Raw genomic sequence first — 69,203 nt, forward strand, 5'->3', positions numbered from 1 at the left:
AGGACAGTAGTTATAATTTAAGATGCCCTCTGATTTCTTAGGGTAGGTGACAGCCACTTACCTCCTTAGGTAGTACTTTATTCACTGGTGTCAAGTCCAGTGGATTGACCACCTGCCTCAGTTTCGGCTGTTGGATGCCCAAGTGTCACCATGTAATTTGGATTAGTTGCTCCCAGTCAGCTGTTGTCCTTTCTTACTGACCATCCTGCTGGCTGTTTCTTTTTACTCAATAGTGATTTTGTGCTTTTTCATAAGAAATCATATATAAAGACACAAATAATCCTCGTTGCCTCAAGAACACTGTCTTTTACAGGGCTTTCCGTTCCCCTTCCAGGAGCTGCTGCAACCCCAGGCTGGAAGTGGGGTTTTAGATTAGGATGACTGCTAGCCCTGAGCACATTTACGCTGAATTAGTTTGTCCAGGCTTTCCACACGTTACTGTAATTACATCACTGTTTCAAATTTATACCACGCTTTTTCTCAGTGGCTGACTTGTTAACAGAAATACAACAAAGCATAAACTTCCAACAGAAGGTTTCAAGCCTGCCTGTTTCTGTTAAGCTCCTTTTCTATCCACAAGATGCCAACGGAGCACTCACCCACTCTTGGTTTTCCATTCCTCTACAGTGCTCAGGAAAGGGCTGTTGCTTTTTTCCTCCTAAGCCTCAGGCTTGCATATTTTAATCTCTTCTTATTTATTTCATTAGGCAAAAAGTTCTATTTCAGTTAGAGACCTTTTTTTCATGCCCCTTCAGTGTCTCCAAATGTCTCCTAATTCTGTAGTCTTTTAGGTGGCAACAGTCAGAGCTGTACACAGATTTCAGCTGAGGCTGTATGACGTATAAATCTTACACATTTTGTTGACTGTAGCCACATACGGTACTGTCTACATTGATAGCTCTGTCTTTTTCTGGAAACAATATTGTTAACATACAGTGTGCAAGATTAATGTTTTACATTCTCTACCTTGTGCAAACCTTATTTGCCATTGTGCGCCCTCTATACCACCACTGATTAAATTCCCCCAGTCTTTTGTAGACTGACAACAGAAATGAAGTTTGCAGGGCTCAGCTGAAGAAATGAGGAAAAAAATGCTCAACTGTACTTAAACATGATGGATAGGAAATGATGTAAAGAAACAATAAAGGGCAGATGCTCAAGCTACCAAACCTCCATTTTCATGCAAAACCTCAGGGGTTTTGACTGGCTCCATGTAGAAGAAACTCCATGTAGAAGATGATGAGCAATCAGCAGGGCAACCAGAGTAACCCTCCTCTTGATCCATAAAGTCAAAGCAAGGAACATACTTTGTTTAAAAGAAACAAGAAATGACCAAACCAGAGGTCTTAGTAAGAGGAATGCTTCATCTCATCTAATTAAACTTGAAAGATGAATGTCTGAGCTATAGAAATGCATGCAGCAGACAGATGTTCAAACTACTGCCAGGATTCATCAACTCCAGGATGTAACAAAATTTTGAACTTTGAGATGGAAAAAATAGTAACCAAACCTGCTGGTTTCAATGTAGGCTGTGAGTAGCATTTAATGCCAAATGTTGAATTTAAAAATTCATTATTTACAGTCTAGTCCGAACATTTGTACTTCTTGTGTCTCCATTCATGTGGATTCATATTTTCAGCCCAGCTTTTGTCATCAAACTAGGTTCCTCTGCAAGTCTACTTGATAACTTTAAAACCTATTAGCCAACTTCAACTAAATGCAACACAGGTAGAAGCCTTGGAAGAAATTAATGTCCTACAAATTTCATGTAAATAGCCATCAAGAAAGAAGAAAAAAGACAACTGAAGTGTCGCCAGCTGGGAAGGATTGACTGAGCAATCTCATAACTGTTGGTCAGCAGGGAATCCTCGCCAGGCATTGTTCTCAGGTTTGCCTCAGCCACAGGAAAGAATTACAGCTACACTGAGTCAGTCAGTTACAGGGCTCTGTTTCCAAGCACACACAACCTCAGTCGATTTACTTTCATGGAGCAACTTAATCTATTTTGTAATTTCAACTTCAGCAGCACCTGAAGTATCAAATCTGTCCTTATGTGCCATCCTTTCAATCTCTGTTCACCAGTGATCTTCATGAATGACGTGTAATAGAAAACCATTAGCAGAACTTAAACCCTTAAGGGGACTAAGTCAAACTAATTTCCCATTTCAATTTAATCATATTCATTGCTTTGGTACTCTTGTAATATTCTAGCCCACCTGGTTCTTCAACTGCCTTTGAGGTATCCTTAAGGATAGCCAAAGACTGTGTCTCTTAATATTTTTTTCTAAAAGCAAATAAATACTCTTAAATATTTCAGACCTTCATACACAGGGAAAAGAATAAAAGAGCAGCCTTTAAAAATACTCTTGCAGACGTAGCACACTGAAGTTCTTAGCATCCTAAAATTATCTTGTCTTTCTCCCTTTCCTGCCTCATGTTTCTCTTTGCTGAACTTTAAAGTGATTTGTTCTGACAAGGTTCGATTGCAACATAATAACTGCTGCAAGAGCAGGTGCCCCCTTAGGGCTAAATTACCTTCTAGACTCAAAATTGCATCTTTGTAGGTGTGCTGATGATAAAACCTGGAGATTAATCTAGTTCTGCAAATTAAGTGCCTTGATACATTCCTCACTTGCTATGCTTATGAGGTGAGAAAAGATGAATCTGTGGGGGTGTCCACTTCAGTAATAAAGCTGTAGCTGGATTTAATGACAAATGCTTTGTTAATATCAGCTCAGCCTTTTTGTTCCTAAATTCCTTCAGAAGCTCAGAATGTCTGCAGACTAAGACTTTGTACTCAGTACTAGCAGATTAACTCTGAAATAAGCCAGTGATTTCAGTGGAGGCATAACATTTAAAATAAGAATTGTATTCAGTCTGTACTTCTTTACATAACATTCATGATGGGACCTTTTATTTGGCTATTTTTTTTTTTCAGCAGTTTCATGATTAGGGGCTACACAGGGTTTAGTTGAAAAGAACTATGGCAAAAATTGCCATCTGTTTTCTTCTAACAAAAACATTTTCTTAATAAAAGTGGGTTGAGGACACTTGTGGAATATGCCCTTTAAAGAGGTGATGGGGTGTTTCCTTTGGTTCTGCAGGCATTTTTTCATCTTTTGTGATGCTACTGGCATGCTATCAAAAATGTCCCATATCTGGGAAACACAAAACTGAACAGTCTACTTCAATTTTCACTCTTTTTTTCTAAATATATATAAACATTACAGGAAATTCCCATCTTAAAAAATGAGTCTTAGCCACTCTATTTGGCTGGAGTTGAGGGGAAAGGTTGACTTCTATAATATTTTGAAGTTTTGACATGGCCATTTTGATAGAACAGGGAGATAACACCAAGTCTTGAGAATATATTTTGCCTGAAAAGTTTTAAGTTCCCTTCCATAGTCTTGCTTATTTCTTCCTGTTAATAAGGAAGCAAGTAAATGCAATAAAATTAGAACTGGTCAGGACTTAAAAATACTTCAGTGACTGATTCCTAGTAAAAAGCTCTACTTTTTAATATGATTTTGTTTATTCACAAAGTTGTATGGCTGTATCTCAGAACAGTGTACATGTGCCTTAGGGGGGAAAAAAACACCAAACAAAAGCATTTGCTTTGGCTCTAACAGCTGTATATGTTTTTCAAGCTTTCAAAGACTTGCATCCAGTTCCTTGGTAACCATATTCCTTTTTTTCACCCATGGAAATAGTTTCATTTAAAAAGTTGTTGTCTGGATTGGTGTCTTTAACTCTGCCTAGTACCTTACAACCTATTTTATGTCATTATATGACATTATTTCACTGAAGTGAATACGTCTATGATTATCAATGGCTTTGATTTACAATGCCATGGACATGACCCAGCTACAGCCACATTATAACTAAAATAAATGCTGTCACTGTGGAACAACTTGTACTTGTCACAATAATTATAACTATGAATGAGATAAAAACATTAAGTGGCCAGAAGCAGGAATTGCAGCTAAGTGTCAGCTGTTAGATGACAACCTTATGTATCAGTGAAGGCATGTTTGGGTGACATGACACGAGAGAAGCGACATGAGCAGATATGTCCCATCTTGGATACAGGAAATCAGACAGCTTGCCCCAACCCTAATTGCAAAGCAGCTTAATTTGTTAGCTTGTCTATTGTGCAATTACCAACAGTTACAAAAACAAATTATAAAATGATAATGGTGGTTGAAATAAGAGATGGAACATAAGGTCTGCATAATACATACTTTGTGTACAAAATTTAAATTAGCAAATTATTACCACAGATGCAAATACTGATTCCCTTAGAATGAATCGTTAAGATCCATATTTGACACTTAAATAAACACACTCCTCTCCAAGTGATTTTACTACTTCCATCTTGAATAGCAGATATTAAAATTTGGTCCTGAGAGGTTGATACCACTGTGGTATCTGCTGTAGTACCAGAGACTAGATACCAAAGAGAAAAGCAAAGACGTGTCATTGGAAGGTCATCTTGTGTGAGATGATGGTCAGTGGTAAAGCCTTTGGGCTTCTCACTCAGCCAGGCCCTAGGCCAGTGTAACGTGTCTGCTTCTGCTGGGTAGGGTCATAAAAAGAAGCAATGTTCTCCTTAAGTCTTTCACCAGCAGGAATTCATTGGGCTGCATGACAAAACTTGCAAACAACCTTCCAGATTTTCAGTGGTGAAGGTGTCTGCTGGCCAGCCAAGTTTCAGTGTCAATGTAAGGCTAAGCCTCCTCAGATAGGTTAGTTGTTAAAACAAAAGGTAGAACGCCCTGCATCAAACCAGCTCCCAACACAGCAGTTCATTACTAGAATATCTTGACTACCGTTTTTCAGATGTTTTGATCAGGCTGTTTCCTGCGTGTCCATGAAGAGGAGGGAGGGAGAATCCCCCTTCCATATAATTTTTTGCACATAAGGTCTGTCCTCCCTCATCGCCATACTCGTGAAAGGAAATATCCAGCTGAAGAGTCCTGGACCTGGGCTCCCTGACACCCTCCCCAGAGCTGAGGCTTGTGCAGGTGCTGACAACTGCAGGAGCATGGCCCTGAAGGACACCTAATTGAGCCTCACACAGCTGTGGTATTTCAGAAAGGAAAGGGACAAATCCCTCCAGAGACATACCATATTTTGCTGTTTAACTTGATCAAAGCTGAGACTATATATATGCATGCAATAAAGGCAACTTGGAATGCTCAGTGTTGCTACTGGAACCCTTATATTTTTATTGAAATCTGGTATTTTAATAATGCATGAAAAATACTTTTTGGAGTTAGATAAATTTAATTTTAAATGACAGACCAATTTAACAACAGACATAAAAATTATTACTTCAGACTTTTATTTTAATTTCACCAAATATTTTAAATATCTGTGAATTGGATTCATTTAATGACCACAAAATTCTTTCAATTCCATTTCTAGCAAAGACTTTAAAAGGTAATCTAACATACTTGTTGGAAAAATAAATACAATTCATGTCCATTAAGGTAACCTATCCTATTATTCAAATACTAACCAAAAAATGAACAAATTTGTTTTAGACCATACAATTAGTAAAATTACCATGCAGTCATTTTAGATGATGTAAGGTCTGCTTTTGTAAACATTATTAATAGATGAGTATGTGCATGTTGAGTCATATGCATAAATATTCCCAGACAGAGTGGCTAGCTGCTAGGCTTGTAGACTAGGTCCATGTATAACTTTTCATGTTAGGGACGTGGTATGGGCAGAACTATACTTCTATCCTTGCTGATGGCATAAATCTTAATTGAATTAGAGGATAAAGTAAAGGTGTGTTGCATACCATTTAAGATGCCAAAAAATTAAGCAATTCCTCAAGGTGATTTTTTTTTTTTCCTAGTTCTCCTTTCCAAAATGCCTTGTCCAATAAATGCCCCTTGGATTATACATTTAGCTTTAATAAAAGTAGACTAACACACAACTGGGTCTTCACTGACTAATGCTTTATGTCTTTGCAGGTGTACTGAAAAAGAAAAGAAGCATTGGCCTGGAAATCCTTACTTTCAAAAGCAATTCTAGGATTGATTCCTCAGATAGGGCAATGAAAGTTTAAAATCTGTTTTTTAATGAAGAGCTGTATTTCGGCGTTACTGCTGGAAGATAAACCTTTTTATCTTGCAGTTATGGCATTCTTATCGTTATCTTTATAACCTACCTCTTATAGAACAGCGTAATTTAAGTTGATACGGCTATCTGAAAGCTCTCTTTATTGCCTGTAGTTCTTTCTGTAGTTTCAATTTCATGGCTAAAAAGAATACGATCTCTAACTACACTTTTGTTTTTACTGCCCTGTTTTATCAGACAAACTGCAATTTTACACCTTGTTAAGGAAGCAAGGTGAGAAGAAAACCACATTATACTGTTGACAAGGAAGATAAGACTATTATTTACCTTGACATTTTTGAGCAATAATATTCATCATGTAACGGGATAAGAGATAAGCATGTCCTACGGTGATAATGCACAAACTGAAAGAACTTTCTTCCACATGCTATCAACACTAGTAAAGAAACCATGCCCTAGTGCAGTAATTCTACATTTGAACCAGTTCACAATGGACTATTTTGGAAGAAAAGCAAGCCTCTCATTCAGTCAACTAAAGTGAACACATTTTATCTGTGCACTGCACCGAATTGTAGACAATTTCTTTAGTTGACTGAATGAAATGGGGTTTGGTTTTCCGTGGTGGTTTTTTTCATTTCCCTTGGATCTTACTCTGACCTGCAGGAAAAGGCCATCTGAACAGGGAAGAGTACATTGCATACTAATGCTGGCTGGTCAGTGGAACTGTGTATCTGCAGAGGCTGCAAGACACTTCAGAAGTTTAATGTACTGCAAAATACTCTGTTTCAAGCCAGGATGTTCTCTGTGATGAGAACAACAGAGAGGAAGGAAGAATTAGCCACTGTCATGTCTTCCTTGGAGCAAAATCGCATAAACAAAGCTGGAATTGAAATTTTAGCCCATGGGAGGAAATTGAACATACCTTTAATAGCCTGAGATGTTTCAGGTTCTGTGGTAATAACTGCAAGAGAAATGTCTGAAATGCACAAATGCATAAAATCATCACAGACTAAACTCATTAAATGCCTCTAGAAGACACAATTAAACTCAATCTTATATAATTCAATTTAATCTCATCACAGTTTGTATTATGTAGTCGTCTAGTTTATTGGAATTTTGTCCAAACAAATTAAAAAAAAAAAAAAAAGGCACCGAGGCTCCCACAGATTATCTGGGAGATTATTCCTTGTTGTTTGCCAGGCTACTCTCTTCTTCCTCCCCTTCTCCCCACCTCCGATTAATCCTAAAATGTTATTATTATTCTTTCTGAAACAGGTTTAATTGAAAATTTCTCTTAGTTATTCCCCCAACCTTTCTTTCTTTATCAGACAGCCAGAGGGCGAGGTATATTAATAGCAGCTGCATGACTCAGAGTTGGTAGCTCAAGTGGATCCCTTTGCACCGAGCTTTGCTGTTCGGCCTCCCTGGCTCTCTTGCCACTGAGGTCAGGGAGCACCTTCACTTTCTTGCAAACAGAAACAAACTGCAAAAAGCACAGAGGGGGGTGGGACTGCCCCAACCTCTCTGTCCTTCAGACTGATTCTTCTTGCTCTGTTTTATTCTCCATCCCCACTGGGATTGTGCATGAATGAAAATATGTACATGAAAAAGTGTGATCCCACCCCTCAATGTGACTCCTTCCCCGACCTGAGCGATAAAGAAGCGGCGAGGGTCGCATCGCTGCGATGAGATGGAAGAAGGGGACAGGCTCAGCGCCCCGCACTCACACTGCATTCCGTGCTCTTCCTCTGACGGCTTCCCTCACCTAAGAGCCACCACAGCCCGACCTTCCCAGCCCCCGGCTCACCACAGCCCGCGCCCCGTTCCCGCCCGCTGCCTCCCCCGGCCGCGGCACCGCAGGGCCGTGCCCCTATCTGCCGGAACACCCGGGCTCCCGCCGCGCCTACCGCACCCACCGGGCCCCCTGATACACGCGCGCCTTTTTCTCCCCAGAAAAAGAGGAGGGCGCGTTATTTCTTGGCGGGGCTTTGAATGGAAAACACCCGCGCTGCCAGCTCCTCTGGCTTCATCTCCTCCGGCCTGCCCTTCCCCGGCTGCGGTGTCGGAAGGGCTCTTTCTCCTCTTCTGGCTGACGAGAAAGTTTTTCGAGGGCGGCTTCACCGCCGAGCGGCTGTTACCGGCAGACACGCGCGGGCAGGGCTGGGCTCGGGTCATCTCCGCGGGGCACTCGCCTCTCCGAGCACCGGCTCAGCCCGAGCGTGCGGAACGCGGCGAAGCCCCGCGCGGAAGGGCCGCAGAGCGGTGCCGGCTCTGGCGGTGCCGGGGGCCGCCGTGCCCCGGCCTCCGCCTCAGAGGGTGGGCGCGCTCGCCGCCGTCCCCTCACGGCAGCTCGGTCCCGCGGCAACAGCCGCGGCCGCCGCCCGCTGCCGGCCACAGCGCCGCCGCCTCCCCAGGGCCGCGCACGGCTCCTTCCGCACCCGCGGGCCGCTCGCGCGCCGCCAGCCCCCGCGCCCCTCCGCCAGCGCCGCGCTACGGGCAGCGGCTTCGCGCCGCCTGCCGCGCATGCCGGGCCGCGCCGCGCATGCCCAGTGCGGGCGCAGGAGCAACATCTGATAGGGGGGAAAATCTGAACGGTGGCGGCCGCCGCCATATTGCGGAGCTGTCAGCGGCGGCTGCGCTGGGCGCCTCGTCCCCGGCGGCGCGGCGAGCAGCACGGGGCGGCCCCGCGGCGCCTCCTGCGCCGCTGCGAGGGGGGAGCTGCGCGGCGGCGGCGGGGGACGGACGGACGGACGGACGGACGCCGCCCTGCCCTGCCCTGCCCTGCCCCACGAGGAGCGGAGAGCGCCGCGCCCAGCACCCTACCCCGGGGTCTCGTCCCTCCCCTCCGCCCGACGCCGCGGAGCGCCCACCCCGCTCGCGGGGGAGCGGAGCCCCAGGTGAGGTGGGGTAGCGGCCGCGCCGCCGCCCAGGCCGCGGTGGCCCCGCGGTGCGCGGAGGCGAGGGGAGCGCGGGCGGCTGTCAGCGGGCGCGGGGGCGGGGTCTCCCCGGCCGCGGCGCCCCGGAGGGCAGCGCGGGCGCGGCGGGCCGCGGGGGCCGGTGCCCCGCCGCGTTGGCGGCAGCCGGGGGCGGGAGCCCGCCCGCAGCCCTCGGCGGCACCGGCACGCAGCGGGGCGACTTGTTGCGGCGGCGACGCGGCGTTGCGACGCGCCGCGCGGGTCCAGGGCGCAGCGCCCGCCGCCGCCTGGGAGGGGGCCCGGCTCGGCCACCCCACCGCCGCGGAGGGGCGGCGGGCGGGCGCTTTGTCGGGGAAGCCCCGGGAGCGCGCCCTCGGCGTGCCCGTGCCGCGCAGCCCCCTCTGCATTATTCATGTCCCCGAGCGTCGTGGCTCTTGAGGTTACCCTAGACATGTGGCAGTCGGGTCGGCCAGCTGACTGTGGCGGTGTGGAAGAATAATAAGGAATTACTTCATAAACAAGTGCTGTGAAGCATCTGTTGCTGTCTATTGTTTTCAACAAATGCACATTTTTAGAGTCCTTAAATACTGACCGACGTAATGGGCACAGTGGTTCTGAATGAGCCTTTGTGCATTGTTTTGTTGAATGGATTAATGTTTTGTACAAGTCGTGGGCATTTGTAATTAACCTTGATGCTTAAAGTCTAGCGCAGATAAGGGGTTTTAGTTTCAATGTTGTGGAACTCACTTCTGTCACTTTTCTTAATGCGGATTTGAAACAAATAACTTTTTGGATTCTATGCCAACACAACTAAGCCATCACTTGTACGGGGCTATTAAGCTCTCTTTCCCAGTCTATGTAACAACCTAGACAGGTATTTCGTGTTCCTCTTTATGGTACGGGCTTTTAAAAAGATTCATTTTTAAAAGTGAGTTATGGGAGTTGCAGTTCTGAGTTTTAATTAATTCTGTCTTTGTGACTGGTTTGTGTCAGGCCCCAGACGTCTCCCTGCATTTTACTCTGTTTTGTTTTCACCAGAGATGCTTGTCATCATGTTTATGTCACAGAATTGTTTTGAGGATGTATCTGCCTGCGCAGCACTTCACATATTCAGAAGACTGTAGAAATACCATTGTTGCTGTCAGCTTTTATATAGTGCATTGGCACAATGCTGCTGGGCAATGCGTGTTGTAAGGGAAGACATGGAGTTGGCATACAGTAACGTTATGGCTGCTGTGATGAGGTAGTTTTTTGATCGTTAAAGATAAGAGACAAGTAGTAACTGTTTATTGCATTACAAGACTTGCCTCTATTGATCTATTGATTTCGCATAAGAGGAACTGTGAGAAAAATAAACTACAAGTCAGTGTAGTGTTCCCAGATAAGCAACCTCCCAGCAAATGGCACTTGCAAGGCAGTGGCATATTTCCAAGCTTTATGCCGAAGTGACACAGCTCTTCTATCAGGTTGGGAGACTAGAGAGCAAAAGTACAACAAACAGCTTCAGGAAACACACTGAAAATGACATGGTGTAACATGTCAGGAGCTGTCCAGAGAGTTTTTCTTGATTGCTGGCTGGATGAAACGGTGTAAAATTGTTTGTAGAGATGACAAAAAGAGTTCTGGTCTGACTATTTCTACTGTTGCAGTAGAGAGCATTGCAGTGCTTGATGATAGTAGAACTGCCAGTAAAAAGTTGGTTCACAGAAAATTGGGTGAAGCCATAGAATGCGAATATGGATCCATCTACAAGATGCAAAAATAGGGAGGTAAGAAGCGGAGGGGTTATGGTATTAGAAAGCAGTTCCTGGTAAAGTAAGTTACTTTAGCCATTGCCCAGGATAGGTATATGGCCTTTCTTCTTCAACAATCTTGCTCTGCTTTTTGAGAAGGGGTACTTATGCTGGCAGAGGCGAAGAGGGAAGTTGTTTAAGGTACTGCTTCTTTCTGTGGGGTGTGTTTAATACATCAAAGCTGTCCTATCGCTTTGTATAGCATCAGGAGTCTGTGGGAGTAGAGGAAAGGGAGGATTTTCAGGTCTGTAAATGTAAACAAAGCTTTATACAAACTTCTAAAGAAAGTCCTGATTGTTGAAAGATACTGATCCATTAAAGCAGCACTCATTGTGTCTTGCATGCTCAGCAAGTTTAGTCCAGAGTTGAAGGGGCCTAGGTAAACTCTTTTCTTTCAAAATTGAAGGGCTGTATCTGTGGGCTAACTTTACCAGTAAGCTAATTCGTAGCTCTGCTTTAAATTTAATTTTTTTTCCTTTCTGCTTTAGACATTTATTAATCACTCCGTGAAATAAAACCTTCAAGTCATGTAGTACAAGGAAAAACAAATATTACATTGGCCCAAAAAGGGAGTTGTTAATCTTTACACTAGAACATTTCGATTTAAAAACTCTAGCAAGTGTGTGTGGAGACTGATGTGAGTGGCCAGTTCATGTTCGTAAGTTTCCTTTATTTTATGGAACTAGTTCTAAGACACTTAACAGCATAATTCAGAAAATATAATACCTGGTTTTGAAATGGGATATACCCAGAATTTTGGTTATGTCATGATCCTTTGATAACTTTATTTTTAGAGAAAAGTTTGTTTCACTTTGAAACAACAGACTACCTGCATCAGTCACGTTCTTTTATTTCCATTTTTGCTTGTATGTCAGATGTACATGGGAAGACTGGCCATGCTATCATTGTAGGACCCTTAAAAAAATTAAGAGTTACTTCAAATAGTGCAATTGTGAGTACTTTGAAGCTAAAATTTGAAGTTAAGGTTACTAAACTTAATAAATATTATCTATATGTAAATTGTATAGCACATCTGTAGCATACAGTTTATTCACTGGTAAAACTGCAAGTATTGCACGAATATTCTTTGGCTGGTCTGTGTTGCTTTTTGTTTAACTACTGTCTTGGCAACTTCCAAGTTTTCATTTGTACTTCTGAAGTTCTCAGGAACTCCAGTTTAGAAGAAACGCTTCACTCTTCAAATATAATTAACTGAATACATTTAATACATAATAACTGTACAGGTTAGGCTTGCTGTCTCTCTGAAAAAATAACTGCAATATATCTCAGGTGTTTCAGGGAAGGGAGGATTGAGGGAAACGGTGGGTTTAAGAAGGTAAAGATACTTAGAGGAAAAAAAACCACCCAGTTGTCATGTAAAGCTCTGCATGTGATCTCTACCACTAGTCAAATCCAAATTATTACATGTTAGTTATAAATTTCAGCTCTTTATTTTTCTTATTTTCCTTTTTTATGAGATAGATGGCTTGTTTTGAATCCCCCCCCTTGGTTTGGTTACATCACAGACAATTGTGTAGACAACCTCTGTCCTGTCCTCCTGAAAAAGATGAATGCAAAAGTAAAGTCTGTGGTGAATGTGCTTGTTTATTGGACTGCAGCAAGTGTGTCATTAGGGAGATGTTAGTCTAAAGGATGATTGCCCTCCAGGCATTCACAGGCTGCTGTGGAATAGAGGTGGTGTTGTAGAAAGCTGAGACCAGTTAGTCAGGTACAGTGGCCTCTAAGTTGCCTTTTGCTGCCTCCCCAAAGATCTAAAACTTGTAGGGATTACCAAAAATGGGATGATACAAGACTTTGAAAAGGAAAAAGTATATTCATTTTAAATGAGTTCCTGTAAGCAAGTTAGTTACATTGCTGTGGCTAAAGCTCTGTGGTCCTGCCATCCGTATGTAGGAAAATAGACGATGAACCTCTCGCTAGAGCTTTGGGGCACACTGCTGAAGAGACAGACTGCTTCTGAGAGACGGTCCGAAGCTGTCAGATAGGGATCCTGCTTTTGCCGGTTGGTTCTCTGCCAGCTAGGCGTCCTGCTCCCGCCTTCTGCCTCCTGTCCCATCCTCACCTGACCTCAGACCCGTGGCTGTGTGTATGAATGTTGCTTTTGAAAACAGCTGCTGCATAAATTATTTGACAGAATTTTGGCATCAAGCATTTTATGCACCATCGTTTTCTGAAGAAAGCTTTCTTTGTCATCTTTCAACAATTGCTCTATTTGTTGGCTTCTGTGGCATAACTGGAAACATGGATAATACTGGTTTAAAAATCCTAACTGCCTTGTATTGAAATTAATTGAAATCACAGTTCTTCATTTCAAGATAATTCTTGAAGTTCTGGATGTTTTTTTGTTTGTTTGTGATGTGGAGCCTGCTGATATTTTGGTGGTTTCGTCCAGAGTCCAGATTACTGCATATGCTGTGAAGGTCTTGGAGTGTTGTAGCAGTAGGAACTCTGCAGAGTCACAACCCTGCTAATCCTGGCTTGGAAGAGGCACCTTTGGAAATAGAAATACCGAAGTGATGAGTCTTTATATCCAGTAGGTCACAAGCTGGTTTCAGAATGCAGGAAGCGACAGGAATATCATTCCCAATCCCAGTTGGCTGTTGTTTTTTTTTTTTTCCTCTACTGGCAATGCCATTTCACGTGAGTGTTAAGTAATGAATTTTTTCAAAGGCAAAAATTTCATAAAACTACTATGGTTGTATCCACTAAATATAAATTTATTGGAAATGCATAAATAGCAGAAATGAGCTCCCACTCCAGTAATAATAGTGGAGATGCACAATGTTTTGCCTGTCAGTGATTTGTGGTTTCTTTTGGACAAATATTTTCCTTATATTTGTTTTGGTTTTAATGTTAGCTGGTGCCAATAATTGGGAAAGATAGGGTGTTATTTTCTAATCAGTGCTTATTTGATTTCAATTTTTGCACAGTTTTAAGGTTTGTGAACTTGATTTTTATATACATAGATGCTGTGCTTTTGTGTGACTATATTGTTTTGAAATTGCATAACATTTTGAGTGTGAATATATATAGACATATGCTGCTTTTTTCATTATATATAAAATGGAAACAGTGGTCCGTGAATTTAAGTTGTAGACCCTATCAGTTGAGTTTGATTATTTTTTCGTATAATGTGGCACAAGGTCTTTACAATGGAAACAAGTTCAGCATAGTTGGCTCTAAAGTTTTAAAATGTCTGTATTTTTTTAAAGAAATGATAGAATTTTTTTTTGTACTCTAGTAAAAGATATTGCAGCAAACAGTTCATAAAAAATGCCTGGGCTATTATTTGTTTTGCAGGGTTTTTTTTATGTTGCTCATGTACTGCGATAATTTATCAGACCCATGAGATCTGTGGGGCTGACAGTGAGACTTCATTTTATATTGAGTTTTGCACAAGAGGATTCTTACTTCTAGCTGATGGCTTTGTTTTATTGCATATGAACAGTAAACGGTAATTCTGTAAACTCATTTAAATTATATGTCTACCAATTGAGATTTGACGACAGAATTATCCTATAAAACTTTGTAGTCATGTTCCTGATTTTAATAATTACCTTAAGGTTTTAAAATATGTTTCAAATCAGTAATTTAGGGTTGGTTGATAATAGTTTAACAAAATGTTTGGGTAAAACCCAAAGCAAGAAGCTGGGACATACATTTTATCATTGCAAATTCTTCCATAAGTATGAGGGTATGACGGTCATTTTAGGAAGTGATAGACATGGTCTCTCTTAGAAAGACCTTAGAAAGTAATCAGTTGATAACACAGATCTCTGCCCTGTGCCATAGGCTCTTGTTTGTCTCCTGGAGACTGGACTGACTTATCAGTCATCCTACCATACCCCTTCTTTTCAATGGTAATATAAATATATGCACATAAAAATTAGTTGTGCTACTTTCTATTCCTTTTAGTACTGTTAAGTTGGCACCCTTATAAAATGGTGGATGGGAATCTAATTTAGCTTTTGCATCGTTAATTAACTGAGCTTAACTCTTGGGCTTCAGTCTGCCTCCAACTTTGCAAGCGATGAGCCTCTACTGTCAAAAAGATGAACACAGGGACTACTACAGCTCAGAATCCTGCTTACTGTTAGCAGATATTAGAGCCACTCTTTTCAGAATTTTTCTGAGGAGTACATTAGGGAAAGGGGGGGGAAGAGGGGGCAATCTCTTCTGTGAAATGTTGAATTTTATCAAAAGCCGGTCTTGCAAGCACCCAAAAAACTTTTCCTCCCTCCTCTCCTCCCAAAAGCTTTTGTGGTTAAAAAAAAGGGGGGGATGGGAGGAAATTGCAGAAAAGTGTATTCATATTTTCAAGACTATGTTGAACAATATCTTAAAATAGTAGTCTTACCGATACTGTCCAATACTGTAGAATACCTTCTATAATTAAAAAAAAAAATCTACTGGAATGTAATTGTCTTTATGGTAAGCAAATGTAGTATTATACCTTTATAGTTGTACTACATTTAATTATATCATAATGATGATAACTTAAACGTACTCTTTTAATTTTTTCAGACTGATTTTTCATTAGACAAAGTTTGCTCCATATTTGCATTAGATCTCTCTTTCTGTAATCTTTAGTCTTAATATTCATTTTTCTTCATGAGCCGACAACATTGATGCTTTTTAAATGTCATTTTCATCTTTTATCTCTTTTTTCAAGTCCCTTTCTTTTCAAGTATATCTCTACAGATTAGAAAAAGAAATAAAAATTAAATGCTAGTGCACCTTAGGATGCTTTGCAAATGTTTCTAATTTTTTATTGCTGAGGAACAAGGAAAAAACTACTTTTGTAAATATAATAATACTTTATATTTGCATTTTTCTTTATGAATGAGAAGTCATTTATATAAAGTTTGCTTTTGATAAATGAACTACTCTAAACATTTTGTTTTACTACTTACAACTTTTTGTTTTTAAGCTCTTGTGAAAATTTTATTCATCTGATGCAGTCATGAAGTTATACTGGAATCTCAGATTATTCAGAGTAGTATGTCACTTTCATTCTTCTTATTATATATGTAATTCAAGTTAATATTTTTGAAGACAATGCCATCTTTGGTACTCTTTGCAGATCAGCAGCAGGACTGATTCATGGAAATCACTTTAAAAGTGTGCGAGAAGGTGACTAGCTGCTTATTCTTCCTGAGAGAATGAATTGAAAAGGAGGCAGGATGCTATCAACCAGTAACATTGCAAGCATATTTTTTTCAGGCATAAAAACTTTTCTGGAACCGAACACAGTAGTGAATATTTTCATTACCATGTAAATGGAACTTACAGCCTTTCTGCTTAAAAAAAAAAAAAAGCTCTATTTTAAGCAGAGCAGATTTTCTTCCTTTTTTACTGTGATGGTGTACTTGCATTTGTCTTCATTTGGGAAAAATGACCGTATCATTCCTTCACTGAGAGAAACGGATGTTTTTATAGACATCAGTTTTGATGTTTTACAATTATGGTCATAATTTTTCCTTTGTTTTCATGATGTTTAAAGTTTGACTAGAGTTGACAGATTAAATTGCAGCTTTGGAGTTCCTCATACAAATTCTACTTCCTCATAAAAAATATTAAAGGCTTTTAATACTAGAAGATATCTGGAAAAGTTTTGAAAAGAATTTGTAGTACTTGGGGAACTGTTGTCTCTTTATTCTAACATTAGTGGGTTAATATTCTACAAAAACTAGAAAGGAGGTTACTACTTAAAGATGTAGATTCTGATACTGGCAACTTGGTTGCTTTTTATTTATGTCATCTACTGAGAAATGTATTTTGGTACATGTAGAGCACTTGTTTACCTGCTTTGGAATTTGTACTATTTGCTGTGATGTACATGAACTCTGTTTTGATTAATTTAAAAACAACCCTTTTAATTTTGTTTTTAACAGAGGGGGACACAGTTTGTAGAAGGCTTAAGTGGACAAGAGACTGAAGAACACAAGAAAAATGCCGAAACCAGTAAGTAGCTGTTTTCTTACTCATCTGAATCTAACGGGGTTTTCACGTTTCAGAGTAGTGATCTTATGACAGCTGTAGTTGTTTTGACTCTGCCCTTTCTAGGTTTCATGAGATCTGATAATGTACAAGGAGTACATTGGAGTCCAGATAGTTTAATAAAAATGTGAAAAAAGATCAAGAAAGTGCAGTACTGAAGAGGGCATGAAGCAGACTTGGAGATGGGGGCAGTACTTATAAACCACAATGAACTTAGAGCCCATTTGGCTGGCACGAGGAATTACTTTTCAGGAATTGTTGACTTTGAGATGAGATGACATACAGTGGTTAATGGGGGCATAATTTGAGCCTGACTCAATGATTGTGAGAATCAGTGGAAGGATTTGCTGCAGGATTTGGCAGGGGAAGACAGAACATGTGCAAAGTGTCTGAGACAGCAACAGCACTAAGTTAGGTGGTAGTTTTACCATGGTAGAGGGTATAACCTAGAAGGTGAGTGTTGAAGGGAGGAAATAGGCAGTGTTTGTGGGCTCCTGTTCATCCTGCTTCATCTGAGATAAGGATTCATCCACTTTCTATCCAGAGGAAAAAAAAAAATCTCCAGTTTCTGTTTTGATGATAGTTCTAGAATTCTTTGAGGGCATAATTATTCAGCAGCTTGATTCTTTTGCTGTTGATGTGATATTGGTCGTTTAGGATTTCATCTGCCATGTGTTAAATGACTTTTGCTTGTCTCTTCCCTTTGTATCCAGTGAGGAAAGCATTTATAAAGGAAATGGAATTGTCAGGGGAGATTATTTCTATTCAACTCAATTGATTTATGTAATAGCCTCAGGCTTTCTTTGTTTACTGATGTTTCATTGAGGTAGTAGATCTGGACCAGACTAGATCTATTACTAAAAATGCTTAGTTAGCATGGGACTGTCCGAGGACTGGAAGTTCTCTCTGAGCTTGTGCTGTTGGTTTACTGACCAACTGGCCATACCATATTATTTCAGTAATTTATACTTTTTCCTACTGTGGGTTGGGAGCAACATCTTAGTACTTTCAGAAGTTGGAATTAGTTACATGTATCCTGCCCCATTCTTAGAGACAGCTGCACTAATAAAGACAGGAAAATGAATTAGCAGCATACTGGTTTCTCACCTTTTTGAGTCCTGGCTATGATAATTGAGTAGTGCCTTTGATAGAGCTTCTCAACTGGAAAACTGTATTTTAAGAATAAGGCAAAAAGTCCCTGTGAGCTTATGCAGTTTCTGAGGCCCCCAATTTCTGGCAGCTACAGAGCAATGAAGTCACAGAAGTGATGACTAGAAAAAAAGACAGCCTGAGTTGAGGGTACTTCTTTTTAAATTCTATAATTGGAACCACAAAGTTTAGGCAGGCGGGGTACCCTCTATTTTAAGGACCTGAGAAAATCGTAGGAAATACAGTTTTAGGGTTGTTCACAAGAAAAGCAATGTCCTTAGAACTGAGATTGCAGAGGTGTGGAAGAGCTCGCGATCTGCCCTAGGAATGGAAATTAGCTATCACATCTTAGGAAGGAAGCTGGACTCGTGCCAGAGATAATATTTTTTTTTTCCTTTTGTGATTAGCTTTATATAAAGAGTTCTCATATTGGGATGTTCTTGTATGTCTCTTGATGATGTAGGCTCATGTGAGATTAGAAGGAAGCCAAGTGAAAGAAGTCATTAAGAAATTAAATTAAATTGGTTATATTTCTTGAAAAAGTCATATAGAATTCTTTGTCAGCTACAGGTCGCTGTAATTATAATTGGTAATCAGTGAATGAAGAAGAAGCACACATGCCAAAGATTAAGTAATTTTACCTATAAAGATCAAACCTTGGGTTTTGCTATGGATGCTTCTTAAATGGTAGATTGCTTTGCCCCCCCCCCCCCATTTGGAGACTGTAAGAGCCTAGTCATTGGTTATGTTTAATGAATCTGACATTGTTCTTTGAAGAGTCTTGCTGTTCTGCAAGGGTTTGATAGTACTCGACTGTAGTAGGTCTCTTCCTCTGGATATTCACTGTAGCTCTTAACAGTTGTCTTTAAAGACAATCCACAATAACCAAATGTACTTCTAGTCTGGAAACTATCTGTGCTTCAACTCCATGTTCTTTATTTTTGACAGCTGCTACAATAAGACTGTCAGTGTTCTGTAGCTTTATTATTGGAGGTCTTGTAACCTGAAAGCTAATGGAATAATCATGGATAAAAACTAAGAAAACCCAGTTAATGGAACTGATGAGAATTTGGACAGTGTTATTTTATAGCTCTCTTCTCTATTACTGTGACCTATTTAAGGTATATATTGTTTTTTCCAGATTCTGCTGTAATGATCCAGTTTATAGTTTTCAGAAAATCTGGTTATCTTGTAAATATGTGAATCTGTGCAGTACAACTATAAGTAAATTTTCTCCACATTTGTTGAATGATTTTTGGTTTGTTTTGCATAACAAATAATTAAGCTATAGATTGGTTTAAATGAAATCAGTAAACATTAAATCACAGAAAAGTTGCTTTCACATTGAAAATTTTTATATAGTATTCCAGACAAAATTAAGTAAATGAAGACTAGTAAAGGGTCTTGGCATAGTTGAATTTTAAAGCAAAGATCTTTCATTTTTCCTGGAAGTCTCAGTCTGAAACAATGTTCATGCCACTACGAATGATCTTCTTATACATGGCAGTAAAAGGTCATTGTTCTTATGTGTTTGGGATTTTCTCTCTTAGAGGCTACTGAGTTAAGTAGCTTGAGTGAAGAGGCTGTTTGGAAAGTGTAAAAGGGACTTTAATATATTGTCCTGAGATATTAATGTAATATGTGTCTGAAAAATATATATAATTGAAACATTTTTCTTGTTTGATTGCTTCAGTAGACAAATCTGTTCACTTTGGCTGTGTTTGTAACAAAGTGGCTTTCTATTCTTTCAAGCAATTCACTCAGTATCTCCTCTACTTTTAAAACAAAATAGTTCCGAGATTTAATATTCTCATTTCTGCCTAGCAGTGCAAAATTAAATTTAATTCAGCTTCTGTTTTGATCCATCTAAAAAAAATCGGTGACTTCGTTTAATTAGGTCTTTGCTACTGTAATCAAAATTAAAGCTTTTAATAGGGATGTTTCCAGAGTGCTTAGTTCTCTGCTTACTAAAGAATAGAATATTGAATCTTATTTTCAGTACTTTCTTTCTAAAAGAACAGATACAAACTATTTCTAAGCTGTATGCTGTTCTCCCAGATCTTCACCAAAAATAGAAACACAGAAACTAAAATTAGACATCTCTAGTTACATAACTGTTAATCATTTCATAGGCTAAGAAGACTAGGTTTAATTGACTGAAATATTAGTTGCATTTATAGGGTGTAAGAGAAGTTAAAATTATCAGCTGTTTTTGCTGGTAGTCTGCAGCATTTTTGTACGAGTCTGCAAGGCACAAAAGAGAAAGCATTATGCTGGGCAGTAACAGGGGTACATGTCAAAGTTACAAAGGTTAAAAAAGTTCTTTTCAATTCCAACATTTTACCGTCTTGTGTGTTCAGAAGGAAGTATCAGATTCTGGAATAATATGGATGTTTAAAATTTGAATTAATATTTACAAGATCAAGGTAATTTCTGTGAAGTGAACTGAAATAGTGTATAATTTTTTGACTAGAGCATTCTACAGGAAAATCTTTGAGGTGAGTAATGCACTATTTGAATTATGATTTGAAATATGGTTTATTTCTGTAGCATAAACAGACAACTTATGTCAGTTTGGAGAACTGCTTTCTTTTGATTTGTCTATTAGTAAAATCTACTTGCCGCTATCCTGTATTCTTCTGTTCCTAATGCTGTTGGAAGGGACCTTGGGACCTTTTTACCTTCATTAATTTTTCTCTTGTATCTCTTCCTACGTCTGCTTTGAGGTTGATATGGAGAGTGTGCTGTGTGTATTTGTACAGTGTGTAAAGCAGTGGGACCAATATACTGTTACTTCTTAACAAATAATTTAATATGCAAACTTGATACAGTAATTGTCTGAACTAGTGTGAAGAATCTCTTGGAAGAAATTTTTTTTGCTATATGCAGTTTTCTCAGAATTGGACTGGTTTCTGTGACTTTTGCATGTGAGTAATTCATATTGCATTTATTAAAGCAAAACCACTGGAAACCTTTTTCATATAATTTTAAATTACTTTACTAAATATTGATACCTACTGAAAGCTGAACTGCCACAACTAGTATCTATGAATGATACAATGAAGTACAGTAATAGGAAGTATTAGACTATTAAGCTAACAATCAGGTTCTGTGCATATTCTACAGTCTCTTATCTATATTTGAGAAGAGGTCCAAAGGTTAATGTGGTGACTGTTCAATATAAATATTGTGAAGGGTTCGATTTAGATACTACAAGGAAGTGTAGAAATATTATTTCCAAGTCCCTAAAGCAGTGAAAGAATACAACAAAAATACAACTCCTGTTTGAAATCCATGTTTTTAATATGTGCACATGGATGTTTATTGTTCTAGGTATGTTCATTGACTATACTCTTTACTGGCTTGGATAAATTATTTAATAGATAAATTGCTTTAGACTGTTTCTTATAAAAACCAATTTTGTGAGCTGCAGCAAATGTCCTCATAACCCTTCAGCAGCATTTGTTATCAAAACATCAGTTGCTCCCTTCACAAAGAATAATCAGCATGTATGTATGTCTTCTTCTCTTTCCCTTGACTGTGTTTAATCATTCTGAAGCAAGTCTGATGAAATACAGATAAACTCAGACTGACAAGTTCTGATGCCAAGACCTGGTCAAGCTCAAGAAGTGGGTTTATGTGAATCTCATGAGGTTCAACAAGGCCAAGTGCAGGGTCCTGCACCGGGGTCAGGGTGAGCCCCCCAGTATCAGTATAGGCTGGGGGATGAAGGGCTTGAGCGTAGCCCTGCAGAGAAGGACTTTTGGGGCTACTAATAGATGAGAAGCTGGACATGAGCTGGCAAAATGCACTCGTATCCCAGAAAGCCAACTGGACTGCACTGAGAGAAGTGTGACCAGCAGGTCAAGGGAGGTGATTCTCCCCCTCTACTCCACTCTTGTGAGACCCTACCTGCAGTACTGCATCTAGCTCTGGGGACATTAGCTTAAGAAGGATATGGACTTGCCTGGGTGGGTCCAGAGGAGGGCCACAGAAATGGTCTGAGGAATGGAACACCTGTTGTGTGAGGACAGGCTGTGGGAGAGTTGAGGTTGTCCAGCCTGGGGAAGAGAAGGCTCTAGGGAGACCTTACAGCAGCCTTTTAGTACCCAAAGGGGACTTATAAGAAAGATAGGGACGGACTTTTTAGCAAGGCCTGTTGCAATAGGACAAGAGGATATGGTTTTAAACTAAGAGTCTAGATTTAGACTAGATAAAAGGACAATATTTTCTACAGTGAGGGTGGTAAAACACTGGAACAGGTTGCCCAGGGAGGTGGTAGATGCCACATCCCTTGAAACATTCAAGGCCAGGCTGGGCAGGGCTCTTGAGCAACCTGATCTGTTTGAAGACATCCCTGCTCATTGCAGGGGGGTTGAACTAGATGACCTTTAAAGGTCCCTTCCAACCCAAACTAGTGTGTTTTATAAGGTGAAGAACATAACTGTCACAATACAAGGGTTTAAAGCATTATTATTTGGGAAAAATTTATTGCAAATAGATAAATATGTATATGTACCCAGATTTTGAGACAAAGCCATCTTGCCTGAAATAAGGAAAAACTACTTTTTGTACCAACTTTTTCCAGATGCTTCGTGATCCTTTTATGGTGGAAGGTTTCTGTCCTGACCGCTTATGTTGTTTGGTATGGGCAAATGGGCCAAGCTAAATAGTCGCTTTAAAAGCTGTGAAGTAGGTATTGGTATTCTGAGCAGAGATTTGGTCCTCTAAATTAGAACTTTGCGGTAACATTTTTCTAAATGTCCAGCAGACTCTTTTCTATGCTATGCTAAACTTCACTGTGTTTTTTTTATACCCTCTTACAGCAGCTTTGTTTCTATAATGTACTCTTGAAGCCAGCTGAAGAAAATATTGTGCTAAGCATTTTCTACCTCTTAGATTTTTTTTTTTTTTAAAAAAGAAAATAACTTGTTAACTTGCCCTTTTATCTTTTCCATTGTGGTCTTTTAAATACAGCTGGCTTATGTAATTTACCATACAGTTGCATGAAGACAATATATTCACAGTGAAATTCTGCCAGAAGGAGGCAGACCCTAAAGGTGTTCACATTTTGCCTATGGGTTGTGTGTTTTTCTTTTAAATGCCACCTTCTTCCCAGCCCAAGAGTGCACTTGTCCTAGCTTTGCTGGATGAACATCAGTATATTCATATATCTAAAGTGGGAGCTGAGAAGCTGTTGTATATTCTCTGCATTAAAACCATACATAGCTCCATGGGTTAAGTGTTGGAAGCATTGGAGTTCATTGGTTTGGGGGCGGGGGGGGGAGTTGGGGGGTTTTTCTACTGTGTATGTCATGGTGGTCTAAGTCAATGATTTCTGGTTCTGGATATAAGAGGACTGGTCTAGGAGTGCTATATTGGTGGGTGTCAATTCTGTCTGTCATTTTGGAGCTTCCATTCAGATATGACGTTGCCTGATCTGTGGAGGAGGAGGGGGAGATCTCTCAGCACATGGACCTTGCCAGATTCGCAAAGTCTGAGCTACCCAGTTACTAAGCCTACAATAGCATTTTTAAGTATTTCCCAGACATGACCACCATGATAATTTAATATTTAATATTTCCATAGAGATATCTCAATCAGTAATATGTGATATAGATTGTAAAATTGTGGCATCAAAAATGTTTGTATGTAGTCACTTTTTAACCTTAAAAATGAATGTTTGCTGAGGCATAGTCCTATAAATTGCAGAACCACCTAGAGAATGTCTTGACCAGCTTACCAGAGTAGGGTCCTTATAAGGCATCTACTCAGATTTCAGGCAAAATTACATGTTAATATGCCCAATGAGACTTGTGAGTTCTTACTCTGAACCTGTGCACGGCAGAATGGGATTAGTTTCATGACTGAGCAGCTGAAGTAATTGGCTAAGACTTGTCTAGTGCTTTGTCATAGTTTCTGAAGTTTGAGGAAAGATGTGTAATCCTGGGGAGAGCAAGACTGAAAAGCAGACATTAAATGAGTCTTGTGGTGTGAGTAGTGGTAGCCTTCCAACGCTTGCTACAGGAAACCTTCATACATTTGTCACTATTGCAAGAGCTCTTTCCTGTTTCCGTATTCTGTGGTAAAGTCGGTTCAGAGTAATTATGTTCAGATTAGTGTGTCTCTGCATAATTTGTGGTTCAGATAATTTCCCCCTTTCACCGATGTCACATTAGGAGTGTTGCTTTAAAGTAGCTGGATACCCAACAGCAGTTTACATGAGTAACAGTCCACTGCAGATTTTACTAGGCCTTCTCTACCTGCATTTTCTCAGTTCCCTCCCTTATTTACAATGTGGAAATTTCCCTCATGACTCTTCTTAATGTAGTTGTTTAGCTTTATATGTCGGACAGTGCAATTGACAGCAGAGGTTTGATTACTTGAGTGTGTCCAGAGAAGGACAATGAAGCTGGTGCAGGGTCTGGAGCACATGTTGTGTGAGGAGTGGCTGAGGGAACTGGGGGGTGTTTGGTCTGGAGAAGAGGAGGCTGAGGGGAGACCTCATCGCCCTCTACAGCTACCTGAAAGGAGGGTGTAGAGGGCTGGGGATGAGTCTCTTTAATGAAGTAACAAGCGATAGGACAAGAGGGAATGGCCTCAAGTTGCACCAGGGAAGGTTTAGACTAGATATTAGGAAGCATTTCTTTCCAGAAGGGGTTGTCAGGCGTTGGAATGGGCTGCCCAGGGAGGTGGTGGAGTCCCCATCCCTGGAGGTGTTTAAGAGTTGGGTTGACATAGCTCTGAGGGATCTGGTGCAGTCGGGAACTGTCAGTGTTAGGTTAATGGTTGGACTGGATGATCTTCAAGGTATTTTCCAACCTTGATGATTCTGTGATCTTGTTGAGAGCATACTGTGTGATTGAGGTTTGGATTAGATAAGTAAACCTTCTGGGCTCAGTCTCAGGTTTTGCCGAAAGTAACCTTATTTTCCATGCCCAGAAATAACTGAAGCTGTGAAACAATGTTAGAAGGTTGTAAAAGCTCAGTCTTTGTACGCCAAAAATTGTAAGTCAGTCCAAAAATCTTAGAAAGGGAAAAGATCAAATGTAGTGTTAACTTTGTGTCATCCTAAATAACTTGTATTGTAAAAGGTAACAGTTTAATATTGTTATCATTTAATGTATGACTTTCTTAGAACTTAAAGTGTAAATATTACCAGTTGGGTGATCTGTTAATTAGAAGTTCAAAAAAAAAGAAAATTGATAAAGATGTAAACAATTACTGTAATGCATTTAAGTTGCCAGGTACTCCTATTGTGTATTTGTATCTATCACAGATGTAGCAGATGTATACTCTTAGTGAACTCTGCTTTAAATTGAGGCAGTAATATCCAGCAGTGAACAGCATCTACATACTGTGTTGAGTTTGCTTCTGTATCTTCTACTCTTCTGAGTATTTTAATTCTTGTGAGGGATATAGACTTTCAGGTAGTAGTTCATTTGTAGAAGATGACATTTGTTATAAGGATATTTATGTAAGAAGTTTCAGCTGCAGCTCTTAAGAAGTCTGCTGCAATTAGTTGAACTTGCTGTGCTTTAGATCTTCTGTGACGCTTCTTGTTTTGGCAGTGGTGCTGTTACATAACAGAGCGGTTTGGCATTTCATAAAGTTACATTTTAGCCTTATCCTTTATAACTTGCTTATTGTAGTTGCCTTAAAGCAGGGTTCATTTTTAAAATTGAAAAACTGCTTAAAAAAACCCCACCTTCTTGTAATTAAGGGGCACCACTCCCCCCACTCCCCCCCCCCCTTAACCAGTGCAGCTGGCAGTTAGCCCTACCATTTAAAATGGGCTATTCTGTTAGAGAATAGGCAATTTTTTTTTCCTCTCAAAATGGGCAGTGAGAGAATATACAGAAGACACCTCTTTTCCTTCCTCCTGACACACACACTAATTTTTTTTTTGCAATAAAAGTTTACTATCTTTTACTCCAAAGCCTTCAACTCTCGTTCTTTATCAATGTTTGCACATTAAAAAAGTTTGCTAACCCCCTGTTATCTTCCTTGTTTGTAGGTCTATAACCTAGAGGTCCTCAGACTCCCAGTACTCTTGTCTTGTGTATCCAGCTCATGCCCAAAGTTGTTTACATTGACACAAAAGAAAGGAGTGAACAAGTTTAATCTGTTAAACAGGGACAAAATTCTGTCTGGTTTTCTTTTTCACATTCTTAGATCTCCCTTCTGTGTTCTGTCTTGTGGAGATATTTCCAGGCTCTCACTTCTGAAAGTATTCCACCTGGTGGCAAAATTAGGGAAATAGTTAATGGAAATGGTTTACACAGATGTAGATCAAGTAGTGTAAGAACCTGTAATACAAGTCCTAATTTATTCCTGTTCCATATTTTATAGTAGAGAGGGAAAGAAATTAGAATATATCTGTGTGCCTTAAATAAGTTTCATGTTTCTGGTTTTTGCATTTATAGCAAAGTAGATTTGACCTCTAACACTTTATATTCCTATGTGATACCCTGGCAGTAGGAATGGAGGACCATTTTAACAGTGAGAAGACAGTACTGTGCATTTAGTACTTTGTTCTATTTCATGAAAATTCTAACTTCTGTGTGTACGAGTTGAAGAGAAATGGGAACAGGCTGTTGTACTTCCAAGTAAGGGAGGCTTCCAGGTATCTCCTGGAATATTTGACGGCTTGTTTTAGAACAAATAAAACCAGTGACTGTCCAGAGTCATCTAGAAAATGGCTTCTATTTAAGAAAGAAGATATTAAATGAATAGCAGTGGTTTTTTCAGCCTTGTAGTAAGGGAATTGAATGGGATCAGTATTAAGGAAAGCTAAATTCTATAGTTCCTCCTTCCATTGATGAAAAATCTGCTATTAGACTGTCCTGAGGTGTACAAACTCTAGTCTATATACTTTAAGACCCCTGTACCTCTTAATTTTAGAAATAGCAGGGCAGGAGCTGCTTTTCTTTTTTATATTGCCAAGTATAAATACCTTAAAATGGTATGTATATGACTAGGAACTCTTCTTCTGCACACATTTGGGAAGCCCACTGAAAGATAGTGCCCAGTAGCTCAGTGTTGAGTGACAGTAGTCACAACAGCTATCCCATTACATTGATTTTGAACTTTGTTCCCTGGTTTGACCTTCAAGCCTAGTGTTAAATATTATCCTGAAAATGTTTTTATACTAAATAAAAATTGAAATTTTTTACTGATTCAAATTTTCCATTTTTATATTTGCTGTGTTCTTTGTGTATACAAGACCGTTAAAAATAGTTGAATTTACTTACCATATGTTGTGTCTTACAGGCTAATCACAGCATATAGAAGCATTACACTGTTACAGTATTATTTAAATATTTCTTTATTTTCTGCAGATCAATGTCAGAGTAACCACAATGGATGCAGAGTTGGAATTTGCCATCCAGCCCAATACAACAGGCAAGCAGCTCTTTGATCAGGTAACTTATATGTGTCTCTGCATGTGTATGTGTACAAGCACATAAAACTATTGTGGGTATTAAGGCATAAACTGAGAAAGCAGAAGTGTTCTCATGTATAGATAATGTTTTTTCTTACATTATCTAAGCTATGCTCTCAGTTAATTTGAGCTTCCTCATTACTTCTCATGGAATGTAATAAATTCAAAGTCAACTCTGTGTAAATAGGTTAACAATGAGGCTTCAGTTGAATCATGCATATAGAACTGCTTTGAAATTAATGGTATTTTTTATGTCTAATCGCGTTATAGTTGCAACTGCAATATGATTGTTAGAATTACGTGTATGAGAAATTTATATAGCCTTTACTGTTTTATATGAAGTAACAATAAAAGTTAATTGAGGAAAGTGAACATCTTTTATTTTCCAGGAATGGAAGCTGTGGATACTTTTTCATTTCCCAAATGTTAGAAAAGTAATGTTGTCCTATGATCCAGTTTGAAATTTAAGTTTAAAAAAAAAAAAAATACTAAGTGGAAAAGTGGAAATGATGGCTTTTAATGTGCTTATGGATTGTAGATCCATGAGAGCTACACGTTCTCACTTGATAGTGTCTCTGTTGTACACCAGTCAAACAGCCTAAATGAATGATTTCTTAAAAAGGGTTGTTCTTGCATTCATTTCATGTGATGTAGCCGTCGGAATCTTGATACAGTTTTTTGGTCTAGTTTGTGGAGTGTTCTAGAAAATGTTAAGAAATAGAAGCTTGTCAATGTGTTGTCTTATTTTTCCTTGAGAAACAAAAAAATATTATCTAGATCCAAGATGTATTCATTTAGTTAAAAACGCAGAAATATTTGAAATTGCTCTTTGAAACCAGTTTAACTATATCAACACTTAGGTCTAGAAGAACTGTTGTTTCTGTCCACTCCAGTCTGGATGCTTAAAGTATGTAATGATGGGTATTAAGAGAAAGTAACACACTGAAAGAATTTTTCAGAACTCTTACACTTTTAATTGACCTTTAAGAGTTAATTAAATGTCCTAGTATATAAGTTGAAAGGAAAATGTTTGTTGTTTTGTAACACTGAGCTTTTTCATTTAGATGAACAAAATTTAATTTGCAATTTTGTTTGAAATGACTGACTGACTCTTAAGACTTCTAGCCTCTGCCCCTTTCTCTAACATCTTTAGCTTCTACATAGGAATAGACTTCATGACTCTTTCAAAGACTTCTTGAAGAAAGGGGCTGTTCTGCTTTTTGTCTAACCAACACCACCATCAAATAAAAAGTATGGTAATCTGTGGCACAGGAGCCTCCAGCTGTGACTTGCCTTTTGCCAACCTTTGCTATCTTCTGCCATGCAGTACTGGGTGGGGTGACGTTCTGCTGTGTAATGACTTGTGCCCAGGTAATCAGGTTCATCCAAATTAGGGCATTCACAAACAGTTAACAAAGATACAGCTCTGAATTCTTCTTCATGCTCTCTTCAGCTTTGTTCCTTGATTCACTGTGTGGTGTTTGACATCCCACCAGCTCTTACACTTAACTTCTGGAAGTTTAAATTGAAAAATTCTTAGGTCAAACAAAATCAAACATTATAGTTGTCAGGAGAGAAGCATCTTCCACCTGATCTTAAATTCAAATGCAAGTTCCGTAGAGTAACTTCAAGAGCTGAACTGCATTGTGAAACCAGCATGAAGTTTTCAGACAAAAATTACGCTGTTTAGGGAAAGAGAATCAAACAACACTGTTTTTGAGACAATTGGCCTTCCAGGTTTAGGCAGAAATGGTGTACATGACAGTAGACTTGTTGGTTATTGCTTGCAGAAAATAACCTCTCCATTAATTTAGCTGGTTTTTAGTGCTCCTCTATGTTTTTGGTGAGAAACTTGTCTTTTTTTCAGTCAGTGGTTAAGGTTTTAATTTGTGTTTTCTGGACTTGTTTCCCATTCTGTGTGTGTGTTCATCATCTTCATCTGCTAGCAGACAAGAATTCAGCATTTGATATCTGTGGCTTTCTCTTTTCTCTTCCATTGTGAAACTCAGTAAAAATGGCCCAAACCCATTTTTTTTTTTTTTTTTTTAAATTACTCTCATTTCAAAAGGTGTCTTAACATATTTATCGTTACTCCTGTCTATCCTGTCAGTGGTCAGAATGGGCAAGAGGGGATCTGTCCTCCTTTAGTCAACCAACTCAGCATCTGTAACTTTCCTAGGAGAGGAAGAACACTGTGGTGGGACACGTTTCTACACACTGATGGTAATGGTGGGGGTTGATTGTTGTTTTTGATAAGGTGTTAGCACTGGGCATCAGTACTGCTGGTTTACTGTAGTTGACATTCAGAAAGAATGGGAGAAAGAAATGGGAGAAAGAATGTCTCCTTTACGACAAGTTATACGCCATTGTCGTTTCCAAAGAGCTCATAAATTGTCCCTTACAATCTTTTGGAAGCTGACTCAATGAAATTCTTGCTAGCTTGTCTTTATGTGTATGTTTTAATTTGCCAAAGCATGTCTATTGCTCTGGTTGCTTTTCTTCTCCGAGAAGCTTTTATTGCCTATCAACAGTTAAGTTGTAGGATGTGATGGTGGATAAATCTTTTACAGATGTGATGAAGGCTTGTGTGAAGTCCCTTAATGAATCTTCTGAGCCATAATCAAACTCCTGAGTTTCTCATTCTGTACTTATTTTTCATATTGTGCTACTGCAGTGCATAAGTGCTTATATTATCTTGGTAAAAAGTTTCAGAATTTTTTTTCTCTTTCCTTGAGCTGAGAGGCAGTGGTAGACGATGTTCTTTCCTTATTTGTGGAGTCTGAAGTAAAACAAGCTAATGTGTTAAGTTATTTTTAGTGTTGATTTGCAAGCATGTGTAACTGTATTGCAGTAGACGGGTTGTCTGTATTTAAATAATGTGCAATATGCATCTCGGTTGAAGGGCTGTAGTTAGCAGGTTAGAGCAAAATATTTTGACGTGAGCATAAGCACTTGTCTCCTTATGCGTTATGGGCAGAGCTGTTGAGCATCTGTAGTTCTTGCTGACTACTTTGGCAATTCGGAGAGCCGATCAGGTACAAAGGCTTAACTTGGACAGCTGTAAAGAGCATTCTCAGTCATCTGATAAAGCCATAAGTAGTTTGATCAACATCATATAGGCGATCTGTGCCAAAAGAAGCAGCAGGTCTGAAACGTCTGTGTTGGGACAACCAAATCTAATGTTGCTCAGGACCATACTAGTAACATAAACTTGTTCTTAACGTTTCTTATGTTCTAAAATAAATGGTGTAGGAATTCTAGACAAAATAACTGCTCACTAAAGGAATCGGGTTGAATCTGTGAACGTTGTCCATTCTGTGCTTTGGAGTTTGGAGGTGAAAGGGTAGAGGAGTTAAAAAGGTGCACACTTGAATGATTGTTAAGTAATAAAGCAAATATACAAGGCATCAGAAGTAAGTTTGCACAGCTATCTTGTGACGTTTTCTAATTTTCAAAATCTTAATTTTACAACCCGATAGTACTACTTTAAAATGGAGGAGGATCTATGTGTAAAATTCTATTTACTTCACATGCATCTGAATGCTTCCATAAAACAGCCTTCAGTAAACCAGCTTGCCAGCATGGTCCAACCTGAGAACATATGTAAGTACTGCCATACTGGATCTTTTGGAGCCAGAGTTTACAGTTAATAAATAATCTTTGTTGGACCTTTCTGATTAATTGCTTGTTGAATCCATTCATACTTTTACTATGCAAAAGACGTGTAACAGTTCCACAGTTTCATTATACTCTGTGTAGTAAAAGTACTTGTTTGCTTTCAACCTGCTATCTAACGATTTCTGTCGATACTCTTGATTCTTACATTTTGAGAAATATTGAATAATCATTCTCTATTTTCCTTCTACATGCCATGCAAATTTAATAGATTGTATTTTTCCTTGTTTCTCTTTTAGTAGCCTTAGTTCTTGTCTTAGCTATGCAGAAAATGTTCCATGTCACTGATCATTCTTTTCAACATTTGAAACATTTCCAGTGCTTCAGCATCCTTTTTTAAGTTGATGTGACTAGTCCATATGTAGTGTTATAGATTTGGGAATGCCATAGATGTCTATAGTAATATAACAGCTTTGTTGCTTTTTTCCTTTTCAACAAGAACTTTGTTTGCATAATTAAAATTGTTGTCTTTTACATAATTTTGTTTTTATTAAATATTATCTTTTATTGAGGTTCATCTTTCTTTTTACTGATCATTCACAGATCTTTATGGAAGGTTTTCTACAGCAGATTTTGTCACATCAGTTTCATCCTTTTTTGCAGATCACATATGAAGTCCTCAGGGACTTCCCTGGTGGTTACTACAAGTCTGTTGTGAAAACAGTTTATTTTTTTTCTTCTTTCTTTTTAACCATATATCCATAAAAATACCTTCCCTGTATTCAAGGACAGTTTCGTTTCTTTAGTAGCCTTTCGTGACGGACCTGATCAGAAATCTTACAGGAAACAGGAAATCCATGTGTCGTTTATCAGCTAGATCATCCTTATCCCCTTTATCATTAACTCTTAGAAGATCTCAAAAATATTTGAAAGAAGTTATTCATCCTCATTACCTCATACTTGTCCACAAGTATTATTCTTTATTACAGCTTCACAAGTTGTCTTTCAAATATGAGGGTCCTGTTTGCTACCTTGTATTCCTCAGGTGCTGAATTTGATGTATGCTGTAAACTGCACACTGCAGTTAGTAGTTTGACAACATGGTGTTTGAGTTGTGGTGAATGCTTCCCTGAGCCTGATGTTTTGCTACTATTTTAATTTTTGTTCATGTAAAACCTGATTACATTTCAGTTTTGAGATGTTTTTTGTTGCTTAATTACCATTAAAAAATCCTGTTACAGCGATTACTGATGATTATTTATAATTTACCTTTAGGTGGTGAAAACTGTTGGTCTTCGTGAAGTCTGGTTTTTTGGGCTACAGTATGTAGACAGCAAAGGCTACTCAACTTGGCTGAAGCTGAATAAAAAGGTAATAATTCCCTAATGTTTAGGCAATTGTACAGTCTGAAACATACTTTTATAAGGCTTGCCGATTTAATGTTGTAGGTGAGATACAGCTGGCTTCAAATTTAGTTGACAAGTTGCTTATTTGCTATAAATGACAAAATACAGTGTTAAGTTTGGCTAGTTATAAAAGAATGTGCAAAGCTGCATCAACATTTAATTTGAGAAGGAGATACTGTTTCCTGTATTTCCAGTACCATGATGATGCATGCATTAGGAAAACTTAAATTCATATGGTTGTCCTGTTTTCATGTAGCAAAATAGATTAGAATATATGTTTTAGAGTTGGGGATCTGTGAAGTATTTGACCTTCAGGAGTTTGCATGTATACAGCTATAGATCTTTAAAGAAGGCACCAGTAATAGGCTCCTGAACATATGTTTAGGTTTCTAATAGGTAGATCGTAGGATAACTTTTGTTTTGTTTTTCTCTAACAGCACTGAGCACTTTGTATCTCCAAGCTATGGGGAACCAGGTCATTTTACTTTAAATTCTAATTATGAGTTTGAATTATCTGCATTATTAGGAGGTAAATTAGGAGGTTTTTAAGAGCAAGTCCTACTGTCTGCATTTATATAATTTTCCCTTCTCTGTGGTAATCCAGCAAGTTAAACCTGCTAACCACCAAAGCTGTCTCCTATAATTTTGTGTGTCTTGTTTCATATGCAATAAACATTGTAGTGCTACAGATATTTTGTTAGCCCTAATGGCTTCTCTCCAGTGGTTGGAGACTACAGGATTTGATGCATCATTTGTGAAAAATACAGTAGACATTGCTATGTGAAAGTCTTTAGCAAGTTAAGTTGCTGGTGCAGTTTAGGAGCAGCAAAGGTGTACTCATTTCTTTCACTTTGACTAAGGCAGTTGCCTATCTTTTTTTCAAAGCTTGTAACATTTGATTTTTAAATGCATCATCATAAACTGTCTCTAACTTATAAGTTACTATTTAAATATTTGTGGTAAATATTGATACCATAAATCACAGAATAGATGTGCAAAGAAGGTTTTATTATGGCAGGAGCACAATTAATCATTCACTTGTGAGATTAAAGTGAAATAGTGTGTATGTAAATCAGAGGCAGATGGACAATAATGAAAAGCAAACAAAACTTTTTAACTTGACATCTGAAATGTTGAATATAGTGCTTATGCTGCCTTACACATGTGATTAAATGGTTGCATTATATTTACAGTTTTTCCTATTTCCTACAAGTCAAACAGATGCATCATTTCATGTGTAGTGAAGTTCTAGAGGGACCACAAGTGCACATCAAATTAAATGTGTAATAAAGTGTTTGAGGAATTGCAATGTATGAGATTTATTTTATTATGATTGTACCTTTTAACAATCACTGTATTATTTGATGTTAACATTATTTTAAATTTGAGTGCTTTTGCTTTAGTCATAATCAGTGCTGAAAGCTGAGCCCAAATGAAATGGAAAATTCTCCATAAAAATGAGGTTTTGTTGAAATTTGAGGTAGACACTTACTTAAAAACTTAAGATGCCCACATCTGATCTCTTCACAAAAGTCATGATTATAAGGCTTATCCATTTTAGAAAAGTAATGTGATTATAACATTATGGTTTTTTGCACAGGAACAAAGTGTGTGCATCTAATTAAGTAGTTCAAAGACTTATAAAACAATCCAACTTTACACTTACATTGAAGAAATGTGCTGTAGTTCTTGCTAAAGAAACCTTGTTACATCCTAATTTCAGCAGTTCATCCTTGGATAAAGTTTTGATTTTTTTTAATATGTATTACAACTTCTTTTTTTCCAGATTTTTATTGTTTTAAATACAAATTCACACAAGTCTACAAAAAAACCTCTTAAACAAGCCTTGGAGTAGTATTTCAAAATTGTCTGATTTATCCACATTGGTATATTTGAATCAGTGCCATGTGAACCTTTTAGTGAATTCCACAGTGGACTTGTCAGGAAGGACTGGATTTCAGTGAAGAGGAGCTAAAGAATTCATTACTACTGAGTTAATTTTATTTAATATTCATTTAGTGCTCTTTTTAGTTTTCCTTTTTTCCTCTCCCTCAGGTAACGCAGCAAGATGTAAGGAAAGAAAATCCTTTGCAGTTTAAGTTCAGGGCCAAGTTTTTTCCAGAGGATGTATCTGAAGAATTAATTCAGGAAATAACTCAGAGACTTTTCTTCCTTCAAGTCAAAGAAGCGATCTTAAATGATGAAATATATTGCCCACCAGAAACTGCAGTTCTTCTGGCTTCTTATGCTGTCCAGTCCAAGTATGGAGATTACAGTAAGGAGATACATAAACTAGGCTACCTAGCCAATGATAGACTTCTCCCTCAGCGGTGAGTGGGACTGTTTTTGCATCATCTGCTGCATAAAAACTTCATTACAGCACATTTTTGATAATTAAAATATTAAGTGATAATGTTCATTAATGGTAGCTTTCTTAAGAGTGCCTGCTTTGCTAGTAAAATTTAGAGATCCTAATTTAGACTTTAAATAACAAAGAGACATCACAACTGTGGCTTTCTTGAGACCTGTTTTCTGTCCATCCACAACCACCTGCACAGATGCAGTTGAACAAATTTCCGAAGTACTCCAAAATGATCTAATGTACTGGAGGCTTGCTTCTGCTAAATTAAAATCTAAATAGAGGTCAATAAGATTAATTTTGATACTCCTTTTCTTAAATTCTTGGTGCTTTTGTACATTTAAATGATAATAATTTCCTGAAAATAATCATAAAGTGTATTGCAAATGAAATATATTGCAGAAAAAGACTAGCCTGGACAGAAAATGGAAAGAACTAAATTACTGCTCTTGCTGTTGAGCATAAACTCTTTTGTATCAGTAACTTTTCTAATTGGTTATGAACAGTAAGAACCAAGATTATAGTTCTCTTTCTTTACGCAACTGAAACCTTGTTCCTGGCATGTTTTGGCAGCAAGAGAGCGTTGCAACACAGACGTATAATGTTGGACAATTTTGTGTAGATGAATGCATAGTGATGTACTGTGGACAAATGTTTGCTAACTGAGTATGTAACATTAACACATCCTCAAAAGAAGTGAGAGCCATGGAATAATTTGAGGTTTCTTTTAAAAAGTCATATGCTTTGTCTCTTTGGTTTGAAAACTCGAAGTGGAAACTCGCTTATTAGTGTAACTAAGCTTGAGAATTTTCTAGCAAGCAAAAAAGCGTTTCAAAGGATTGTGGTGAAGTACTGAAAGAAATATTTGTAAAAATGTTTCAGATTTCTAAAAATCCTGTCTAAGAGTTCAGTTTTGGCTCTTTACTTCCTTCTTGTGACAATGAAGTCTATACTTCTTTCTAGAAAAATACCCTTAGTTAGGAAGGCAAGGAGATGTAGAAACAGTAAAACTGTCATTACTGAATGTGTTCACAAATCTTGGGCTTTGCTCAGTTATGATGACAGCCTGTGAACACTGGAGTGCTTGTATACGACACAAATTCAAATACTTAAGATGCTCCTTTTCAGTAGACAAATGTTCAGATGCTTTCCCAGCGTATGCTTTCAACCAGTCGTGTGCCAGTCTGCACTGAGTGAACACACAGCTTTTGTATTCATTCTGACACAATTATTCCTGTTTTGCCTCCTGTTACCAGGAGATTTGCCAGAAAAACAAGAACATTATAAAAATGCTTCAGAGCAATATAAAATGCAATGTCAGAACCACTTACTCGCTGGGTAAAAAACTGGCTGGATGTCCAGGCCCAAAGAATTGTGGTGAACAGAGTTAAATCCAGTTGGCAGACGGTCATGAGTGGTGTCCCCCAGGGCTCGGTTTTGGGGCCACTCCTGTTTAACATCTTTATTGATGATCTGGACAAGGGGATCGAGTGCACCCTCAGTCAGTTTGCAGATGACACCAAGCTGGGTGGGAGTGTTGATGTGCTCGAGGGTAGGGAGGCTCTGCAGAGAGACCTGGACAGGCTGGAGCCATGGGCTGAGGCCAACTGGAGGAGTTTCCATAAGGCCAAATGCCGGGGGCTGCCCTTGGGCCACAACAACCCCCAGCAGCGCTACAGGCTTGGGGAGGAGTGGCTGGAGAGCTGCCAGTCAGAGAGGGACCTGGGGGTGCTGATTGACAGCCGGCTGAACAGGATCCAGCAGTGTGCCCAGGTGGCCAAGAAGACCAGTGGCATCCTGGCTTGTGTCAGCACTAGCGTGGCCAGCAGGGACAGGGAAGGGATCTGACCCCTGTCCTTGGCACTGGTGAGGCCGCCCCTCGATTCCTGTCTTCAGTTTTGGGCCCCTCACTACAAAAAGGACATTGAATGACTCGAGCATGTCCAGAGAAGGGCAACGGAGCTGGTGCAGGGTCTGGAGCACAGGTCGTACGAGGAGCGGCTGAGGGAACTGGGGGTGTTTAGTCTGGAGAAGAGGAGGCTGAGGGGAGACCTCATTGCCCTCTACAGCTCCCTGAAAGGAGGGTGCAGAGAGCTGCGGATGAGCCTCTTTAACCAAGTAGTAAATGATAGTACAAGAGGTAATGGCTTCAAATTGTGCCAGGGAAGGTTTAGACTGGATATTAGGAAGCATTTCTTTCCAGAAGGGGTTGTGAGGCGTTGGAATGGGCTGCCCAGGGAGGTGGTGGAGTCCCCATCCCTGGAGGTGTTTAAGAGTCGGGTCGACATAGCGCTGAGGGATCTGGTGTAGTTGGGAACTGTCAGTGTTAGGTTAATGGTTGGACTGTGTGATCTTCAATGTATTTTCCAACCTAGGTGATTCTGTGGTACTTGTTTCCCAGAGTAGACTAGCTTTGCCAAATTTTACTGAAAAAGGTGAGACAAGATTTGAATTTGATGTTAATTAGATACTTAATGTTCACCTTGAAAACTGTGTATTTTTTGTTTGAAAACTATGAGCTGGGTAGCAACAAGCATCAAATCCTTGCTGAGTTACTCAGCAGTAGTCCTTGCGTATCTGCTAGTGCTGTTTCATTAGTGGCGTGTGAAGAGAGAATGGAAGGGACTAAATGACAAGGTAGCTATCACCAAAGACATTACCAGCTTTGAGGATATCATAGAAACACAGAATCATTTGAGATTGGAAGGGGAGCCCTGAAGATCATTTAGTCCAGTCCCCTTACTTAAAGTAGAGTCAGCTAGAGAGGTGGTCGATGCCCCATGCCGGTCAGCATTTGAGGCATTTGGACAATGCCGTTAATAACATGCTTTAACTTTTGGTCAGCCCTGACGTGATCAGGCAGTTGGACTAGACAGTCACTGTAGGTCCTTCCAACTGAAATATTCTATTCTAACTACAGGAGGTTATTCAAGGCCTTTTCCATTTGGGTTTTGAATCTTTCAAAGTATGGGCACTCTGCAACCTCTCTGGGCAACCTGTTGTAGTGTTTGACCACCTTTGCAGCTAAGAATAAAATAAAATATTGTGCTCAAGTGTATTTAACTTGTGCCCGTTGCCTTGTGTCTTTCAACTCAAATTCAGTTCAAAAAGAGGAAAGTGCAAAGAACTAGAAATTTAACTTAATTTGGGAAGTCCAAGAAAGCACAGGTCACCATGAGGGTGACCAACCTCTGGCAAAGGTTGCCTGGAGAGCTTGTGGAGTGTTTCCCTCCTTAGAGATATTCAGAAGCTGTCTATACATGGTCCTAGGCAACTGTCTGTAGGTGACCCTGCTTGAGTAGAGAGGTGAACAAGATGACCTCCAGAAGTCACTTACAACCTCAACTATTTTGTGATTCTGTGAAGCTTGGGAACAGGGCTTTTCAGGCGGACACTTGTGTGACATTATCCTGGGAGAGTGTATTTTGCAATATCCTGTTTTGTCCTTTATTTTTTTGATTGTTAGCTTTATGTTATACTACTATGAAAGCTTTTGAACATTTTGTGAATATCTGCTGGAGGAATATAAGAAATAATGGTGGAAAGCACCTCACAATGTAAATATCACAGCATAAAAATCAGGCCTGATTTAATTACAGAACTTCTGTAATAAGTTAACGTTGTTCTAGAAGACTTAGAATTAATTGTTTTACTGTAATAGAAACTTGTAAATTATTGCCAGGATGCTTTTAGATTGTTACAGCCAAAGCAGGCTGTTCTGCTTTGTACGTTCTGACGCAGTCTTCTGTATTATAATTAGGCTTATACTTTTATTCAAGGCTAAAGTTGAGAAAACAAAGAGACAAAAAGGAACATTGCATCTTCTTCTGTCATTTAGCTGTAAACGTGTCAGCTTTGTGCAGGTGCAAAAACTAAAACCTCTGCCTCAGTTTTGAGGATGCACACCAAGCAAATCAAAATGTGATATGGCTACCACTGAAAAGCGCTCTTCTCTAGATATGGGGAAGAGCAGCAAATCAAGTGACAGAAAGATCCTCTAACAGAAGAAACACTGTGTTAGTACCTTCTGCATCACTCAGTCTATTCCTTACTGTACTTTCCTAAAAATGTAGGGGAAAGCAGTAAATCCTTACTTTCCTGAGTAAAGAGAAAGGAAGGAAAACAACTGTTCTGAATTTTTTTATAATATTATCTTGCAGGATCTTTTTTTTTAATTGTGCTTTAAAATTTCTCTAGAAGTGCTTGAAATGCTAGATACATGGTATAAAAGCATAATAAAGTTAAATTCATTTGATTTCTTACTGCAGTACTACATTGAAAGTTCTAGTAGGTCAAAAGATAATTTCATTATTGCAGCTTGCTGTAGATAAACCTCAAACATTCTGAAACCACTTCACTGTTTATTTTATTTATTTAAAAAAGCAAACAACAAACTACTCCTAAAGCTCCCAACAAACTAGTTTGCTAACTGGTCTTAATGCTTTTTCTTTAAAATGACAGCAGAATGAAATCTTGAGTGTATCTGTGCATACCTAAGAGATTAATTTGCAGCCTTGCCTTATGAGGATTTTATAGGTCTGCATTTGATGTGTTCCATTTTATGACTTTACTGGAAGTTGAGATATGCTATGGTGTGAATTTTCTATTAGAGTATAAAATACTATGACAAAAGAAGTGATTTCACACTATTTTAAAAATGTATTTATTGAAATACGAAGTTTCTGTGTTTGTTTGGGTTAAAAATACCAGCAGTGTATAGGAAATAATGTTTTATTCAATTACAGCATACGTTACCCTGCGTAATCAAACTTATTTTTAAAACTTTTAAGAGGTTAAATTGGTTGTCTGTGTCACTAAATAGCAACAACTTCTATTCACAGTGTGTTAGAACAGCACAAACTGACAAAAGAACAGTGGGAAGAAAGAATACAGAACTGGCATGAAGAGCATAGGGGAATGTTAAGGTAATTACATAAAACATTTTCCAAGACCTTTAAGACATTTTTATTATTAGGATGTATTTCGGGAGGTGGCATATTTGTTTGGAAACTGCTTTCTTTTATTCCAGCCAGGTTAGGCGTTATCAAAAGCTTCCATGAAAGCTTCAGTGAGGGTTGAGTTTTCACAATTTATGTTATTGGTTTACCTACATGATTTTTGGCAAGGTTGTCAACTGCCTTTGTCCACATTTGCCTGCCTCTAAATTATATTTAGTATTTCCTGAGGTCACATGATGAAAAGACAAAGTGTGGTGATCGAACTGTACTTGCGTATTAAGGCATAGACCTCTACAAGTATCTGAGTCAACTAAATTTTACACTAATTAGTTATTCTGCAGTTACCTTATTCTTACAATGTACTTTAATTGGTCTACACTATGACACTATTTTTTTCTTCTTTTATCAGGGAAGATTCTATGATGGAGTACCTTAAGATAGCACAAGACTTGGAAATGTATGGAGTCAACTATTTTGAAATAAAGAATAAAAAAGGAACTGAATTGTGGCTAGGAGTTGATGCTTTGGGTCTGAATATTTATGAGCATGATGATAAGTAAGTGGCTAATACTCATTTTGCGGTCCTGTCCTAGGAGATCCTATCTGAGATGATACAAAAACCATCTTATTGTGTGTTCAATAACATCTAGCAAAACAGGTTCTCAAAGAGCTTCTAATCTGTGTAAAAGATAGGAAAAGAGAGATGTCAATTGCCAGAATATTTGAATTTTAAAGTTTAAATAGAGATGCAAAAGAAGGAAAAGGAAGAGCAGTGCTGTGGAAACTTAGATTTACGTTGTTTAAAACGGTTATATGATAGTTAGCTCATCTTCCTATGGTTTCTTTCTGTACTTTTCACTCCCTCAAGACTTTCTCTTCAGTCAGAATGCAAAGGACATTGAGAAGCTGAGCAACATGTTAAATGAGAAACATTTTGTAAGAGCAGTGGTTAGGATTATAGCTGTTAGAGCATGAAAAACTTTAGTATCTAAAAATGAAATCTTTTAGACATCAAAGAAAATAGATTAATCTTGTATCCTGGTAGAGATCACATATTCTGTCCTATTTGAAGAAGGAGAAAGCTGAAATATACAAAATTTGAAGAATCTGAAAAGAGAATAACAGACTTGTTCTTTTGTTTCTTTTTCTAAACACTTGTTACTAGTATCTCATGTCAACAGTCCTTTCAGTGATTTGAAATTAAACATGATGTATTAAACACCAGATAACAGCTGTCAACTGAACTGAAACGTAATGCTTTTTGATGTATATACTCTGTGACAAAATTCTGTAAGCCTTAATTGCCATTAGATGGCAATATAACTCCTGAAAGAAGGAAATACTCAGAAAATGTTCAGATCAGATTGAACTATCAACCAATTTTTAGTATTCTTTAACTCTCAATAGTTAGCAATCAAATATCTAAACATTTTCTAATGCTTGTAATTAAAAGAATATGAATTGGAAAAAAAATTTCTGTGGTCATGGAGAAAAAAATTTGCGGTTATGCAATTGGTGCATAACCCTTTAATGGTTTCTGAACTGAATTTATTTTACTCAAGATGTAAGGGAAATTAACTTGAACTTTGGAAATACAAGAACACATATCTTGCATCTAAATAAATTGAAGTATGGCATTGCTGAAGGCTAATTTAATTTCAGTATTTGAAATGTCAGACTTTTCCCAAATCTAAATAGTTATTCTTTTCACTGGAAATAAATTATCAACAGCTTAGAAAGGATCAGTGCATGATTGTGATGTTTAGCATCTATTTAGTGGTAGTAGAATAAGTCACCAATAGAAATTTCTTCTGTAAGTGCTCATGTAATTTGTTCATTTGATGGACTTGTGAAGAAAAAAAAGTTACTGAAGTATGCTTGAACTGTTGTTATGTTTTGTAAATGTAACTAAGTGTGATAGTGAAAATAATATGGAGTTAAGGCGATGGACATAAATAAAATGTCTTTGCTGCTTCTAATGAGAACTTTCTCTTTGAAGGCTGACACCCAAGATTGGCTTTCCTTGGAGTGAAATAAGAAACATCTCTTTTAACGACAAAAAATTTGTCATAAAGCCAATTGACAAAAAGGCCCCTGTAAGTAGTGTGTAGAATAGTATGCCTTTGTATATGAAGAGGTTTCAGCATGCAAGGACTTGCTCTGGCATTATGGCATCAGTAAAGATTTTGTGACAGTTGTCATTGTCATTGGTAGAATAGTCAGGAATCAAAAAGTAATTTTAATTTTCAAGTATGGTATGTTTATTTTCTGTATTCATTCTGGTTAATACTCTTAAGATTTCTCTCTTTTTTTTTTTTTTTAAATTTAAGTCAACTAATATTTTGTGATATGTTGAAAAGCCACAGTGTAAGATGCTAAATTCTCTGGCCCCCCACCTTTCATGAGAAATTCTAGGTCAAGATTCCTCAGAAATCAAGCAAAGAATAGTCTCACTGTTTTAGAAGTTTAAATAAATAATTTTGTGTAAACCAGGTAACCTCTTACATGAAGGAACCCAGACATAATTTTGAATTTATCTTACAAGTTCCTGACAGTAACTAGATTTATAGGTTATGGTGTTGGATTGCTCAGAGGGTGCATGTCAAAATACTTGTAATTTTAAATTTAAAAAATGCAAGCATGCAGTAAGGGTTTGAGTTTTGTCACAACTGTATTTTTAGATTAATGTATATGCTGTTTTTGCTAGGATTTTGTTTTTTATGCACCCCGTCTGAGAATTAACAAGCGAATTTTGGCACTGTGTATGGGAAATCATGAATTGTACATGAGGAGGAGGAAACCTGATACAATTGAAGTGCAACAGATGAAGGCCCAGGCTAGAGAGGAGAAACATCAGAAACAATTGGAAAGGTAATTAACAAACTTCCATGAAACAGAAAAAAAAATTCTTCTACCCTTTTAAGAAAACTAAGACATCAGACATCTTAGCATTTTAGAAAATAGCTGCTTTTCATTCTGTAATATGTAAGCAGGTTTGTGGATTGTCATGGCTCACTTGTCTTAATAGAAAGCCGTATCTTTTTTGAGCTTTCAGCACAGTAATAGTAGCTGTACTGTTGTTTCTCATTACGTTTTTGTGAAACAGTCTTAACTCTGTTGCTTGATCCGTAGAGACTTTTATACTCTGCAGGTGAACCTTTAAAGTAAGTTCAGTGAAGAATGTTATGGCTTACCTATTGTATATTTAAAAAATGCTGTTGCCATTTCTAGCCCAGATGAAACATCAGTCGTGTCTGAAATGCAGGTATAATTGTGGATTTACCTGTTTGAACCATAATCAAGGTTGCTAATCAGTTCTGTACAGTATTTTGAAGTGAAACTTGGTGGGTTTTGCATTGTAAACTGGATTTGAAACATTTAAAATTACGTGCTTCTCTGCTAGCTGAATAAACTGAAAAATAGGCTGCCAGCATCCTTAGAGTAGAATTTAATCTGAAGTTAAAAAATCTCTTACTATTTTTTTTCAGGGCACAATTAGAAAATGAGAAGAAGAAAAGGGAGATAGCAGAAAAGGAAAAGGAAAGAATAGAGCGTGAAAAGGAAGAATTAATGGAACGTTTAAGACAAATTGAGGAACAAACAATGAAAGCTCAGAAAGGTGCGCTCTTACGGGTCCTGGATTTGTTTATATCTTCTGACAATGTGTAGTTCAGTTCCACTGTTCTCTTGGTGTGTGTGGACTTTCTTGTTGTTTTGGTTTATGTTTTTTTTTAAATTTCTTTTGCTAGTAATAACAAGAATTTAGTGGTGTATTGTTTAAGAGAGATTCTTTTTCACTGAAAAGATAGCGTGTGTGCATATATGTGTATATTTGTAATGTAAAACCAATTCCTAATATAGAAAATTTTCAATTTTCTTTAATAAAAAGGGAATTAACATGTACACAGTTCAGCTCAGAATTATGAAATGCTTAAAGTACTGAAAACCTGGAGTTGGAGGGAGCAGGGAAATTAGAGGAAGATTCAGAGTACTTCCTCTAGGATTTTGTGAATTTAGCTTTTCACTTGAAAATTCTTTGTTCCCTCATTCTCCTATTTCCTTGTAAGTTTTGAGAATTTTAAAATTAAAATCTTGTCAGATTTTAGTGAATAAATGTAGTTTCACCAATCACAGTTCTTTGTGTTGAACCACCCCATGGAGTCCCTGCCTCTTCTGTTTACTAGTCCCTTCTCTGTGTTCTTTCTTTGCTTCAGGTTTGGTTCACATTCATAAAAGTTTTGTTCTTCTCTTCTGTTCATAACTGTTGGCTTCAGGCACGATAGAGAAAATCACTGAATAAATCTATGCAGATAAATTACATATGGCTGACACTGTTCTCCAGCTCTACCCCTGCATTTTTTAGTCTTTCAATGCAGAACAGGTTGGACACATCCAGACAGGTCCAGACAGAGGAACTATGCCTTAAAATTGTTTAAGGGAGAGCTGTTTATCCCAGGACAAAACAGTGTCAGGATGCTTCTAAAGGTTTTAACAATGTATGCTTTCTCATAACTTTTTTGTAAACAATATAGCCTTATTTCTGATGCAATACATAATGTTCATGTGTTGCTGGTCTTTTTAGCCTTCTAGTCACATGTTATATAAATGGTGTCTGCATTCTTTAGTTGTCTTGGTAGTTAAGTGTTGTCCATCTTCATGGGGAGATTTTGTTTAAGTAGTGTTTTTAAATATTTATGCATTTTATGTGATTTTTTTTTAAGTACTGCATTTGTACAACTTCACATACTTGTAATGCTGTTAGCTTAATTTTATAACTGAAGCAGTAGGTCTGGCAAACCAACTGAAGAGTATTGATTACATGAGACCTACTTAAAACTACAAGTGCAAAGATGAGGAATGTGTCAGCATACCTGGGGAGATGCTTTTTTAGTATTAAAACATATGGTGAAGGGCAAATGGATCATTTCAATAACTGAGCAGTTGTTTAGATTTTCTGGCAAAGGAAACTATGGCAGCTATGCTTAGATGGAAAACATCATTAGAATCAGCAAGGAGCTTTAGAAACACTTTTTTCATAGTCACTTCATTTTGCACATCAGAGGAGTGTATTTTTGCCTGTGCAAATCTTACCTTGCAGTACTGGTAGATTATTACTTTTTCATATTTCACTCAGGGTTGTGTCCTTTAAATTGCAATATTTTGCTAACCAGGCAGGTAGACAACTATTATCCCTCCCTTGATTTAAATTTTCCTGTTTGCACCTTTTTGGCTCTGTTCTACAGAGAATCTTTCTGATGGGAGAATCTTCCAATGAGAATTTTCCATTGGGTCTTAGGTCATTTTGCTGGAGGCACACACCTAAATTGTCTGTTGCAATTAAGGAATCTTTGTCAGGCATTTCAATAGAGTAGAAGAGTTTTTTGCCTTTTTTTTTTTTTTTTTTTTTTTTTTTTACTGTAAGAGCATGATTTAATGTATAAGAAATCTCGGTAGTAAGAGCGAGGGTATATGTGCATGAATGTATACATATATTTAGGTGTTCAGTTTTATCAGTGAGGTGGTAATTTTCTGAAGCACTGGGCTGTCAGAACTGTCAGGTGAGATGAAGTATATCCAAAGTATATTTTAGAGGGGGGGGGGAAATCAGACATAGAGCAGAGCTTCAGGTAACATGCTCAACAGCTTCTCTTAGCTTGAGGCAGCCTTGTAAATCTTTGTCAACTTTCTCAGTTACTTTATTTTGAGCATGTTACAGCTGTTATCTGTGTTACATGTGAGGAAGAGCTAGGTAGTGATATCTTGTCTGCAAACTTTCCTTTTGGCAGAGCTAGAGGAACAGACTAGAAGAGCTCTAGAACTGGATCAAGAACGAAAGCGTGCAAAAGAGGAAGCAGAGCGCCTGGAAAAAGAGCGTCGAGCAGCTGAAGAAGCTAAAGCTGCTCTAGCCAAGCAGGCAGCTGATCAAATGAAGAACCAGGAGCAGCTAGTAAGAAGCTTTAACCCTATTTTGAAACAAATTTTAAAAAGATAATTGAAAATTTAGCCTTTTTTCTTGGTTATGTCTATTTTGTCAAATGGACAAGTATGTTGAAACATGGATAAAAGTATGTGAAATACTGTTACAGATTGTTTTGGGAACTTTTTTAGAAAACCGTATTACATTTGCCATTACTTACAAGAAAAAAAAAACAACTCTGGAGCTGTAGGAAATTAAATGATGAAGTAGACATTTCAGACTGACAACACTCACTACGTTCTCTTTCTAATAGTGGCAGGCTTACTCAGCTGAGAACAAGAGTAGCTTCCTTCTGCAGTCCACTGGGAAGCCTGTTCTCTGAGGCAGGTCTGTTCTGAAGCTTGATGGTGGTGGTGGGGAGTTGGTGACACTGGTTTGGGGTGGTTGTTGTTTTGGGTTCCCCCCTGTGTTTCCAGCGTTTTACAGTATCTTCTCATGTTCTGTGCTAGGCTACTTCTAATTCAATATTTTCACATAACAACTGAGGCACAAGAATAGTAGAAGAAATGATTTCTCAACTATAAAATTACTTTTGTTCTTCTATAAATTTAGCACACGGTTCTGAAGGCAAGATTTAGCTTAATAGTACTGAGATTATGATCCAGAATGCTAATTTGTAACTACAGCTTGCTCTTTCCCAGCAAGCTTTGGAAGTGCAGAAGATAAATATTTTTTCTGGACTTATTTCCATCAGGCAAGAGTACTGATTCGTTCCCTATGTCAGGTATGCTTAAAATTTCTATTTTTAGCGGAGAAGTGATGGATGGTAAACTAACTCTTTTCAAGTCGGATCACAGCAAAGGCTCTGCTTTCTTCCACTGCATAGCCAAAATGATACCAAATTAAAACTTCTGCTTTTTTTTTTTTTTGCTTTTCAGGCAGCGGAACTTGCTGAATTCACTGCCAAGATCGCACTTCTAGAGGAGGCCAAGAAAAAAAAAGAAGAGGAAGCCTCGGAATGGCAGCACAAAGTAATGAGCTCATGCTGTGTGAAGTCAGAACTTCAAAGAAACTAAGGGAGATGAGTGTGGAAATCCCACGGGAAGTCCATGGGATTGAATCTCTCTTTCCCTTAGGCTTTAGAGAAGCCTTTCTTAAAGGTTTTTGTTCTCCAGTCTACTGAAACCAGCCTATAGTTCTATTTAACTCATTTCTTAAATAGTCGTGAAGGGGGGGGAAATTCTCATCACGAAGGCATGATTGAAGATTTGAAATGGCTTCCTTACATGTGGTGATGAAATAGATTGGAGCTTCGTGTTGGAAAAGAAAACACCTCAGGAGGGAGGTGTACGAAACTGAGTGGTGGTGAAAAGATGAACCAGAACAATAAGAAAGACACATCAAATGCAACTGGACAATAGTTTAAAGCAAAACAGTATTTCTTCACAAAATCTGTAATTAGCTATGGATGTGAATACTAATTGTTTGCACAGGTTCAAAAAGTGATTGAACAAATTCTTATAAGTTCTGGTTGAATATGAAATTTGAAGACATTACCTTTGACTTAGGAAGTCCCTGAGCCTCAAATTTCAGGAGGCTAGAAAAGTTGGAAAGCAATCAGTATGACTGTCCTGTTCTCTCACTCTTCTCTTGTCTACTGCTGGAAATAGCTGCACTCTGGTACCACTGGTTTTGAATTGTATCTTTCTTTACTCTGTATTCCTATTTGGCAATTTTTAGTGTCTAAGCTAGTCATATCATTTATGAAGGAGAGTTTCCATGTGTCTGAAAACATCTCAAATATTTATTTTTCCTTTTCTGACTATTCATAAATCCTCTTAAAAGATGCTAAGTACTGTTTACTATATTTAGGCTTTTGCAGCCCAAGAGGACTTGGAAAAGACCAAAGAAGAACTGAAATCTGTGATGTCTGCTCCTCCTCCACCTCCTCCCCCACCAGTTATTCCTCCAACAGAGAATGAACATGATGAACATGATGAGAACAATGCCGAAGCCAGTGCAGAACTGTCTTCTGATGGTGTCATGAATCACAGGAGTGAGGAAGAACGGGTAACAGAAACACAGAAAAATGAACGTGTTAAAAAACAGCTCCAGGTAATGAATATTCATAATTGTATCAACATAATTCAAGCTTTGTGTTTTCATTATTTGTCAAAAATCTCATTGAAATTATGGTGTGCCAAGGAAACAGCCTTTTTATCATTTACTAGGTTTACTGCTAGTTTACCAACCAATATCATTCATGGTGTTCTAGAAGTGGAATGGATAGAAAGATTAGATGTAAGATTGTGCTTTATACCTTAAAAGTGTTAGCATGTTGTCACATTGGCCAGTAAACATTTCTAATAGTTACATAATGTCCAGGACACTGAATGTAAAAACATAGTGCTTTCCTTTCTCAATACTGAAATTCATTAAGCAGTAGGAACAGATACTTGCTTAATAGTATTTGTGTTTATTTGCAGTCATTCACAGACATTGTAGATAAATGCAAAAACTGAATTATGCCCATTTTGATTTGTCTTGTTTCCCTGAAATGGAGCATAGTTTTCTAGATTAGTCTTACCCATCAAAGTATAATAGTCTATAGTAGTGGTAACCCTTTGCCTTGTATGAAATGTCTATTTAGGAAGGAAATAAAAGAAATGGAAAGCTGCTTCTTTTTCTGGCAGCAATATCTTAGTAGTGTGTATGTGCAATATCCTTTCTGCTTGGCCAATCGCTGAACAGGATCAGGGAGATAAACAAGAGCTGTCTTTAGTCAAGCAGAAATTGAAAAATAAGGTCATTCTCCTGCTTTATCCTGCTAGTCCCTTTCTTCTTGGATGTTAGAGTATGAGGCCCTTTTTTTTTTTCTTTATTTTGATGCCCACACTTATGTAAGGAAGGAATCCTATGCTCTCCTCTCTCCCTCTGCAGTCTTTATGATAGACCTCAGAGCCTGAGTTACTAAATAGCACAAGTGTTTCATAGATTGACATTCAAGAAATCCTTATCCAAGCTGCAAAATAGTTGTTATCAGAAATTCCAGAATCAATAAAAGATTAGTCAAAGCACTTAAATGCAAATATTTTATTCAACAGGCTTTAAGTTCTGAGTTGGCTCAAGCCAGAGATGAAACCAAGAAAACACAAAATGATGTCCTTCATGCTGAGAATGTGAAAGCAGGCCGTGATAAGTACAAGACTCTTCGACAAATCCGACAAGGCAACACAAAGCAACGTATTGATGAGTTTGAAGCAATGTGAGAGCTGTTACTTTGCATATATGTTCCTCGTAAAGCTGAACCACCAACAGAGAAAAAAGCAGGCCTTTGCAGATTTGATGGATTGCACCCCACTTTGCCAAAGCACTTAATACCAGTTTGACTACAGTGGCTAGAAGACAAATTTAGGGGAAGCTATTCAACAGGCAGTCTGTCATCCCTAGCTGTTTGGGGGGAGGGTGTGAAGAATGATAGCAGTTTTTTCTCCATGTTTTCAGTTTCATTGTTCCATAGTTTTTTCTTTGGAAACTGATGTGAAGTATATAACGACTGACAAGTGTATATATTGCTTAAAATTAAGAAATAGAAAGAAGAGTGGAACTGAACCTAAACTGGGTAGGTACTATTTCAGTATGAAGTTTGAAATTACATTTTTCAATGTAGCTACATCATTAAGAGTTTGATATTGCTGACTTTTGGGGGTTTTTTTCCCTCCCAAGTGAAATTCTTCGGTGTTTCATGTCCTGTCATCATTGATGGTTTTCTTTGCCTGCCTGTTCACAAAGGTCTGGATGGCAGGTGGTAGTTCCAGGAAATATTTTTAAATGGAACACTACCTGTGGGCAGCACATGGCTGCTGGTAGGTTTGAATAAGTATTGCTTTTCTTAGATGTGCAAAATGTTCTAATGCAGCAAAGGAAAAAAATACAAAGCTTCATGTGCTATTTGCTTGTAATTATTTTATTTGCAGTAGGGAGACCTGGACCTTTCTGGCAAGGGAGCATATGAAAACATCAGTCCCAGGGAGGGGACAGTATCCTACCTCACTACTATGTACATGATGACTGGTCTTTCAAACACCATTAAAAAAACCCGTTTAAATTGACTACACAGTGATATCATAGAATGCTAGGAGCCCTTACTCCTAGGATTTCGTTTTACTTTTAAGATGGATTTATAGTGCTAAATACTGTCTAACTGCCTTCTGTTGAGTTTAAATTGTAAAAGCACATTACATGTTTTAAAGCTGTAAACTGTCACTGGTATACTATCTCCTGGAAGGGGTGTAGAATGTGCATGTCAGTTTGTCTTTGGGTTTCCAAATATAAAATGAAAGTTCCCAGAATTGGACTAAAAGTGTTTGTAGCTTCAGTTTCTAGTGAAGCCAGTATTGTAATTGTCATATCTGATGTCAGATCATTGTTATTAAGTCCTTTCCCTCTTGAAAAGGAGACCTAATTTTTTGAGAAATTTGCTTAGAAATTGAACTTTAGAAATAACTTTAAAGTTAACGTGGACTGCAGTTATTCCTTCTGTTATAGTACTCTACTAAATATCTACAGTGGAAGATCCTGCTTTCTCTGAGGATGGTTCAGCTCTTTTCTGTTTGATATTATGCACTCATAAATTTACACTTATCTATTAAAATTTGCCATTTTATTAAACATTTTTTTCATGCACAATAGGTTTAAATTTCTTATGAACAGTCCAACTAAGTTTGTTTTTTTTATTTTGCGGAGTTAAAGGCTGGCTATGTGGGGTTACATCATGAAAATAAAATAAAGATACATTAATATATTTTTTGGTTCGTGGGGCTAAACATATCTGGTTGACCTTGAAGACTGATGTGCAGATGGTGTGCACATGCTTCAAAATGCTGCTTGGTGGAAGTTGGTGTTTCTACTTGCAGTGCGTTTTAAGAACAGGTTTTGTTTCACAGGCTTCATACACTGAAGCTTAAGAAAATTTCTGAAGTATTCAAACAGTTTGCCATAGCAGGTGAAATACTGTGCTTCCAGTGAGTTTTCATTTTTCTCTGGAAAGTGTGCATTAACACTGATACATCAGTTTCAGTGTTGGGAAAAAATACCAGTAAAGTTTGCTGTTCATAAATCTGCAATATATAGAGTAGGGCTAAATGGATTAGATCCATTTAAAAAGCTGTGTGATTTTTTTTTTTTTTTTTTTTTTCTAAACAACCAGGAACAACCATTTGTAATACGGATTTTCACAATGAACAAAGTGGTAATAGCTGCTGTCACCAGCAGTTGGGAACACTTACTGGTGCAGAAATACTAAAAATACATTTAATGATTACTTGGTAATTTTCCACATGCTTTTTCCTTTAGCATCATGTTTTGTGTTGTACAATTAAGCTACAATTACATCTACTATTTTGGATAACATTCATTGGTTAACAATAAAGAGATACAGTTAATTTCTCTGAGGTCCATTGTTGTTATTTAATGCCCTTTATTTCTGACAGCTTTACTAAATGCACTGTAATAGCCTTTCTCCAGAGCAGTGTACAAAATTTGATCATCTTTTGTTTCACACCCTGGTCAAAATGAAATTTAAAAAAAATACTCGTATCCTTAGAGAATGGTACTCTGCTTAAGAAATTACCACATAAAGTTGGGAGGAAGCACTGGTGATTGTCGATTCAAAACAAGATGTAGATCATCAGAGCAAATTGGCTCTCTTGAAAACAGGTTAATTTGGCCACATAAGAGCTCTATGGGTAATGTAAGAACTTTCAATCACTGCCTACATATTGCTTAGCCTCAGGTTAAGTGAAATTTAGTTTAATAGGTCAATGTCTTAAGCTTAAACCTTGATGTGGTTTTTTGATACTGCACATTATAGTGGACAGTGCTGTCAAATATATGCATGGCCATATGTTTTAGATAATAGCAAGTTTATGTGCTTTTTCACCTGTCTAATGCACTGGGAGAAGGCAGGAACAGTCCTGTATAAAGAGGTATACAGATTAATCTGCTAAGCAGCTCTCACATAAATGAGACCTCTTCTCAGGTGACATTTCATTCTATTTTGTATTTCTTTGGCCTTGCACTTGGTACAAGTACATGACCCTTTTTGTTAGTTTGTATGGCAGAATTGCTATGATAAAATAAAATGTGTACTCGATACTTTTAACTGTGCATATTTCTAGTTTTATACTTCTCTCTTCTTGGAGCCTCTCCAGCTTCAGCATTAGAGTTGAGTTTTCTCGCTTATTAGAGAGCTTCTGCATAGGTATGTGACTTCAGAATATTGTGCTTGAAAGGGGAGGTAAATGTTTTGAATGTGGTTTTTTTTTAAATATCTCTTGAGGTGGAGAGAAAAGGATGCAAAATAGTGCCACTATATATGGGCCAGACTCATACAATCACCCAGAATGCCTTGATGTGAAAGAAGATACTCTGTCTTCTTGAACTAGTACCCTCTGCACATAAAAACCTATATTTTCTGTTGGTTGTACTCTTCGAGTAATGTTTCTTTTATACTCTGTTTATTTTGTTCAAAAGAAAACAAAATTTATGTCTGTCTCTTTATAAACCAGTTTGGAAAGTGTTATTGTGCTTTTGCCTCCTTAAAACTTCTTCTTTGGGCTATTCAAGTTACCTGCTTAAGCACTTCTGAGGAAAAAGGATTTTTATTCTAAATTAAATATATTAAGCTTCTGAGGAGAAAGTAACCTCTCAAGTATGTTTTTCTTAATTTTTTAAAGAATATATAGAGATTAAAATGATTCATTAAAACCTTTTTCTTTTGAAAAGGAACTTTTTTGCAAATATTTTCCATGTCTGCTCACATGTGGACAATCTAAAAAGTTGTTTTTCCTGAAACATCAAGATAGTTTCAAGAATTAGGGATTTCGAGAAAGATGATGTATCCCAGAGGAATGAGGTTGCTGATGCTAGTGTTCATAAGTGTACTTTGAGTAAAAATATCAACATAAGAACACTGAAGGCTTCTTTGCAAAAGAGCATAGTTCACTTATTAATAGAAGTTGTCATACACATAACAATGTATTTTGGCTGGGTGATAATATTTTCCTGGAAAATGTAAGTGTCAATGGATCAGCATATAAACTGTGGTAATTTCTTTGACCCCCTCAGAGCATATCCTGTTGTTTATGCTTAGAGATGGAGAGTACCGGCCTCCCAGCCAAAATGCCATGCTGGCTGGTCAGCTGGTTGGGTGACTAGGAGATGGTTCTGGCAGGCTGCTGTGGGCACTTACCAGGCAGTGTGTCCCTTGGCTCTGTTCCCAAGCGAGCCAGTGCAGCACCTTTCCTCCCCAACCATTTGATCTGCAAGCATGTGAGTTTTACACAACTGGTCCTTTTCCCAGTTTGGGTACCCAGTTAGCAGTAAGGAGCAGTTCGGAGCTGGAAGGGATGGTGTAATGGTGGAGAGGAATGGTGGATGGCTATAAGGAAAAAAAAAAAAAACACAACAACCCCACAAACAAAAAAACCCCACAAATAAAAAAACCCCAAACACAAATGTGGTCAGCTAGAATCCTTAACTGGCCCATTTATTCACTTTGTGTTGAGAACTCCTTTTCGGTGTATTATTGCAGCATCCATAAATTCACTGTGTGACCAGTAGTTTGCTAAGCAAATTCAGCAGCCAATTTGCAGGAGGGAGTTGCAGTTCTCATTTCACTGAGCTGAGCCCAGATCTGCAGGCATAGGCCAGATTTTGTTTTGATTCATGAAGTCTGTCGCTTGTGTTCACTTTACTATTTGCAGACTCTGAGTTGACAGACTCCTCCTTTGGAGGGTGGTTAAAGAAACTTTGACTTGTTTTGCTTTTTCTGCCTTCCATGCGAAGAGATTGCTGACATCAAATGTATATTGCATGTAATGTGAATGAAGTGGACAAAGCTCAAAAGCCTCCCCTCAAAACTCCAATCCCAAGCCATCAGATTTCTTCACAAGGAAAGACCACAATGTTTGCAGCAGTGCCTGCAGTATTCAAGATATTCAGGAGGAGAGATTATGCCCACATAACATAGTTTAGGGAAAGACAAAGTTAGCAAAGGGAAGTGGAGCATTTTGAATTGCTGGGATTCTATTAGGTGTTTATATTGGGTTTTGTAAATAATGTGTCAGAGTGTTTCTGTTCACAGCAGTAGACTTTAGGCAGCAGAAGAAACGAGGGGAGATGGAAATGCACATCAAAGGAGGCGGCCTAGTCGGTGCAAATATTCCGAATGCACGTGTTTGTAAGAGCTAATGTTCCCTGTGTTCTGGATAAGTGGATCAGGTGAAAAAAGATCAAGCTCAGAGGTAGGACAATTGCATTGCTTTTTTTTTTTTTTTTTTTTCTTGTTTGTCTTTTTGTTTGTTTGCTTTTAAGCTACCTTATTTACATGCAAGGGGTTGCCATTACCTGAATATTTAGCTGAAGGCTTTTAGAAAGCCTGCTGCCCAGCCATAAAAGGTCCTGGAGTTCTTAAGGCCACGTGTACCCAGGCTGGCCTCTGTATTATAGCTTGCTAAATTTTAGCAGAAGACATCCTCTGCAGTCTGATAATTTTGCCTTAGAGCCTTTCTGCATTGACAAGATAAGAGTTGTGTACACGCATGGTTCTAGCTGCCCCACTACTTGTTCCAGCAACGCAGAACCCACGTGTACCCATGTGAAACAGTAATCGCCTGACAGGCTCTGTGACCACATACACTGAACTCTGTGGGATCTCATATCAAGTCTACATCTCCCTGTGGCCTCAGCTTTCATGCTTCTTTTTCACCCTTGATTTCTTCATTAAACTTGATACAGTATTTAACTTCTTAATCTATAACTTCAAGAATATTCTACTAAGCTGAGCTTCCAGTAAATGTAAAATATTTTCTTAAAATACATTCTACTAATGAGTTGAAATAATTGCACTTTTATTTAAGCAGCACTTCTTATTAATTAATAATCTCTATAAATATGGTAATTGTAGTTGTATTGCCAGAAAGAGATTCATTTGCATCGGGGCTGAGGCTGAAAACTTTTTTGCCAAGTGCACTTCGATCTTCAACAAAGTAAGTTGAGAATGTGTAGGTAACATCTAGAACACACAGACCAGTCAATTCTGTCACCACCACCTTTATTGATGGGAACAAATTCATTTATGTTTGAGTGAGCAGATTCTGTGTTTAGGGATTTGGAACAGGTCAGCAAGCTGGCTCACATCAGAAAAATTTCTGAAAATTTTAAGAAATCTTCATATCATCAATCAGCACTTGTGCTATAAGTTTTGTATCCTTGATAGTTTTTCTTCAGCTTCATTCACATTTTGAATTCTTGAATCTCTTCTTTTGCAAACAGTGTTTCAGGCATCCATCTCTGCTCAGTGCCAGTTGTTGTACTTCTCTGTACCACTTGAAAACACAGCTCTTCCTCTTTCTTCTTTTGCATTTGGGATCTTACAGTGTTGTTTTCAACAAAGCCAGCTAACTCATCATATTTAAAATTAGAACTATTACTTCTACTTCTTGGAATAATCTTTGAATTAATTCTGTCTACATGTTCTCTTGTCAGGCATGCATAGTATATGAGTATATGCCACCTTATAGATGAAATACCTGTATTGACTCATTAATAATTGCTAATACCACTCTGGAGAACAGAAAACAAGTATGTTAACACATGCAGAAAACCAGGGAAGATCTGAATCATAGCATTTATACCCATGAGGTTCAGCTTTGAGCCCAGCCCGTCACACACGTAAGGGAGCATGTAGGAGAGAACATCCGTGCTTGCATTGTGTAGTTTGTCTATCTGACTGGACTATGGAAGAGAAAGCACTGGAATAGGATGGTTATGCCCCCTCAAACAGCAGAGCAGTTGGGCGCAACTGCATGGTGCTATGGCTTTGCTTTTCTGCACAACAGTTGTCCTGGATGTAAAAATACTGAATAGAAAAAAGCATGAAATAGTTGACTTTCTCCTGGGGACTCTTATTGAAAAGTTATGTTTACATTCCTGCCTGGCTTTGAACATCCTCTGACAGTCACCCTGGTAAAAGCTGAAGTCCTTGCTCTGTAGCCTCAGCGCAGGTATCTTTGAGTTTGGGATCCAGTGGCTATTCAGCCCATATGGACTTCAAGCAGTGGCAGCGGTGAGGGGAAAAGATCTCATAGCTGTCTGTTCATTTTAATCCAGGGCAGTGAAAGTAATTCTGGAGGACCTTCTTTCTAGCGGTGGCTTCTGTGTGCTTTGGGTGGCCCTTTTCATACGTGTTTCTCCCAGTCTTTGAACTGATTCTTCTCCCCTTGCTTTGCTGCTGTACTGTTTGTTGGGTTTTTTGTCCTTGCTAGTGTGTCATATTTATTTCATCTGAAGAATAGATTTCAGTTTAGATGATTGAGAGCTTTAATGCAATTAAATAACATTGTTTCAGTATGAGAATGCAAATTAAGAAAGGGAAGGAAGATGTTGCATAATTATTAGTTTAAAAACATTGTGTGGGAAAAAAGTTTAAGCCTTAAGACCTACCAAAAGAAATATGTTGTATTAGCTGACTACTTAGATTACAGCGTGGAAACAAGAGGCAGGTAGCGACATATGGCAAGGTAGACTTCTCAAACAATTTATGGTAGCAAAGTACTGTGGTAAAATTTATTGCTATTTGCTGGATTCTTTAGAGAAGAGAATACCATATATTTTTTTCTTCCTTCAGTCGTATTTCCTTTAATTATTTCTGTTGGTGCTTATTCTATCAATTTAAGAGTAAAAATGCCTTTTTCCTCCCTGGTGATTTTTGTAAAATTGTGTTTTGCCTATGACACAGCAACTAACTTTGCAATCTGGAGATTAATGGATGAAGCTATTTTATGAGGGAAAGGTAGTGTAATTTGCTTTGAGTTTAACTCAGCTTGATAATTTATACACACACATATATAAAAAATATATTGCATGGTTAAATTGGAGTTTTCCAAAACAGGATGTCATCAGGCCTTGTAATGGCTGTATTAAAGTGAAATACACAAATTGCTACTTATTTTTATATAAACTTTGATCTTGAATAGTTTTAGAAATCAAGGTTTTTAGAGCTGTGTTTTATGAAATGGTTTAAAAATTGTTACAGCATGCAGAGTGAGTATGGTTCAGTTTTGTCCTCGTGTCCAAATCACATCTATTTGCACATTTGTTTTCATCGTCCTGCAAAAGCCAGTTGTTTCGGGGGATCTCTTAGTACCAGGAAACATTTCACTGATTTCAGTGGTACCTTCCCAGTCTACAGTTTCACTCACTGCCAGAAGCCTGTTTCTCCTCCCCACCCCTGGCCAGGAATTGCTGTCAGACGTTTAAAACGCCAGAGTGGTTTTGGTACTTCTAAATCTTAACCACACGTCTTGTTTGCTTATGGTCAAGCCCTGGAAGTTCCCACTGACTTCCTGTGCCAGAAAAATGATTTGTGTGGGAAACAGGCTGTAGTATAAAATTTGATGTAACGTTCCTGCATGTTACATGATGTAGCTGCACTCATTAATGTGACATAAAACGTAGACTGAGGGCTTCTTACTTTTGAATAGCACTCATTCCCTGTGGTTATGCAGTGACAAAAATAATCTGGTAATGAAGTCTTTTTCCTGATTCCTTTTGAATAAAATTCTGATTTACTAATACTTACAGCTGAATTGTTTCTCTAAAAGAATCAGAACGAGAGGTTCACACTATAGGAAGGCTGAATTAAAAATACTGGTTATTATTTGCCTATTTGTAGTATAATATATTTAAGGAAGTCATTCTCTAAAAGGAAAATATTTTTCAAGCTACTTAATTTTCATAAGAACCATCGTGGAAATGACAAATCATTTAAATGTATCTTCACTCAAGTAAATTTTGACTAATTGTAAACACCAGAGAACTTCAGGAGAGAAATAAATTTGAGAGACATTCTTGATGCTGTCCTCACCTCTACTCCAAAAGGCTCATGCAAGTCAACAAACGGAATAAACTAAACCCAAAAGCTTATACAGCAAACAGTATGTGTGCTGTGCTAAAAAGATGTCTGAAATCATACTGGCTGTGATTGAATGTTCTACTTGGTTCTATATTTGGTGTATTTATGCACAAGGCATCTTATCTCAGCCACCTTTGGGAGCAGTTCTAATACAGTCTTACCTACATCATATCCAGCTGTGGTTTGTCACCTGCATTAGCAAACTAGTCCTTGGGTGACAAAACTGCTCCCTGGGTGAATTTTAGGTTAGGTTCTTTATAATGCTAAAATTTGCCGTCAAAACTATGTAGTGTGTGCAAGAATTTGACTCTGGAATAGTAGTTAAAGAGAGTTGGACCTGCTCTTCAAGAAAGTCAATGAAGATGGGTTCTAGGTGTTCTTGGGGGCCTTGGTCACAAGAACCACATGTTTCTTCATTCATTTTCTGATGCTTCCCTATTCTACTGACGTCTTAGAAACAAAATTGAGTTAGAAATTAAATTCAGAATAGTTACAGGGAGTGATGTATTCTCTTTTGGATGTTGCTGCATATTTCTATTTACTGTTTTTGTTTATTATCCTTTTGCTAAATCTACTTGATCTTTCTGTGTCTTTTTGTGCAGGTTACAAAAGTACGATCTCTTGCAGCCCTTAGGATAGGAACAAGGTAAAGATCAGCAGAAGACCTGTGGTCTGCCAAGGCCTGCTATTGTGCTTCTGTAAATCTGGACAGTTTACAGCGCTTTAAATTAGGTGCTGCCTGGTCTGTGAAGAGTTTTTTGGAAGGACTGGGAAGTGCTGTTACGACATTTCATTAATCTTTGATTCTTTCATGGTCTCTCTAAATCTTTCCTTTGTTGTCTTTTCCCAGGAGAAAATTCGCTTTTTTAAGTATTTAAGCTGTTGTTCTTCCCAGAAAAACAGGGAATAGTACTAATATGTTAATCTTTAACATGTAATGGGATGTGCTAGAGTGAATGGTGATGTGACCCCACAAAGTGCTTGGGGGATCTTATAGGCTTTGCCCACAAATAATGTGGTGTGGGAGACCTGACTCTGTATCCAGCCTGGGTAAAGTGAAATAAGAATAGATACTTTCCAAGTTTTATTGGTTTTCTACAGTTTCTAATAGCCTTGATGACACATGAATAGTGTCAAACAAGTTTCTAATGTAAAACTTCCAATTTAAGATACCTGTACATACACTTCCAGTGTAAGCACCTGTTGCTACTTGCCTTTTTGTACGCTATTAGGATGTGCATACTGTGTATACGTAACTGCATTGAATTGTGCACCCTGCACAAAAGACTGAATAAATGGGTTTTAATGTTAATTGGAAGAATCACTATTCATTTGATCAGTGTTACTTATTGCTAGTGACAATTTTTTTTTCACTTCTCTGAGAAGTTTAATTAATTTTGTGGCACCAGCCCAAAGTGGAGTTCCCATGTAAACATCTTGTGCTGTGATCAGATAAGCCACAAGAGACTGGCTTTGTAAAGAATGGATTGCTTTTGAAAGAAAAGATGGGAGCTTGTAATTAAGGAAACTGGGAATGGAGTAGATGGACACCGGAATTATTCCCAAATTCAGCTAGGAATGAATATTGGGAATATATGAAACCTGGAAACACTTGTGTTCCTCGCGGTGCCTTCTTGCCCAGTGCCCTCCTGCACCGGGAACTGTGCGAGTAGATCCATCAGAGGACTTAGATCTGAAAGGGCAGCTGCCAAAGCCTTACAGCATGTGCCCAAAATCATTAGCTGGTAACTGCCTAATGAGGGAGCTGCCTCAGTGCTCTGCAAGCCCCCCATTGATCTGGGGTGCTGCCTGGGTGCTCGCTGCTGTGCCTCCTGCAGGCATCCACCCTCCGGCTTGGCTAAAGGCAGAGGGCCTGTGTGCACTCCATCATAACAGGGTTTGGAGCCACATCCTCCACACCTCAGGACTGTGGGTGGGCAGGGTGGGCTGTGGGTCATCACCAGCCTCTGCTGAAACCCCGCCAGAGTTGGGACTGTGCAGAAGGAAGCCTGGAGCGCAATCAGTTGAGGCAAGACCCTTGCTCAGCCCTTGGAGGACGAAGTTGGGGTTCAGGACACCTAGAGGAACATAAAATCCAGAGCTATAGGATTTTAGGGGCTGCTTTGCACATCTAGGCCAGCACTGGGGCCTCAGGACAAGCTTGCTCAGCACTTGAGTGATTCTTTTAAAATTGTTTCTGCAGCCTCCCTCTCCCTGTGTGATCCACATAATGGGATTAGAGATGTTCCTGGTGCTCAGGAGAACCAAGGAACAGTGGCCTCCATGAATTTTACCTTTAGCTAGATATTAAAGTGTTTCTTCAATTACTGGCACTTGAAGCCACCTTCTCTAAGATTCTGTTTGCTGTTAGTACCTTTCACTGTTTAGTTTAGGTACTAACAGTGAAAAGTAGTAAGACCCTTTCATGCAAATACATCTTTACTACAACTGCAAAATGTTCGCAAGGATTTTATGTATTGTTGTGCTGCCTTTGCTGATGTCTGCCTAGAATGTTTTTTGATTCTGTTGTCAGTTCTCGAGTAGATGTCCTGCAGAGGGGGAATTGGGGAAGATGAAGTGTAATGTTACCTTAGCAGCCAGATTTAAAAACAAGATGAAAGAAAGTGATGTTGATATAATGAAAGCCTTGGGCAATTTCTCACTGCTGATCATAGCTTTGCTCAAAATGTAGCTGCTCTGGTCTAGCTATAACAGATTGGATAGGCTGCTTGTTGGTTGGAACGTGCCCGTTCACATCCACTGCTGGTGGCCGGCAGGAGCTGGTCTGGGAAGGGGAGGCAGTTCCCCACCAGCGGCTGCTGGAGGACTCAGCCTGGGGACATTGTCTCCTCTGCTGCAGCCGCTGTTTTGTATAAGCCTTGATGATTGCTGAAAATTGTCAGTCTTCCATACAGGGTGGAAATCAACCATGCCTGTGAGGAGACCGCAGGAGGCTTCTAAGTCACCTTGGGGGGGTGTCAGGATTTTGCCCTGGTGAGGATGATGTGGTTGTTGAAATAGCAGATTGGGATTTACCCATAGGTAAAGGTCTCTCTGAAGTATCGTTGTAGCAGAGTTGTGTGATGAAGAATGCTGTCCTGCAGGGAAGGAAAGTGTGAATTCAATCATGCCTGTGAATACCTGGCCTGAGAGCTGTGCCTGGTTTGTAAGGCAGAAAACAACTTGATCACCACTTGAAGGTGTTTTCCTTCCTTTTTCCCCTCACCTCTGCGCTACTTCCACACTTGGTAGCTGACCAGTGGTTTTTCTGGTTCTTGCGGAAGTTAATCCTGGGGTTCTTTCCTCTAATTTCACAAATGGTCTTTGCCTTTGTGGCCACAGCAGGGTCTGGATTTGAGAGCAGCTGGGCTGCAACTGGCCAGGGCCAGGTGGGCAGGCACGCGGTGGTTGGGCTGCAGACACCCTGGGTCTTCAGGCTTGTCCACCTCGCTGCACTGACTGCAAAGGGCAATATTGTAAACCTATATACATTTTAGTGGGGTTTTTTTTTCAGATTCTGTGATGACGTGACTAAAGTTTTGCTGCCACTTTACTTTCCATAGTTTATGTGCACTGGCAAGTTAGTGAATGAAAGCCTGCATGCCTCCCCAGCCCTGTCAGCCTCCTACTGCAGCACTTGGTGGCCCTCACTGGGGGAGTGCTTTCCCACTAAAGTAGTTTTAAATGTCAAAAGAAAAGGGTGGGGTAAATAAGTTAACTTTCATTAAAAGCCTGATCCAGGTTTAGAATAGGGTAGCAGCCCCGTTTTCCTGGCAGCACGTGGCACACTAATACTTTCTATCATGCTGACATTTTCCTTTCTCTGAAATAATTCTATAGATGTAGCCAGTGCCAACCATGAGCAGCTCTGTTACATCCTTTGTACATGGGGTTTCAGGATTAATTAAATCACTTTGTCACGGAAGGAGCCAAGGGAAACTCATTTCTTCCTGTATAAAATAAATCAATGAACAAACATGTCATCCCTCTCTGCAGGGAGAGAGAGCACCTTCCTCTCCTCAGCTGTGCTGACCATGACAAGACCAGGGCAGAGCCTCAGGCTGCGAACGGAGGGCACTGTGGTCCACACCCCCCCCAAAAAAACCATTGAACTGGGGCTGAGCCCCCAGCAGGCTGGTGCTTATAGTCAGTATGCAAATGTGGCTCGTGCCAGAGTCACCAACGACTGCTGGAGCAGGGAGGAAAACACACAGAGATGGGGAGTTTTGCTACTGAATTCAGTTCATTTTTTCCCCCAAGGGAAAAAAAAGAGTATTTCTATTTCTGAAATTGGCAAAATATAAATTAAATCCAGGTTTGTGCATGCCTGAAAGCTTTGTGTAGGTGGATGAAAGCCAAATTCCTTCGCCCTGTCTCCCAAAAAACCCTGGCAAGACCCCAGTGCAATTTTCCCCTTTTCAGGCTGCTTCCCAAGGGGTGGAGTGTTGGGTCACCCAAACCACTGCCACAGCTCCAGTTCCAGGGTGCAACTGGGATCTCTGTAAGGTGAGCCTGGCTAATGTAAGGAACCTGTCTGACAAACACCCATCGCCAGCTCCTTATCCGCCACAGTCCTCTTGCTTACGCTTCACACAGCTCATGTAAATTAATAGCGGCATTTAATTTCCATCGTACCTACCTGCTGCTCTTGGCAAGTTCAACTGGGGGGGGGGGGGGGGAGGCAAAAAAACCCAAAAAAACCCAACCCTTTCTATGGAGACCATTAAATACAGAGTGACAGCAGCAACATCTTCTGCACGCCTGCCACAGGATGCTTACGTGTATGTCCCAGCACCCAGCTCTTGGCCATGGTGAGAGTGGGGCACCCCTGCTCCTCAGCCCACCCCCCAGCCTGGCCTGCAAGACTCCGGTGAGAACTGGCCTCCTGGGTCTCCTACAAACTGATTTTAGACTGGTTCTTCTCTGCCTGGAGCTTCTCACAGGCTTTCCTTGGAGAGGCTTGTGGGTTGGGCAGAGAAATGCAAGGCAGCAGCTCCTTCCTGGTGGTGGCTGTAGGACTCCAGGAGCCTGCCTGGTGGTTGGGAAGGCACACTGAAACAGGGTGTGTGACAAACTTGACTGGTGGAGGAAATTTCAATATTTTTTTAACACTCCTGCTGCTGCTTCTGCCATACTGGTATCTCAGGGGTAGGTCCTGGGGTTACACAGGTCCTCAGTCATTATGCTGAAGAGCAGGACAGTGGTGACATTTAATTCATGTGCTCCTAATGTGACTGGTTCCTTGCCAACTTTTCTCTACAGTCACAGCAAACCTTTGGAGTAAAGTGGGCAGTTTGTGCACTGGAGCAGAACATCTTTCATCGGTTTCTTCAGCACAGAATGAGCTCAAAGATCCTGTGAGGCTGGAGAACACTGCTGCGCAGAGCAGCCACAGCAATGCTTTGTCCTGCTTGGAAATGGTCTTGCAAGGAGTGTTCCTGCGTGGTTGTACAACAGCCTCTCGTAACTCCTCTAAGTCAAGGTCATGCAGGTTGTTTAGCTCAGGTTTCATCCCCAGGATGACTGACAGAGCCCCTTCATCTCCACTGTAAGAACACTTCAACCTGCATCGGGAGCAGCTGCGAAGCCTGTCAGGCTCATATGGACTCTTGTTAAAGCCATCACAAGAGAAATTTGTAACCTGGTAACAGGCTCTTCAAGCCTGCCTTGTGTGATGCAGGCAAGCAGATCCTTGTGGGATTTAAATGGGGGAATTGGGGAAACTCACTTTCCTTGATCAGCCCAAGGGAGAAGTAAGAGTTGAGGAGAGGCTTTGGGCCATCCAGAGAGACCAAACCAGATTGCACAAGCATGAGCAGCTCAGCATCTTGAGCAAAAAAAAAGGCTAGATTTGGCATTCCTGAAGCAATCTAAAAATGAAATCTAACCTGTGCCAGAAAACCACCTATGGAGAAACCAGCATGTCCAGGGACATGCCGAATCACACTTGTGACTTTGCAACTCCTCTGAACTATCCAGTGTACTGGTTTCCTCAAAAAATGAGGAATGGTCATGACTCTAGTAGTGGCTGTGAGGTGTCTCTGAAGGGAAGAGTTACATCTGGGAATAGTGACGTTTAAAGCAGTTCACCAGTCAAGATCAGCTGCAGCACTTCTACCGCAGTTCCCTCAGTGTTTAACACTGCCGCTGATTAACGTACTGTATGGAATGGAGTGGGTGGATCTTTACTTCTGTGCTGCAGTGGGATGAATGCAGCATCACAACCGTAAATATAAGTAATGAGTTCAATAATTGCCCAATTTTTAGGACACTTGTGGCTCAAAGCTGGCTGGAAGATGGACTCTGGGGGTGCTTGGTCCCCTCACAGGAGAGAAGAACCCGATGGACACGCAGCATCCTGCAGCTCAAGAGCAAGAGCTGGAGCATCCTACGGTTGAGAGTCAAACAGGGAAGTGAGTAATGCGACCAGGGAAGCTGCAACTATTTTTTAGAAAATAAGTAACTTTGGTGTGCTAAACAACTAAGTAAAGAGAAGTTATAACCTGTTCATTAGATCTTGTACTGGGCTTATGATCCAAGCTCTGGACATGCTCCAGGCCTTGTTATCTCTTGCTCTTTGCAAGGACAAGCAGCTGATGGTTGTGGTTGGGCCTTGGGCATCTGCCCAACCATACTTTCTGCTCCTCAGCTCTCTGGAGTTACAGGTCTCAGCTTTGGAGCAGCACAGCATCAATGTATTTATCTCTTGGCTGCAGTTTGCTTCTGCATCTGAAAGAGATGAAATATGTTTTTCTCTTCCCTTGCCCTAAGCAATGCTATCAAGAGAACAGCGACTTGCGGGAAAAGCAACCTGTCTTTTCCTTAACTCATCTGGGTGGAAGCTGCAGGTCAAGCAGAGCAGGGCAGGGCCCCCAAGGACATCCATGTGGGTCTTTAGGCAGCTCTGATCAGCCTGATAAATGCAGCAGAAGTAATTTGCACCTCTGAGGCCTTAAAGTGAGTCCTTCTTTTACTTGTGCTTTGGGCGATGAAGCCTCTGCCCTCCAAAATGACACTTCCTTGACAGGTGTGAATAATATAATACTATTTTTAAAAGTGTAAGGGAAAGTGTGCAGAGGATGCTATTTAATTTCATCTTCTGCTGCAAATAGAAGATTTCTGAATCTATAATGCAGAGACACAACGTTGGCAAATGCTTTAGAGAGAGACTTTAAGTAGCTGGCCAAAGAAACTGGCAGTGCTGTGCCATGCAGATGAGTGGCCAAGGGAACCTCCTTTCAGGTGATCAATCCATCTCTTCCTGCTGGAGATGTGATCATCCACCCTGAGCCCTCTCTCTGTTTACATACACACTCTCTGCTCAAGCTCCAAGCATTGGTTTACTGAAAAGTAGCTATGGCAAATTACATCTTTCCATGCAGTGAGCTCAGCTGTGCTGAAGGCAAAAGGAACCCCTGGGCCAGCAATACCCCAGCCTGACTTTTGATAACAAGGTAACAGAGGTGCTCAGAGTCCAGCAGTAGATGGGAAAAATGCAATGCAAGCACAGAATCACAGAATCATCTAGGTTGGAAACGACCCTGGAGATCATCTAGTCCAACCGTTCGCCTAGCACATACAGCATATCCTTAAGCTCTAAATCAACCCAACTCTTGAACACCTCCAGGGATGGGGACTCCACCACCTCCCTGGGCAGCCCATTCCAACGCCTGACAACCCCTTCTGGAAAGAAATGCTTCCTAATATCTAGTCTGAACTTTCCCTGGCACAACTTGAGGCCATTCCCTCTTGTCCTGTTGCTTTCTACTTGGTTAAAGTGGCTCATTCCCAGCTCTCTGCACCCTCCTTTCAGGGAGCTGTAGAGGGCGATGAGGTCTCCCCTCAGCCTCCTCTTCTCCAGACTAAACCCCCCCCAGTTCCCTCAGCCGCTCCCCGTACGACCTGTGCTCCAGACCCTGCACCAGCTCCGTTGCCCTTCTCTGGACACGCTCGAGTCATTCAATGGCCTTTTTGTAGTGAGGGGCCCAAAACTGAACACAGGAATCGAGGGGCGGCCTCACCAGTGCCGAGGACAGGGGTCAGATCCCTTCCCTGTCCCTGCTGGCCACGCTAGTGCTGACACAAGCCAGGATGCCATTGGCCTTCTTGGCCACCTGGGCACACTGCTGGCTCCTGTTCAGCCGGCTGTCAATCAGCACCCCCAGGTCCCTCTCTGACTGGCAGCTCTCCAGCCACTCCTCCCCAAGCCTGTAGCGCTGCTGGGGGTTGTTGTGGCCCAAGGGCAGCCCCCGGCATTTGGCCTTATGGAAACTCCTCCAGTTGGCCTCAGCCCATGGCTCCAGCCTGTCCAGGTCTCTCTGCAGAGCCTCCCTACCCTCGAGCACATCAACACTCCCACCCAGCTTGGTGTCATCTGCAAACTGACTGAGGGTGCACTCGATCCCCTCGTCTAGATCATCAATAAAGATGTTAAACAGGAGTGGCCCCAACACCGAGCCCTGGGGGACACCACTCGTGACTGGTTGCCAAGAAGATTTAACTCCATTTACCACAACTCTCTGGGCCTGGTTGTTCAGCCAGTTTTTTAGCCAGCAAAGTGTGCGATTGTCCAAACCTCGAGCAGCCATTTTTGCCAGGAGAATGCTGTGGGAAACAGTGTCAAAGGCCTTGCTAAAGTCAAGGTAAACAACATCCACAGCCTTTCCCTTATCCAATAAGCAGGTCATCCTGTCGTAGAAGGAGATCAGGTTTGTCAAGCAGGACCTGCCTTTCATAAACCCATGCTGACTGGGCCTGAGTATCTGGTTGTCCCACATGTGTTGCATGATGGTGTTTAGGATGAGCTGCTCCATCAGCTTCCCAGGTACCGAAGTCAAGCCGTCAGGCTTGTAATTTCCTGGATCGCTCTTCCGACCCTTCTTATATCTGGGCGTCACATTGGCCAATTCCCAATCAGTCAGGACCTCCCTGGTCAGCCAGGAGTGCTGGTAAATGATAGAAAGTGGCCCGGTGATCACATCTGCCAGCTCCTTCAGCACCCTCGGGTGTATCCCATCTGGTCCCATAGACCTGTGTGTGTCTGTGTGATGCAGCAGGTCACTGACTGTCTCCTGGATTGCGGGGGGGTCGTTCTGCCAGTCTCTGTCTTCTGTCTGAGGAGGTTGGATTCCCTCAATACAACTAGTCTTGTTAATAAAGACTGAGGCAAAGAAGGCATTAAGCACCTCAGCCTTCTCCTTATCACTTGTTATCATGTTTCCTCCTGCATCTAGCAGGGGATGGAGGCTCTCCCTGGTCTTTCTTTTGCTACTGACATACTTATAGAAACTTTTCTTGCTATCCTTGGTTGCAGAGGCCAAATTAATTTCCAGTTGGGCTTTAGCCCTTCTGATTTCCACCCTGCATAGGCTCACAGCCTCTCTGTAATCACTGTGAGTGGCTAGCCCCTTCTTCCAAAGGCTGTAAACTCTCTTCTCCCTGAGTTGCAGCCAAAGCTCTCTGTTCAGCCAGGATGGTCTTCTCTGTTGCTGGCTTCTCTTAGAGCACCTGGGGACCGCCTGCTCCTGAGCCATTAACATTTCCTTCTTAAAGAGTGCCCAGCCTTCCTGGACCCCTATACCCTTCAGGACCGTCTCCCAAGGGATCCTTTCAAGCAGGTGCCTAAACGTGACAAAGTCAGCCCTTCTGAAGTTCAGGATGTCAGTCCTGCTTAGCTCTCTCCTGACCTCTCTGAGAATAGAGAACTCTATTATTTCATGATCACTGTGCCTTAGTTGGCCTCCAACCTCCACGTCGTCCACCAGCCCTTCTCTGTTCACAAAGAGGAGATCCAGCAGGGCACCTTCTCTGGTTGGTTCACTCACCAGCTGCGTCAGGAAGTTATCTGCCACACATTCTAGGAATCTCCAGGACTGGTCTCATTCTGCCGTGTTGTATTTCCAGCAGATGTCTGGGAAGTTAAAGTCGCCCACAAGAACAAAGGCAAGCAATCATGAGATTTCACCTAAGTGCCTCCAAAATATCTCGTCCATCTCTCTGTCCTGGGTGGGTGGCCTGTAGTAGACTCCCACTACAACATCTGCCCTGTTGGCCTTCCCCCTGATTCCAATGCAAAGACACTCCACCCTGTCTTCACTACACCTGTGCTCAAAGCAATCATAACAGTCCCTAACATACAGAGCCACCCCACCACCTCTCCTCCCTTGTCTGTCCCTCCTAAAGAGCTTGTAACCATCAATTGGCACACTCCAGTCATGGGAGACATCCCACCGTGTTTCTGTAATAGCAACAACATCGTAATTTTCCTGTTTCATCACGGCTATAAGCTCCTCCTGTTTGTTACACATGCTGTGTGCATCGGTATACATGCACTTCAGATGGGCTGATGTTTTGCCCCCTTCCCCCTTCAAATCCAGTTTAAAGCTCTGTCAATGAACCCAGCTAACTCCTGCCCCAAGATCTCCTTCCCTCTCTGGGACAGGTGCATTCTGTCTAATGTCAAAAGATCAGGTGCCCTGTATACCAACCCATGATAGAAGAATCCAAAGCCCTGATGGTAACACCAGTCTTGGAGCCACCCATTCATCTGCTGAATTCTCCTGTAATCTTCCTCATCCATCCCCCCAACCAAAGGGATGGAGGAGAACACAATTTGTGCCCCCAAACCCTTAAGCAGTTTTCCCAAGGACCTGAAGTGTCTCTTCACTGCTTTAGGCCTTCTCCAAAGCACAAAGCAGTATGCTAGAGACCAAGAAGCCTCATGCCAGAGCTTGCAAAGGAACCACCCCCTGAAGCCAAGCAGCTTACCAGCAGTGGTGCAGGCCGCAGAGGTATTTCCTGGGATGGGAGCACCTCGCCCCAAGCCGGGGAAGCGCTTCCTGTCCCTCGCATTACACGAACACTGCTTCCCATCACTTCTCTGCTCCACTGCCACTGTGATCAGTCATGGTTCACGCACACCATCATGAGTTTTGAGATCAGCATCCCCTGAGGTACCTCACTTGTGGCATTTCCACTCAGCTGCTGGGAAGGGACTTTGCGTTTCACTCCAGTGCCTCTGTTTGCCCTGAAAGGAGGCGCAGTCATATGATATGCTCAGGCTGATACAGTGAAACAGCAGATGTTCACAGCTGTGCAAAACATTTGCATTAAGCAAATTACCAGCGGTCACAACTGATGAAGGGCAACACTATGTTTCTTTTTTTTTAGGCCAACGGCTCATTCCATCTGCATTCCTGTCACCCTGCTTTGCTCCCCCTAACAGGGCTGGCAGGCTGCTCCTGCACCAGCACTTTGGGCTGGAGAGGGAAGGAAAAGGGGTCCCGGCAAGTTTGGCATGGCGGCCCTAGCCAGGCAATACAATTTGGCAAAAATACAATTCAATGGCTCCCTGCATTTTGAATAGTCATTTTATCACAGCTCACTGCATCTTCTGCTGTATCTTTGCATTCATCAAACAATTATTCTAAATTCTGGTTCTACTCTACTTACCCCACAACATTCTGAGGAAGGTGGCTAGTAATTATACAACAAAAGCTGAATAGATGTGTATCAGTACTCGAAAGGAGACTGGGTCCCCTAGCACAATGTCTAAA

The 69,203-nt window shown here is 39.8% G+C and overlaps 1 protein-coding gene across 1 annotated transcript; it reads left to right on the top strand.

Moving 5' to 3' along the window:
• Nucleotides 1-8,663: 8,663 nt before the first annotated feature.
• On the top strand, nt 8,664-58,894 carry RDX (radixin). Its single transcript, XM_074915908.1, has 15 exons — nt 8,664-8,990; nt 16,717-16,786; nt 27,313-27,396; nt 32,307-32,402; nt 34,493-34,767; nt 39,638-39,721; nt 40,164-40,310; nt 41,754-41,850; nt 42,462-42,625; nt 43,243-43,373; nt 45,541-45,701; nt 46,610-46,702; nt 47,544-47,786; nt 48,776-48,936; nt 58,251-58,894. Exons 2-15 carry the CDS (start codon nt 16,775-16,777, stop codon nt 58,285-58,287), a joined length of 1,785 nt encoding a protein of 594 aa, XP_074772009.1. The 5' UTR covers nt 8,664-8,990; nt 16,717-16,774; the 3' UTR covers nt 58,288-58,894.
• The last annotated feature ends 10,309 nt before the right edge of the window (nt 58,895-69,203 follow it).

This window comes from Athene noctua, chromosome 1 (assembly GCF_965140245.1).
Source record: "Athene noctua chromosome 1, bAthNoc1.hap1.1, whole genome shotgun sequence".
Taxonomy (NCBI): Eukaryota; Metazoa; Chordata; class Aves; order Strigiformes; family Strigidae; genus Athene; species Athene noctua.

Excerpts from the sequence above, each read along its gene's own strand:
- RDX (XM_074915908.1), top strand. Across the intron at positions 34,768-39,637 it reads GATAGACTTCTCCCTCAGCG|TGTGTTAGAACAGCACAAAC; the intron begins GTGAGTGGGACT and ends TTCTATTCACAG. Across the intron at positions 39,722-40,163 it reads GAGCATAGGGGAATGTTAAG|GGAAGATTCTATGATGGAGT; the intron begins GTAATTACATAA and ends TTCTTTTATCAG.